At 34.8% G+C, this 72089-nt stretch overlaps 1 protein-coding gene across 2 annotated transcripts; it reads left to right on the top strand.

Annotated features, from left to right (window-relative positions):
• The first annotated feature begins 41475 nt into the window (after positions 1-41475).
• Positions 41476-65557, top strand: LOC135834210 (retinoic acid receptor alpha-like). 2 transcript variants are annotated; one of them, XM_065348047.1, is made up of 4 exons: positions 41477-41799; positions 41934-42026; positions 58817-58894; positions 64467-65557. In XM_065348047.1, exons 3-4 carry the CDS (start codon positions 58817-58819, stop codon positions 65319-65321), a joined length of 933 nt encoding a protein of 310 aa, XP_065204119.1. In that variant the 5' UTR covers positions 41477-41799; positions 41934-42026; the 3' UTR covers positions 65322-65557. The 2 variants fall into 2 exon arrangements, with proteins under 2 accessions (XP_065204120.1, XP_065204119.1); XM_065348048.1 differs by lacking the exon at positions 41934-42026 and having other exon boundaries at positions 41476-41799.
• Positions 65558-72089: the final 6532 nt, after the last annotated feature.

Genomic DNA, 72089 nt, shown 5'->3' with positions numbered 1-72089 from the left:
GCGTAATAAATAGTAAAACTATCAGCTATAAAAGTGTCGATTTTTTTTCTTTGCTTTCACCACCGCGTACGTTCTACGTTGGGTGCTTTATTCGGTACTGAGGGCAAGCTTCTTTGTAAGCATCACGTACGGTGTTCATTATTTTACAGATTTATTGCATTTTAAGTACTAAATACTATACGTATTTTAACGATCGAATTACCTGCAGATGAGGCGAATATTGTTGAACGGCGCAAAATTAGCTTCTAATATAACGCGTCCGCCGCGACCGACCGTTCGGCTCGCTCGGTGCTCGGTGCGCCGCGTACCCGGATTATCGCCTTAATAACCACCATTAAACGGGGCCGGCAAAAGACGCCGACGAGCTGCGTCGTGGTCGCGATCCGACTTAAAATTCCGTGAAATGAGCCTTGGCCTAAGAGAAGGAAAAAAATCGAGATTACGAGTCGTCGATGGATTCTTTCGCCGCTTAATTTGGTGATTATCGAAGAATTCTGCAGATTTTGCTTTTTGAAATCCTTCAAACTTACTCGAAGAAACTTATAGCTACTTGTTATCTTCGATGGAGCTGAAATTTTGGCTCGTTGAATGATAACTGATGAGCATTTGAGTTTGACTTGTCACAGGCCTCACTTTGAATTTTCGATTGATATGGAATTTTTGAAAATGGCAGAAACATCTCACTTTTACTTTTTACAAAAAGGTTATTCCCAAATTTTAATAGGTACCTATACCTACCTAGAACTCAAAAAGTCGATTCCTATATTGAAATGTTAAGCTTCCAAAGTCTGATGTAAGTTCTGTTTAGTCGAGCTGGTGATCCTCCATCAATTACTTACCCCCCTCTCCTCTGAACTGATTGGGACCACTTTCCAACGAATTTGAAATGTTCAACTTTAAAGAAATCGATTGTATCACCATCTAGAGCAACATCATGATGCTAGAGAAAAGTAAGCTTTTACTAAAGTCTGTAGATTAGCTTCAACATTTGCTAAAAAAGTGAAAAACATTGCGAGCAACGTGTTTTTTTTAGTGGGGAGAATTTTAGCTCGATATTCCCTTATAAAACTTTGATTTTTATCATTTTCTAACTAAAAGAAAAAGTGCAGCTCAAACTATTTGAAAAGTCCAAAATCGGTGGAAGATAATGTTCAAAACAATTTCAAAAAATTAAGGCAAACAAATACCCAATGAAACTAATCACCTCTCTGAAGTTTATTTTGGCACTTTTAAATTTTTTTTGCTATTTTTTTCGCACTTCTTGTTTTTTTTTCAAGAAATGAAAAAAATTCTCAAAATTTAGATTTTTAAGTAAGAATCATGTCCAGCTAAAAGTCCTACAAATTTGTACGAGATTGAAAAAATTAAATAACTTTATTTTTCTCAAAAGTTTCATATTTCTATTTCAGAATTATTTCGATAACCTCCGTTTCCAGTCCCTCACTTAGCCCTCCAAGCAATTTTGGACCCTCTTCAGGTATTAATGTCTGTCAAGGTTGAAAAATCAACAAGAATTATATAAATTAAAATTCAGTAGATTTTTGGTAAAATTATTTTCAAAATCAGATACTTACCAAAAATTTTTTTTTACCAAATTAACCTTTAAAATTAAATTAATTAGTACCCTACTTTTGAGCCTTCAAATCAATTTAAAGCAGATTCTAATAGCTTTGAGCAGTTCTGCATGAAGCCTCCAGCAGATTTTTGAACGTTGAAATTTCCACATAATTTTATCCAATAAAGTAACAGAAAGCAAAAATTTACTTTATAGGTACCTCAGAATCAAAATTCTGAATCAAATTATCAGTGGTTTCAAAGGTTCTGGAACAATCACCCGAATCCATTTTCCCAAACTTCCATCACTCCGAAAATGGCAGTTTCATCGAACGACCATTCTCCGAAAAAGATTCTCCCTAAAAACCTAATTTTCAAACTGTACGAATTTTTTGCAGTTTTAATAACAGAACAAGACATTTTAGGCAATTTTGACACAAAACAAGTCTTTCTAGTGATTTTGATGAAAAAGTGGGTGAGATTTTTGTGCAGTATTTCAACGAACAAAGATGTAAACTTTTCACACAAATTTATGGCCAGAAAAAAAAACAAATCTTTATTTGGACTTTGGTAAAAAAAATCTGGAAATTTTGACAATTAAAGCCAATAAAAATAAACTTTTTTTGATAATTTGGTCTAAAAGGCTGATTTTTTTGGCAATTTTGATTCTAAAAAACAGGTTTTTTGCGACCAGAAAAGTAAGATTTTATAGAAATTTTAACTCTCCAAAAAAAGTTCTTTCTGCAATTTTGGCGAAAAATGAGACATTTTAGAAATCATGTTGAAAAAAAACCGGTTTTGTGACTATTTTTAAAAAACACGACTCTTCGTTTTACTTTTACTTTTAAAAATGGGATTATCTGCGAAAATTGTTTAAGTCTAGTCGGAATCTTTTACCTAATGGTATCTTCTCCTCTTTCCAAATTTTTTAAATCTTCGACCAGGAGGGCAATATTTTGTGGGGACGGGGGAGGGTTCTTCTTGGAAAGGTAGGTAGGTATTTAGAAAAATTCTAATTGAAAATAAAAAAATTGAAAAACTATTTTGCAGACTTCAAATGATTCCTTTTTTCATTTAAACTTTGATGGGCTTCAAATAGTAGGTACAAGGGGACGAAAAGAAACATTTTCAAGAGTTTCTCACATGCATCAATTTATCTTCTTTTTTTGACATTTTGGAATCGATTTGGGGAGTTTAACACAAGAAGATCAAGAATTTTTTGAGAGGGGAGGGCTAAAAGAGATTTTTTTGAAAGGAGAAGTTCTGACCAGATAAAAAATTTCAACAATTTTTCACAGACTCAAAATTTATGCATATATTTTCTTAATTTTGAGCAGCTTTAATTTTTGAGGAAGGGGGGTCAAAGGAGACTTTTTCTTGAAAACAGGATTCTTTTTTTAAAAAAATCGAATAAAAAGTGAAAATTTATTAAAAAATTCACAAACTTAAAATTTTGATTTTTTAAAACTTTGTTTTTGCAATTTTGAAGGGATTCCTATTTTGATACCGAGGAGGTTTCTTCTTGGAAGGAGGATGAGGTATTTAGAAAAATTCTGGCTTGATATAAAAAATTTCCAAAATCTTCAATTTTTTATTGATTTTTTGATTTTTTTTGATATTGGAGGTCTCATACAATATGAAGACCAACATTGTTTGGAGGGTCAAATAAACTGTTTTCTTAAAATTGAAATTCACTTACTTTCAAAAAAATTGTCACCAAAAATGAAAAAGTTTCAAATATTTTTTACGGACTTCACAATTTTTACTTATTTTTTTCATTTTTGAAGGACTTTATACACAAGGAGATCATGGTTGTTTGGGGTAATGAAGACAGTTTTTTCTTGAAGAAGTAAAGAAATCTGTCTTACAAATAAAAAATTTCCAAATTGGATCGTTTTAATTTTAATTTTTTTTCACAAGAGAGGGAGGAGGGGGAGGGGTCTTTCCGACAAGACTTGATTCAATTCCAAGTTTGCACACTAAATTTTTGGAGAATGTCAACAGTTTTCAGGGGTTGAGAGGGGGAAAAATTGAAAAAATAGTTTTCATAAGAGTATACCTAATATATCAGCCTTATATTGGTTTTCAGATCATATTGAGATTTGAATTATGTTTTCAAGCGAAGTATTTAAGAAATTTAAAGCAGATAATTTGATTCTATCAAAGTTATTAAAGTAAACTGATCAAAAGTACTTAAGAAGATGCTACAGAATAACCAGTAGGTATATGGTATAATCAGTATGGAAGGATTTCCCCTTATTATTACCCCTTTCTCCTTTCATTTTTGCCATCACAAAGTAGTCTCATTTGTCAGCAGAGTTCCATCATCTTTTGAACAGTGCCGAGATTTGCAACCGTTAGAAAATCAATTCTCGTTGTAATATCCATCGAATCCATTGGCTGTTGGGTCTCTTTCGATGTCACCGCATCTATGTACCTATACTCGTAGCACGACACGACGATGGCGTTTCCTATCGTAGGTATCTTGGGTCACATAAATACGAGCAGAATTTGATTTGAAAAGCACTGCGCTAGAACATTAAAGAAACAGCGATTTTACGGTGTGTATTTGGAAAAGGTCGTGGTGGTCGCAGCGGCCGGCTACCGGTAATAAAATATTTACAACTGCATCGCGGCCATTTGCTCGTATATGTAGGTAAAATGCATTTGCTGTTGTGTGTACTTATAATCCAAATAAGGATTGGTCACATAATACACTTTAGAATCGCTTCTGGCAACTGCAAATGAATTATAACTCTTTTGTACGAACATCACCTTATTTTACGCGAGCCATTACTTTACTTACCCATATAACCATACTACTGGAATAGAGATGGAACAATCTTCTTTTTTTTTGGTTTCCCTTACATAAATATAACACCATCACTAGCATACGAAGGATCAGGTCTGCATAAATATCGAGGAAAATCGTTCAAAAAGGTATGCTCTCGATATAATATAGTAGGTGAGTTTTTTTTCCTTTTGTGGCTTGGTCGGCAATCCACCAATTTTTTTTTTTTTCATTTTAAAAAAGCTATTTTTATTCTTCCTTTTTGATTGTGTGCTCTCTTATTTACGACAATTGTACGAGGACCGAGGAGGACCGGTGACTTGGAATCTCCTGATGGCCTTTGTTGATGTTTTTGTCCAGTTTAAAGTGAGCTGTGAGGTGGGGTACGTTGTATAGGCAAGGTACCTGTATCATAATTAAGCCATGTACTTGGTAAGTTGATACCTTGGTCAGACCTGCCTACGTAAAAGGTACGGTATGGTCTCGGTGTTGTTTTTACGAGTTGTCAAGTGCACCATTCGAGATTCAAGTATAAGGGAATTAAGTTATAATCCGAAAGTTACAGCTACGGTAGGTACTCGCAACTTCTTTTGGCTTTTGTTCGGCTCGTGTGACACGACCCAAGTTTATTGAAGTCAGGTTCTATGCAGCTTGGGCACCATATACACACACACAGAAGTGCCACCACATTTGCATATACTCGTAAAGTACAACCGTACACGTCTTTAAATCTCACCTCGTCCAGTCTTCGCGTGATAATTTTAAATTATTTAGTACTTGGAAGTGAGAAAAATTACCGAACGCTGCGTCCGCAGCATCCAGTGTGTAGGAATTTTCGATTCTGTGGTACGTTTCTCCACTCTTCACACCATCTCCTGCTTTGCTACCGTTACGGTATGATTAGAAGAAGCTGCGAGAAAATTACGCCAAGCAGATGAAGAAGAAGAAGAAAAAACCAAATACCCACCGAACAAACGGATCACATAAATATACAAATCGTCGTCCATCATTTGGTTACACATTCACGTAGGACAGAGAACGCAGCGAGCTACGAGTATTTTTATCTTTCTTTGAATTCGCCTCTTCTCGTAACAATGACGAATAATAATCTTAATTTAACGTCTACACAGAAAATTATTACGTTAAACGTGTTTAGCATTGTAAACGGTATTTGCATTTGCCAGAAAGGGCGCGCGCCACTGCTTTTGTTAATGGCGGTGCCGGCATTTGCCTCGCTTTATACCTTCTCAAATCATAGATCTAGCTACAAGGTTCCAAGTCGCGGAGGAACCGACGTGATAATTCAAATTATCTCGGCTCTGTCACCATGGTCCTTCTGTGTTGAGCAGGCGCGATATCTTCATTTCGTACAATACCGAGGGAATCCACTTCTGTTTCTTTTCCTGTGTAGACCGAGTGTGGGCGAATTGGTCTGTAGGTCTTTGCCAGCTCGAGCCAGTATACGCGCTGTCGTCGTAAAGTAAGATTTCACAAATCGTAAATACGCGGATTTCGTGATTTTTTTCCATCTCGAAAAGAAAGCAGCAAAGTGGAACCACCGCACCCGCTGTTGTCTCGTTTGAGTCTTATCTTTGTTTATGGACAAGTGCTACTATACCAGTGTTAGTGTATTATGAGCTTATAAGACGATGAAATCAATTTACTTGGTCTACTCTCGAGAGTTTGGCTCGAATTTTCGTTAATTTATGGCGGAATTTTCAGTGTGGTATTTTGGAGCAGTACGAGCAGCTACAAGTGGTTTGGCAATATGCTGAGCAGGTGCTGAGGAAGATGAAGCCGCTGCAGTCGATCTGTGATGGTGAAAATGCCCTTAGTTGTTGGTAAAAGTGGAATATAAGATGCAGTCGACGAATTCATGGGGTGAAAAATGTGAAGTTGAATGTTGAAAAAGTAAAAAAAAAATAATAATAGGAACTTGAATAAAACACTAGTGAAAATTTCAATTTGATAATTCGAATCCGAAACACCTTCCATTTTACATGGAATATTCTTTGGAAATCAAAACCACTGCCCTTTGTATCTTTTCAAATACTTACCTACTTACATCAATAGATAAATTCGGGTTCATTTTGAGAATTCTGGACATGGAAAATCGAAAAATTTTTCAGGATGTCTCTTTCTCAGGTACCTACCATATATAGTTCAGTTTTTTTTTTAAGTCTTTTAAAGTTATTTTGACTAGATTAATTGACCAAAAAAGTCAAAATTTCAGTAGGTAAGTACTAAGATTTTTCAAAAATGAAAACCTTTTTTTCAAAATTTTTTGAAAGGGGACTTGATTCTAGGCATACCTACCCAAGGTCCCTAAAATGGCTTCAGCCCCAAGTCATCTGCAAAAGGGAAGGGGATAGAGCTTTTAAAAAAATCGGTGCCACCTGTTGAAAAAAAATCTGTTCACTACTTTGTGGGTAGGTATAGATATAACTGCATGGAGCAGTTATTCGTAGGTTTAGCTCACAAAAAGGTCATCAAGAGGTACCAGGTACATTGAAATGAGAGTTCGCCGTGGACATAAAAATCATGATAGCCACGACGAAATACCAAACAGTACTATACACGACGTAAGAAAATAAAATAAAATCAGTTTTACTAATAATGGAATCAATAATTTTTCAATTTCCAAAGTTGAGGTCATCTAATACATACCATTCAAATAATTATGTTTTCTTTTTTTCTCAAAAAAAATGTCTTCTTCAAACGTAGGAATGATAAGCCACGGCGATAGAGCTGAAAAATGGTAAGCTGTACAATTTTCACAGATTACCATTTGCAGAACGGTTGACTATATTTTCCTGATAGTTGTGAAATGGGCATAGCACTATACCATCACTGAAACAATACAGTGTAGCCATTTCACCACCAAAAAAAAAATCGAATAGGAGAGCCAGGAAAAATGAACAAAAATTGGCCACGGTGATGGAGCAAAAACTGGTTACATCTTTTTATGACCTCGGTTTCAGGGTTTAAGTATCATTCTGAGAAATTGGTTCTATCATTTTACTCTCGATATCACATAATGATATGTAAGTACTAACACTTTTTTTCAGAAAAAGTGACAGTGTAATTAATTATTGAAGATGAAGTTGAAAAATTGAAAGTGGTTATATGCCATGACGATGGAATTTTCGGAGCTTGGGGGGACTTGACCCATAGTGGAGGGGGTGGGAGACGTGAAACTATATGCACGTGATGCTCGAGTTGGTATCTACACAATGCCACCAAAAAAATTTCAATCTCAAGTACAGTATTCAAGTAAACCACCTGTTATAATTTTTAAACTTTTTTGGCCAATTACCCACTTATAAGGGTATAATTATTTCAACTAATGAAAAACTTTTTGAACCAAACCCGTTAAATTAAAAAAGAATTTTGAAAGTACATTAACAGCCAAAATTTCAGGTGCTTGTACATCTTTCGATTTTTATAAATGAATTTTTAAAAATCAAATTCGGATCAAAAATTTTTTAAAAAACCGAAATTTTACTGCTGAAAGCAGGGTATTTGCCTCATTTTCAACGCCCAATTTCAAGTTTTAAAAATCTATTTTCAAACCTTACAAAGGTAGATCGAGAGATCATGCAAAAATTTATCAATTATCACCTGTCAAAATTTCAAGAAAAAATCACAATTTTACCAAATTCACGAAGAAAGCTGAAATTTGGGATATACCCTATTTTGAACATGTCAAATCGATTGGAAACGGTTTTAACCCGTTTTGAGCGGTGCTAGAGCCTCCAGAAGATTTTTGAAACTCGAAATTCCCACAAAACTCCATCAAATGGAGATGGAAAGCTGAAATTTACTTTACACTCTAATTTTAACACCCTTTGAAGGCGACTACAGGTGGATTCAAGTCGTTTCAGAGAATCCAGCGACTTTTTTGAAAATTACTGGAGCCTCCAGTAGATTTTTGAAACTTGAAATTCCCGCAACATTAATTTATCAAATGGAGTTGGCAAGCTGAAATTTACTTCGCAGGCTACTTGGTGGTTTCAAATAGTTTTGAAGCTTCCAGCTACTTTTAGGAAATTTCAATTTTCCAAAAAAACGCCATACAACCTTTCAACAAGTCGCTGGAGGCTCCAAAACGACTTGAAATCCACCAGCAGTCAACTTCGTAGCGTATTGAAATTAGTTTGCAGAATGAATTTCGACTCTCCATCTCAGTTTCATGAAATTTTGGGGAAATTTCAAGTTTCAAAAATCTACTGGATGCTCCAGTAATTTTCAAAAAAGTCGCTGGATGCTCTAAAATGACTTGAACCCGCCTGAAGTCGTCTTCAGAGGGTGTTAAAATTGGAGTGTAGAGTATAAATTTCAGCATTCCATCTCCATATTTCGCACCTCGGGAGTAATAAGGTCACATCTCAAAAAAAATTGATTTTGATGTTTTTGCATTTTTGGGGTTTGTATGACCCCCCTCAACCAAAAATTACACTTTGAGTTGGGTACATTATCTAGATCTTGTAAAAAACGCAAATGGCCTAACTCAAAATCTCAACAACATTGCAAGTTGTTTGGAGTTATAAGGGTACATCTCAAAAAACTCCACCTTTTCTGAGCAAATTTTGTACATACAAAGTGTTAACAAATAGTTTTGATTGTTTTGAATGTTTGTCAGTTAGAAATAGTCACAAGGAGTGCATTTTTTATTGGTTTGCACCAAATGGAAAAATTTTTTCAAATTGATCACTTTTCAGAAAAATGAATTTGCACATATCATGAAATTTTAGTTTTTTGAGAAAAACTCAAAAACTAAGCACTGTAGAAAAAAACTAACGACATTTTGTCGATTGGAAATTTAATTCTCTACAACTTTGTTATCATGAAATTGTTTTTGGACGCTTCCTTTCGCCTCCACATCAACTTTAATGAAAGGTTATAACTCAAAATGTTTTCCAAACATTGAAATATTTCCTCTTTAAGATTTTATTTTTCGAAGTGTTCTTATGCGAAATGAAGGTAGGATACCAGATCTTTAAAATGAGGTGCTATTCATTCCTCACAATTAATTATAAGTCGATAAAAATAATGAATCAAGTTTTAAAAAAAAAAGAAAATCACTCTCCTGTAAAATTTCACTTTTTTGAGATGTGACCTTATAACTCCCGAGGTGCGATTTGATGAAATTTTGTGAAAATTTAAAGTTTCAAAAATCTGCTGGAGGCTTCAAGAATTTTCAAAAAGTCGCTGGAGGCTCCAAAACGACTTGAAATTTACCTGCAGTACTTCGTAGCGTATTGAAATTAGTTTTTAGAATGAATTTCAGCTTTACAACTTACTCCAATTTGATGGAATTTTGTGGGAATTTCGAGTTTCAGAAATCTGCTGGAGCCTCCAGAACCGCTCAAAACGGCTTGAAACCGTTTCTAATCGATTTGGCATGTCGAAAATATGGTATATCCCAAATTTCTGCTTTCTAGGTCAATTTGGTAAAATTTTGATTTTTTCCCACTTTTTTGGCCAAATATCGAAAAATGCACTTTAGCACTTGAAATTTGGACAGGTGATAAATTTTTGCATGATCTTTCGATTTATCTTTGTAAAGTTTGAAAAATGTTATGCAAGTTCTATGTTGGAACGCAAAATCTGCGATTTCGGCTGACCTGTCAATCAAAATGGCCGCCATTTAGTAAGTAAGGCCAATTTTTTTGGGGATAGTTTGCTTTAAAATGTTCCTTAGGATGTCCCCTTTAAGAAAAAAGTTGTCCCAGAGGATCGGCGGGAGGGGGGTGCAATTACTCCTATTGTCATGTGCCGGACTAATAATAGCATGTTGAAATCTGGATGCAGAGTGAATTTTGGTTATCCAGCCTCATTAGGTGAAATTTTGTGGTAATGTCAAATTTCAAAAATCTGCTGGTGGCTCCAGGAATTTCCAAAAAGTTGCTAGACCCTTCAAAACGACCCAAAACCATTTAGCAAATTTCAACTTTTCCAACATTATATAAGTATTGGGGTAAAGTATTAATGGAAAATTCAAGTTTCAAAAATCCGTTGGAGGCTCCAGAACTACTTTAAGCGGTTCAAAACCGTTTTAAATCGATTTGACAAGCCCTTAGTTTTGGCAAGTTTGCTTTAAAATGTTTCTTAGGATGTTCCCACTTGGAAAAAAGTTATCCCAGGGGTTTGGTTTGTGAGGGGAGGGGGCGCAATGGCTCGATATTAAAGTATAGTCGGACTAAAAAAAATTATGTTGAAAATAGACCGATTTTGATAAAATGTTGAAAAAACTGGAACAAGGTATTTCATGTAAAGTGTTGATAAATAATAAAAATCGTAAAATTGAGATTCTTACCTCGAATTTCAGATCCTGGGAAGATAGACACTTCGTCATCGATGGAAACATCATTTTTCAAAATTTCATTTCAGCTTTGCTCGCAGCCTCTATAATTCAACAAAAAAAATGTTAACAAATTATAATTGCCCCAACATCTACACTTAACATAAGAAAAACATGGTAACACACTCAAAATTTCTGAGAAGATACAATTCGTGGAGAGTACGCGGAACTCGGAGAAGAGGAGCAGTATAGTTGAGAGTGGTCACTCCTTGATACAGAAAAATGCACAAAACTGAAAAATATGTCCTACAGATACATGAATAATATGATCAACGTGTTTAATTTCAGGAGGCAAAGGAATAAAATGCTCGAAGTGAAGAGGAAAGTCATATGCCTAAATTTTCGATTTAATCGAGAGATAATTTCAGTCCATCGGTTAACCTTGATAATCAAGGCTCAATCCAGTCAGTTTCCAAGTTCTGATCAAAATTGGAACCTTACATTGATGTGATAATAAATTGTCACCATTTCCTCTCACCTTCCCTTTAGTTTATTTTTACTTATAGAAAAAAATGACTACGTCCGCCACCGCCACCGCCACGTGCCACATGATGGTGCCTTAAGAAGACATATTCATAAATCTCCAAACACGACAACAGCAATGAATTTTAATTCACGCGTTTGGGCTTTTTTCACTTATTTATGAATGGATGTTGAAATTAGAAAACAGGAATAAGGAATACGTATGTACAACAAATGTACCTACCTCCACCATTATTCGAGTGATGACTACGAAATGATCATAAATACGAAATTATTCCGTAGAAAACGGAAACAATGTGGTGGTTAATGTTACCTCGGGCTTAATTTAAAGCATCTAGCAGATATTTATTGGGCGGAAATTTGACCCTTATATGTGAGCAGTTTTACGTTACTACGAGTAGATTTCAGTTTCAGGGTGAAGAATCGTGCTGGATGCTACATTCGTACCTCTACCTATACCGAAGAATCGAAAAAATTGTCCTAGAGTCGGTATTTCGATAATATTTATCGCTGGTTCATGATACGATTTAATGATACGATGTGTTTCTATAAACACGGCACGTTCTCTGTGATAAGGAATGGATATGTGTCCTCCGGGTGTAGTTGTGTTGAGTGTACAAGTGATGTGTTTGTACGTATACGCTTTTATGGTTTATATAAATGTATGTATCGTGGTGTACCTATGTGGATGTAATGTACCTGCTTGCTGCTGACGCGGAAATTACGTAGGTTGTTGAAGTTTTTAATTTTTGGAATAGGTACGTGTGTAATGTATTGGCGATCATCGCATTCATTTCAATAGGATAGGAAATCGACGAGGTGATTGAAAAGGGGGTAAAGAGCCATCGAGGGAATGTACGGATTCGATCTGGACACTGGTCCAGGCAGAGGGTATTTGAATAGATGGGTGAATGATTAGATTGGCACAAGCTCCTGACACTGACCAGTGGTCACTGGTCAAGCCACACTCTTAGTCAATATTATGGAATATAGTTCAAAACGCAGCCATGCCTACAAGAGGTCTAGCTGGGCTACTCGAGGCGAGAACGATATGGTCAAATGATGATCCATGAAGCAGTGAATCATGGTCAAACGAAAAAACGCGAACAACCAAATTGAACGAAACCGGCGAAATATATAAATCAGTGCTTATAATAAGACGTACATTACACACTATATAGGTAAGTACTCGTACTCGTATAACGGAGAACACACTCTGGGAATAACCTTGCTCTTATTACTTGTCGGGCTTATGTGTGTAGTGTTCGTCTACGTACGTTATACGTGTGCTCTCTCAAGTCAGTGTTCTAGCTGTATGGTTATATTGCATATATTACATAATTATATACACAAACACCGGCGACCGGGGTCGAGATCATTGCAAGTTCGTTGAGCATATGTCGTGGGAGATATAGCTTCTTTATCATTTAACCTATTTTTTTCTTCTTTTTCTCTCTTTTTTTTTGTTTTGCACCGTTTACGAGTATATACTCAGTATACCTACCTATAAAGTGTACTATACGTACATGTACGTAGATGTACTTACTCTCTTTGTCATCGTCGGCTTATAGAATATGCTACAGTTCAACTGCTGTAGCTTATCTGTATTCGAATACCTAGCTACACATTACTCGTACTCGTATGCTGTATATGTATATTTTTTTCTTCTTCTTTTCTTACATTTTTAACGTTCGCCTTTTAACAATTGTATAATGATGACAATTGGCTGTCGTAATACGCGGTCTGTGTGTACGTGGAACAGGTATCTTTCGCGTTGAAGAACATACACCATAGAGTACATTAAACGACGTTCTATTTTGTATGGTACGTGTCAGCGGCGGTGATGGCAGCAACGCCGCGGCGTGCGTGATAGTATCAACGAAATAGGTGTGCGATATCGTCCCGTCGCTCGTGACTGAATTCATAATTCGATGGTGTTCGAATCCCAGAAGGGTAATCCAGATTCCAGGTGGGAGATTTAAGTCAAGGTGCGATCCAAATGACTCAAAACTGTGTAGGTGGTGTTTATTGAAAGGTTTGTTGAAAAGTCCTAATTGTAAAGTTTAAGAGTGATTTGGAAAAAGGACAGGAGTAAGAGATGCTCAATATCAAACTTTTGATGCGAGCGTTCAAAATTGAATCAACTTTTGATGCGGAAGCTCAGAATTATGCATTGTCACGTTGAAAGAACAAAAAAGAACTTTGGGTGAAAGCTTAAAGCTGTACGTGTGAGGAGAAAGCTCGAAATTGAACTTTTGAGGTAAAAAGCTCAAGATTAAACTATTGAGGCGAAATATTAAACTTTTGGGGGAAAGTTCAAAATTAAACTTTTGTGAGGATATCAAAATTGAACTTGGGGGGAGTTAATAATTGAACTTTTGAATGGAAAGTTCAACATTGAACTTTTGGGGTGGAAGTTCAAAATAGAACCTTTGAGGAGAAAGTTTGAAATTGAACTTTTGAAAAAAACATGAAATTGAACTTTTGAGGAGGTTGAAAATTGAACTTTTGAAGGGAAAGTTCAACATTGAACATTTAAGGAGAAAGTTTGAAATCGAACTTTTGAAAAAAAAAAGGATGAAACTGAACTTTTGAGGAAAAGTTAAAATTGAACTTTTGAGGAGAAAGTTAGAAATTGAAGTACTGAGGGAAAATGATGAAATTGAACTTTCAGGGAAAAGTTCAAAAGTTGAATTTTTGAGTAAAAAGCTCAAAGTTGAACTTTCAAGTGAAAAGCTCAACGTTGAACTTTTGAGTAAAGAGTTCAAAACTGTACTTTTAAGTGAAAAGCTCAAAACTGTACTTTTGAGGAAAATGTTCAACATTGAACATTTGGGTGGAAGTTCAAAATTGAACCTTTGAGGAGAAAGTTGGAAATTGAACTTTTTAGGAAAAAGTTTGAAATTAAACTTTTGAGGAATAGGTCAAAGTTGAACTTCTGAGGAAAAGTGAGTAAAAAGCTCAAAACTGTATTTTTGAGAAGAAAGTTCAACGTTGAACTTTTTGGGGAAGTTCAAAACTGAAGTTTTGAGGAGAAAGTTTGAAATTGAATTTTTGAGTAAAAAGCTCAATGTTGAACTTTGAAGTGAAAAGCACAAAGTTGAACTTTTGAGTAAAAAGCTCAACGTTGAACTTTTGAGCATAGAGTTCAAAACTTTACTTTTGAGTGAAAAGCTCAAAACTGTACTTTTGAGGAGAATGTTCATCATTGAACATTTGGGTGGAAGTTCAAAATTGAACTTTTGGGGCGGAAGTTCAAATTGAACCTTTGAGGAGAAAGTTGGAAATTGAACTTTTGAGGAGAAAGTTTGAAATTGAACTTTTGAGGAAAAAGTTTGAAATTGAACTTTTGAGGAATAGGTCAAAGTTGAACTTTTGAGGAAAAGTGAGTAAAAAGCTCAAAACTGTATTTTTGAGAAGAAAGTTCAACGTTGAACTTTTTGGGGAAGTTCAAAATTGAAGTTTTGAGGAGAAAGTTTGAAATTGAATTTTTCAGTAAAAAGATCAATGTTGAACTTCTAAGTGAAAAGCACAAAGTTGAACTTTTGAGTAAAAAGCTCAACGTTGAACTTTTGAGTATAGAGTTCAAAACTTTACTTTTGAGTGAAAATCTCAAAACTGTACTTTTGAGGAGAATGTTCAACATTGAACATTTGGGTGGAAGTTCAAAATTGAACTTTTGGGGCGGAAGTTCAAAATTGAACCTTTGAGGAGAAAGTTGGAAATTGAACTTTTGAGGAGAAAGTTGGAAATTGAACTTTTGAGGAGAAAGTTTGAAATTGAACTTTTGAGGAGAAAGTTTGAAATTGAACTTTTGAGGAACAGGTCAAAGTTGAACTTTTGAGGAAAAGTGAGTAAAAAGCTCAAAACTGTATTTTTGAGGAGAAAGTTCAACGTTGAACTTTTTGGGGAAGTTCAAAATTGAACCTTTGCGGAGAAAGTTCAAAATTGAACTTTGGGGGGGAGTTCAAAAGTGATCTTTTGAGGAGAAAGTTTGACATTGAACTTTAGAGGAAAAAGTTTGAACTGAACTTTTGAAGTTCAAAATTGAACTTTATAAAAACTGGAAGAGAAAACTCAATATTATTCAATATTCAAATTGAAAGATCTAGATTTACCCGTCGAGGTGAGAGCTCAAAAATGTATTATTGCAAGACGAAAAGTCAAAAAAAAACCGCTAAGCACAATATCAAAAATGAACTTCATGGCAATCAGCACCATGTCAATCTTTGGAAAAAACCCTCAGAATTGAATATTTTTGTGGCTATAAAGCTATAAATTATGCGTAGGTACCTATCCTATTATTGAAAAAATCCTTCAAAAATATAACCTTTGTTGTAAAATTTCTGGAAACGTATGAAAAATTTAAAGAGAAATAAGAAACGAGGTTTTTTCACAAAATTTGGCTTTCATCAGTTTCTTGAAAATTTTATTAATTTTAATATTTTCAGAGCATTTTTACTTATGTCATTTTTAGGTACTACAATACTTATGTTTTGAAGTTTTGTGTAAGTTTTTCTGAATTTTGAGAAACTTTCCTGAAATTGCATCAGTTTTTTGATGGGTTGCTCAAAATAATTTCAAAGAATTTTCGAGTAAGTTTTCTGAAGCAATTTCAACTCCTGCAATTTTTACAAAATTACGTCAAATTTTTCTGAAATTCTGTAAATGATTTTTTTGAAGTTGAAAAAATTCTACAATCAATTTCAACACCTAATCTGTTTTCGAATAATGATGGTTTGAATTTTTTCAACTATGTATTGAGGGCATATGACTGAGACTGCACACGAGTTGAGAAATTACCTGATCAAAATTCACATTACCAATGATATTTGTGGAGTTGTTGTAGCCTAGGGAGAAAGAAAAAAGAGTGAGAGGAGCAATTCAAGCACATATCGCACTGCAAACTACAAGTAATATGGCCTATCGGTATTTTTTTCTCCAATTTTATTGCAATAGTGAACTTTGATCACTCACGTACCATAGAGAGAAAGGAACCAACAACGATCGTGTACCTACACCTGATTCGTATCGGAAATACAACTACGATTCGTACAATTTAATAAACACCCTATTCGAAGCGGACCACGATACCTCACACAAACACACACTCGTCGGAGCACAGCAGAGGAGAAGAAGAAGAAACAGAGCGCAGATATGTATTTGTATGTTTATTAAATTTAAATAACACACGTACGCAATATTTATGAAGACGTTTTCGTCGAATGGGATAGGTAAGTAAATACAATGCATACAATAATCACGTTATAGAACAAGAATAGTGATACTGTACAAGTCAGACAGAGAAAAAGAGTAGATAGCATATAAGACAACGTCGTCTAAATGACGGAATAGAGCAGGAAACGAAGATGCGAGACAGAGAAGGAGAAAAAAACCAACAACCAACTAATTATTAATTTAAATAAGCCTATCAGTGGTTGCTTTTGAAATATTTATGTGTAGCCGGGTTAATTCGTTTAATATCTTTATATTATATAGAAGACGATACAGACACACCATCATCATACAGCTCAGCGCCACAGCGTACAGTACATATGGCCATGCAGAAAAACTCGTTAATGAATATCGAATATGTCAGTTGCCGGAGTTTTCTATTAGAGATACCTACGTATACAGTCTCACAAGGTACCAAGCAACTCATCTTCAATGCTGAGATTTTTCTCTCTTTCTCAATTCGCACCAAGTGGACGCGACGTTTACGTTTATTTTTTGAAATTCAATTACATTCAAACGCCACACTGTATTGTGAAGACATATGCCCACAGATACGGTAAATTAAAGTTATATCAAGCGTAAAATTCTACCGGAAAAGGGAGAAAGCTGTTGCGATATTTTTATTATTTTATTAAAGAACTGGGCGCGGGTTACTGGCGGAACGTCTTGTACGTAGTACGAATAACTAGTTCGAATCACAGAGTCAGATGTGCGAATTTAGTATATCTACATATTCGATAAGAAAAGAGGATTATAAAAAAAAAAAAACTTGAGAAGAGAATTAAGCATTTTAACAAGCAATTCTCTGTGATCTGCAGTTTCTATAAAACTGGAAAGTACTAAAGTAAATGTACCTATACTCGGATATGGGCATCTGAGTTTATCGAAGGATATAATAAATCCGTCGGTTTATCGTTCATTGCAAGTACATACTAATTAACTACTGAATTAAGATCATGATGAGATCAGCCTCTCAGCCAATGATTTCTAAAAGATTCCATACAAGTATTCGAATAAGTCGGACAACAATTCATTGGGGATCATCAATGTTCTACTAACAGTGAATTATGTACCTATAAGAGGTGCGGGGAAGAGAGATAATTTCAAGATGAATCGTAAAATACATTAATAACTTTTTAGCATCGTTTTTTTAAAAAAAGAAATGACGCTTGTGTCTTTCTTTCCACAACACGGCAATTAGATGTGTAGATAATCTTTGAAATTCATCAAAAGTGTAAAAAAAAATTGAAAAATCACAAAAAAAAAGAACGAAATCAATTGTAAAAAAACTAAATTGAAATCCAAAATGTAAAAAAAAAAAAAAAAAAAAAAAAACTCAAATCGATTTAAAAACAAAAAGCAAGACAAATTTTAAAAAACAACAACAACAACAACAACAACAACAAAAGAAACATCGAGAGTTGAAAAACCTCAAAATGAAAATGAACCAAAATGGAAGATGAGAAAATGAAAATATGGAATTTTTTTCGAGTTTGTAATTTTAGTATTGATGTTTTTGACTTGTGTAGCTAGGTATGTAATGTTTAGAATATTCTGTTTTATTTGATGTTTTCCATTTTTAAAAATTAAATTACCATAAGTATCACTTTTTGATTTTATTTTAAATTTTTGACGTTAAGGGTCAAGATACCCAGATGTCATAAAATAAAACTTTTGATGATGATATTTTCAACTTTTGGCCTTATTTTTTGGTTTCTTAATTGAAAAATTGCTTGAATCATCTAACCCATAATGTACGGTAAAGATAATAAGAATATCAACTTGCCAACTACCAAAAATATCTCGAGAGTCTACTGCCTAGTTCTTGTTTTATGGAATCATACTAGAAGTCTTCTCAACAAACCAACGATTTTACCTCCACTAACTCATAATAACAACTCGGCGACTACAAACCACAAAAAATGTGAATTATTTGCTGATTTTTACAAAGATATTTTCTGCAATAGAAATACATACACTCTTGATTTAAAATGGGATGTATACATCAATAAATTAACTTGTCGTTTGTCATCTATAAACTTTTTACTCTTTCAGCTACGCCAAATTACAAATCAAAAAACTCTCAGACTTGCCTATTTTGGACTATTCCACTCTACAATGGCCTATGGGGTGGTTTTTTGGGGAGGTAATGCATCTTATGTCAAGCAAATTCTCACACTACAAAAACGTGCGATAAGAACAATTTATAAAATACCTCTAAGACAAACATGCAGGCCCACCTTTATTGATAATAAAATTCTCACTACAGTATCACAATATATCTTAGACATATCTCTCATGGTTTATACTGGGGTTATAACCTTTCCAAAAATTACCCATCCATACAGTACCAGATCACGAGGTAACCTTAGAACTCCACACCACCGCACAAAACTTCTCCAGTGTAGTACTGTATCCTCTGCAGCAAAAGTATATAATCGGATTCCAGGGAGTGTAAAAACCCAGCCAACTGCAAAAAAATTCAAAAATGCCCTCAAAGAATGGCTGATAACTAGGGCTTATTACACCCTGGAAGAATATCTCAGCTCCCTGGATCAATAAGCATTCAATTTTTATTTTTGTTTTTTATTTCTTATTTTTATTTTATTTTCTGTTTTTTTGTTTTTTCTTTTTTTTTTCTGTTGAAAATAACCTGGTGTAGAATTTTATATACATACCTATAGTTTTAACTCATCATCTTTTTATGTCTTAATCGAGTGTACTTTTATCCAATTTTAACTCTGAAATTTGTATTCTATACCTATGTAAGTAATATTCAAATAATCATCTATGTCTATGTAATGCTTAACCTGATATGATGGCAGCAATGCTGCCGCACGTATCTCAAATAAAGAATTGAATTGAATTGAATTGAACCCAGAAATCATCGTCTTTGCAAAATGCTTCGTCGAACCTCAGTTGAAGAAATTTGCTATATTATCAAAAAAATCAAAGTCCGGAAATCGCCAGGCTCTGATAACATCAGTAACATTATGCTTAAAAACCTTCCAACAAATATCCTAACGAGCTTCAAAACACTTTTCAACTCTTGCCTTCAAATTGGTTACTTTCCTAATGCCTGGAAAATTGCCAAAGTAATAGTGCTATCCAAAAAAGAATCTCCTTCTTTGTCTCCTAATGATTATAGACCTATTAGTCTTCTCTCTTCTCTATTCAAAATCCTTGAAAAAATCATTTGTAAACGTCTTTTGGACTTTCTGAAAAAGGAACAGATTTTGCTATATTTTCAGTATGGTTTTTGTAATAAAATGAGCACAGTTCATCAGTTGCATCGAATGGTACAACTTATTAACAATGGCTACGAAAAGAAGCAATTCACAACTGCAGCTTTTATAGACATCAAAAAAGCCTTTGACTCTGTATGGCATTGCGGTTTAATTCACAAATTAGTTACAATCAAAATACCCACCTTTCTACATAAAATCATTTCTTCCTTCCTTCAAAATAGGAAATCTTATGTTCAAATTGACGATGAAAGCTCTTCACTTCAAGAAATCAGCCAAGGTGTACTGCAAGGCACTGTATTCTGAGTCCAACATTGTTCATCTTATACTGCTATGATATTCTTAAACCAGCTGATAATGAAATAGCAATGTTTGCTGATGATACGTGTTTACTCAGCCAATATAAGGATCTTCTAATGGCTCGTAATCAACTTCAAGCTGGTATCAATGAATTGTAACCATGGTTTGAACGCTGGAAACTTGAGCTAAATCATCTCAAAAGTGAAACAAAAATCTTCACACTTCGCAAAATCTCATCAACTCCAGAAATCTTAATCGATAACACTGTGGTACCATGGAATACATCACAGTTGAATATCTCGGCGTACACTTGGACCAGAAACTATCTCTCTCTCTCTGGTTTCTTAATTCAAAGGCTCACTGAAAATATTCTTATCATTATCCAGACACATCTCAGAAATAAGTTTTGAGAAGACGAAATTAATTTTTGGATTTTTTAGCGAATTTTTGTTGGTATCCTAAAATGAGCAAACAAAAAACTTAATAATGAGACACTGCTCTATTACCCCCCCCCCCCAATTAATCAAGTCCCTTGGTAATAAGATTGCTTTAAATTTGCGGAAATATCGTCTTCAAAATTTTAATCTGGTTTTTTTATGGTCACAGCATTTTCGGAACACACATTGCTGGATGTTAGAATGAAATAACGGCGATCGCTACGTCCACCTTCGTTGTTCATTCACCAAAGAGATAAAAATATATAGGCGTGACTTAGCCTATAAATAAATTCATCCAATAACCGTGAGCTGATATCATTTACACAAGACATCATCGAATGGTAATAAATACTTATGTAGTTATGATTATGTATATAGTTTGCTGAAATGATTATTTGTTTCGTGTTCTCTCTCATTGATTTTCTTCTTCATCTCGGCTATTCTCTCTTCTTTGGAGTGGGCTATCGTGTGGTGCACTTGTATGAGTAAAAAAGGCTATAAGCCTGACTTCTCTTAAATACGGATAGCAAAATAAACGAATAGTACAACAAAAAGTCATGCCTTCTCTTTCTTTCTCGTGCACATTTGCGGTGTGGTGCACGTTCTAATAATGCTCGAACTACATTAGTTATCGCTTTCCGTGTTCAGTTGTAGTATGTGGTATGAACGAGAATTAATAATTGCTTTTCGCTATGTATCGAATTAGGCTTATTTGTAGATCAGCGTGTGGGTGTTCGTGAATGATCCGCGCCGATCACACAAAAAATTACCATTTTAGCCCCAAGCTACGAGAAATTTTAATTTAAATACATTGTGTGTGCATGTGTGCGCTTATGTAGTACGTGCTGCACCGAGATAATCGAGTTCTTCCAATTCATATCGCTTGGTGTGTGCTGGTGGATTGACTTGTTACGAGTATCTATATGTATTTTCTTATATAGCTCAAACATTTAAACCGAGCACCGTAAGTGAAAAAAAAAGAAACGTCGTGCAATTTTTATTCAATTTTCATATGAATATGAAACAAAACGTCTCGCGTCGCCCTGCAGTGTCTGCCTATAGGTTTTGCATTGCGTAAGATCCTTGTTTCTTTTTTTTGTATAAGCCAATATTGTACACGTGTGTAGGATTCGCGATACAACTCTTGCGGTGACGGATCTACATAAAAAGTACAATATGCATATCCTCAGATATATACTTCCATATAGATGAATTTATGTGTAGGATTTTGAGAAACAAGCGAACGAACCAAAAATGAAGAAAAAATACTGATCAATTATTTGGAAAACGTTATAGGTGGACAGAAGGTTGAATAATTTCTCAACGTCCGAGTAAACTTGCGAGAAGTTAATTTACATTTTTTCGCCTGTCGTATGATTGGTTCTCATTCTGGCGTAAGACACTAAGACACATGTTCCTTGTAGCGTTCTAGAGACGTTACGAGGATGAAGATCGCCAATAATTTACTACGATTCAATTTGTATAAAAACTCTCACCAGTGTTCAAGAAATAGCTTAGTTAATTGGTAGTGAATTCAAGGTGAGAGCTCAAATTTAAACTTTTGAAATGGTGGGAATGAACTGAACTTTTGAAATGAAAGCTCAAGATTGAGATATCGAGATCAAAGCCCAGAGATGAGCTTTCAAGACGAGTATTCATACTTCATTAACAGCTCAAAAATGCATCTTCGAGGAATTCAAACTCAAAACTGAACTTTTATGGCAACATCCCAAAATAAATCTTCCAAAACTGAATATCACAATCAAAATTTAGAACAAAGCGCAAAACAGAAATATCATGGTGAAATTGCACTTTTGAGGAGAACATTCAGAATGCAACATCCATGGAAAAAGCTCGAAATGAAATGTTCAGGATGAAAGCTCAAAAACAAATTTGATGTGAACATTGTGAAATCACAAAATGGGACTCCCAGGGTGATGGCTAAAATTCAACTATTGATAGAAAGAGTAAAATTAAACGTTCAAAGCAAATTTTTGAAATTGAGCTAATGATGTGAAAGCTAAAACTTGAACTTTTGATGCGAAAGCTCAAACCTGAACGTTTGATAAGAAAGCTCAAAATTGAACTTTTTGAGGTGAAATCTCAAAATTGAAATTTTGATGTGAAAATTTGAAATCAAAAATTTTGTGCAAATGTTCAAAATTTAACTTTTGTGCCAAACCTCAAAATAAAAATTTTGATGCGAAAGCTCGAAATTGAACTTTTGATGTGAAAACTCAAAATTGAACTTTTGATGTGAAAGATCGAAATTGAACTTTCGATGTGAAAGTTGGAAATTGAACGCTTGATGTGAAAGCTCAAAATTGAACATTCTGATGTGAAAGCTCAAAATTTAAATTTTTGATGTGAAAGCTCAAAATTTAAATTTTTGATGTGAAAGCTCAAAATTGAACTTTCAATGAGAAAGCTCAAAGTTGAACTTTCAATACGAAAACTCAAAATTGAACTTTCTATGCGAAAGCTCAGAATTGAACTTCTGATGTGAAAGCTCAAAATTAAACATTTGATGTGAAAGTTGAAAATCAAACTTTTTGTGCAAATGCTCAAAATTCAACTTTTGTGCAAACCTCAAAATAAAAATGTTGATGTGAAAGCTCAAAATTGAATTTTTGATGCAAAAGCTTAAAATTGCACATTTGGTACTGAAGCTCAACATTCAACATTCAACTTTTGATATGAAATCTTAAAATAGAAATGTTAATGTGATAGAACCAAAATTAACTTTATATGTGAAAGCTCAATTCAGACTTTCATCACAAAAGATTAAACTCAAAATTGAAATTTTGATGTGAAAACACAAAACCAGGATTTTGATACAAAAGTTCAAAGTTCAGATGTTGATGCAAATGCTCAAAATTCAACTATTGATGCAAAAGCTCAAAAAACTACTGATGTGAAAGCTCAAAATTCAAATTTTAATACGAAAGTTCAAAATTCAACTGTCAATGTGAAAGCTCAAAATTCAAATTTTGGTGCAAAAGCTTGAAATTTTATTTATTATACGGAAGCTGAGAATTGAAATTTTGAGTTGAAAGTTCAACATTTGACTTTTCAGGTGAAAGTTCAAAATAAAACTATCAATGCGAACTTTCAAAATGAAACTTTTGATTCAAAAGCTGAAAATGACTAAAGTACGCCGTTTGATGTGAAAGCTCAAACATTTTGTACAAAAGCTCAAAATTTTAATTTTAATGTGAAAGCTCAAACATTTTGTACAAAAGCTCAAAATTTTAATTTTAATTTTAATGTGAAAGTTCAAACTTCAACTTTGAGGAAAAAGCTCAGAAATGAATTTTCGAGGAGAACGTGTAACGGTAAAATATCAAAAAAGAACTTTGGGCGATAGCACAAAGCTGAACATTTGAGGAGAAATCTCAAAATTGAAGTTTCTCAAGGAAAGTTTAAAAGGAATTTATTTGCCTGAGTTCAAAAGCCACGTTTTCTGAAGTAAAAATTCGAAGTATTGCAGCAAAAGCTTATGATTGAACTTTTGAAGCCATCAGTAGGCCCAGATTGAAGTTTTCAGCTGTTGAGAAGAAAGTTCAAAAAATGTATTAGCAGAATAAAGATTCGAAAATAAACCGCCAAATAGAAAAATAAAAATGAACCTAATGGTTACAGCTCTGAGCTGAGTAGGAGTACCCAAGTCAATCTTTTAAAGAAACCTCAGAATTGAACTTTATGCGGTCAAAGCTAAAAATTATATCAACTATTGAAAAAATACTTCAAAAATTAAACTTCTGTTGCAAAATGTTCTGGAATTTGATGAAAAATTGAAGTTAAAAAAAAGAAGAAAATTAAGCCAAAAATTATAAATAAAATCGAAAACTGATAATTTTGAAAAAATGGAAAACATAAAATAAAGCAGAACATTATTTATACATCAAGTCAAAAGCACCGATGCTAAAATTGAAAACTACAAAAAAAACTCTGGAAATAAAAATAAAAATTGAACATTAAATTCTAAAGTTGAAATGAAATTGAAAATTATGAAAATTGGATCAAACCTGAAAATAAAGTAGATAGGTAAGAAAATGAAAGTAAGTGCGTGGAGGAATGAAAGATGCGGGATAAAAATCGAGAATTTTCAACACAACTTTTTATCGATTGAGACTTTCACAATAGAAATAAATGTAAAAAAACAAACTGCACTGACTCCAGAGACTAAAATTCACCAATTTTCAATTGTCTGAAAGTTGCCTTCAATGAGGTGAGAAGCTGAATGATCTCTTATTTCATACATATACATAAATCAGTCAACTTTTCAAAAATCGATGAACGAAATTTCGCATCCAAAGTTTTGCTTGATGATGTTACTTAATCTTTAGACGTTGTTTCAATTTTTTTTTGTGTGAAGAGATCCAAACTAGGGTCTAGATGCAGAATTCAATTCCTTATGCCATGATGACATGCGAATTACTCATTTACATTCACCCAAATTTGCTGCTGCAGAATTCTAGATTCCAGAAAACACCAAGTATTTTGGGGTCATTCCTCGAGACCGAGTGCAAAGCCCCGAGTACCCAATAGAAATACTCTTACAACCCCGCACATTCCACAGGCGATTTCTCGCGATAACCGGAGACTCCTCCGTGATCATCGCGTGGAATAATGGTACGAAAAATTCGAAAATAGTATAGGTGAAATACCACGTCCACGTACCTATAGCCAGGCTGCACATATACCATAGGTACAGTATTATACCGATATGGTACACACGGTAAATCTATCGTAAAATATATGGTCGAGTAGCTCATGTTACGCCCGCAATTTGATGTATAAAGAAAGAAAAACACGCATTAATCTAATGAGTTTTGTTGTAAAGAAGGCGAAACATGTTTTACATGACACTCATTAACGCCATATATCTTACATACTTCCAAGGAAGCAACGCGTACAGCTTCCCATGAAGAGAAGCTTTTTCTTTCTCTTGCTTACTTTTTTTCTTCTTCTTTTTCTATATCTACGGGGCTCCTAATACGAAACGACTACCTTTTTTTTTTCATTATTACTCGTATTATTCGAAGTAGCTGCAAATATACAATAACGAATTATAGAAATTGTTGCGCTGCTGTTTGGCGCGCAATTGTGTAAATATTTACGAGAAGCTGCGATCTGTGTGCTTGTGCCTGTGCTCTCCGTCTGTTTTAGAATTTTTCTCTGTCTCATCGTTTGCTACTAGCCTATCGAAGTCGAGCTCTCTGGATGCTGGTATGCTGTACACCTATATGTTGGGTATATTTTCTTCGCGTCTTCTCGTACTATACAAACTGCATACTGCACTGACACCCGCGCGCGAAATTATCGCATTCCCTTATTAAGGTAAATAAAGTAAAATCAGATTGTTTCGTGTTAACTTTGACAAATAACACGGTCTATAAATTATCCCAGTCTCGAAGATACTCGTACCGTGTGTACCTCCAGACCTACTACTACCTTCGGCTACTGTACCACGGTGTGCTAGCGACGACGATGCTACGTTTGCTGCGCTTCTCTGCGTTGAAAAAAAAAGGCATACCACACTTCTCTATCTGGAAACTTTTTTCCTACACATTTATACGTATGCATAAGCCCTATCTATATACAAGGTATTCGTGAAGTTTGAGCACACAACGTAGATTAACAATGAAAGTAGTCGTGGATGTGTTTTTTTCTTCTTTTCTTCCTTCCTGTGTTGAGGGGGGGGGGTGGATTTTGGTCCATTTTTAAAGTCACTTATTCACTAAAGGGATGGAGGGTGTTATTAAAAAAAATGTACTGAGAACGTTTTTAGAAGATGAACAAGTCTTACAAGGAAAGTATCCTAAGTGGAAAGAATATTTTTGAATTGAACGAAGTATGTAGAATCGTAAGAGGATCTCATAATATACCCCCAACCAAAATTTCAGATGCTGAAATTCATTTTTCGATTTTTGGCAAATTTTTGAAAATTCAAATTTTGGACACAGTTGGCAAAAATCAAAATTTCAGCATATGACCTGGAAAGCTGAAATTTGGTTTATACCCTATTTCAGTCGATTGGTGAAGGTTTCGAACCGTTCTGGAGCTTCCAGCAGATTTTAGGGTTCTCCAGTTTTTGAAAAAAACGCTGTAATTAGAGTGAAAATTAAATTCAGCACCTATCAACTCGAATTGACCGTATGTATCTGCGACCCTTCCGATCGATTTGCACGTATTATCCAAATCTTTTTGTGTCGGTTCAAATCCAAAATTTTCTGCAGTGATTATTTTCGAGAAAAAAAATCATCGTTCGCGAACTTGTGAGAAAAAAATCTGAACTTTGGTCTGGAGGTAATACCCCATTTTTCACCTCTAGAGTCGATTGGTGTTAGTTTCGATCCCTTCTGAGGCTTTCCAGCAAATTTTGATTTTTCAAAATGATCACCAGAGAAAATTTTGGATTTGACCCGGCACAAAACGATTTTAATAATAACCATTCCGTCAAAAGGGTCGCAAAGGTGGTACATCCGAGTTTTTAGGCGCTAAATTTCATTTTAGCGCTATTACAGAATTTTTTTCTACAACTGGAGAAACCTAAAATCCGCTGGAAGCTTCAGAGTGGTTTGAAACCATCATCGATCGTCTCGAGATGTCAAAAATACGGTTTGAACCAAATTTTAGCTTACTAGGTCAATTTACTGAAATGTTGATTATTTTCCAATTGTGGCCAAAATTTTTATTTTCAAAAATTCGCTAAAAATCGAAAAATGAATTTCAGCACCAGAAATTTTAGCTCATAGGGTACTTCGAGAAGTCCTCTTTTGATTTTACTTTGTTCGGTTCCAAAATTTGTGTTGGTAGGGATACCTCTCTTGCCAGCTCAGCCAAAATAAGAATGATCCATCGTACTAGGCCTTACTTACAAAATGGCGGCCATTTTGATTGACAGGTCAACCGAAATCGCAGATTTTGCGTTTCAATATAGGACTTGCACGAAGTTTTTCAAACCTTACAAAGGTAGATCGAAAGATCATGCAAACATTTATCAGCTCAATTGCTAAAGTGCGTTTTTCGATTTCTGGTGAATTTTTGAAAATCCAATTTAGGCCAAAAATGAGGGAAAAAATCAAAATTTTACCAAACTGACCAAGAAAGCTAAAATTTGGGATATACTTACCCTATTTTCGACATGTCAAATCAACTGGAAACGGTTTCAACCCGTTTTGAGCAGTTCTGGAGCCTCCAGCAGATTTTTGAAACTCGAAATTTCCCACAAAATTCCATCAAATTGGAGTTGTAAAGCTGAAATTTATTCTAAAAACTAAATTCAATACGCTACGAAGTACTGCAGGTAAATTTCAAGTCGTTTTGGAGCCTCCAGCGACTTTTTGAAAATTACTGGAGTCTCCACCAGATTTTTGAAACTTTAAATATTCACAAAATTTTATCAAATGGAGATGGGAAGCGGAAATTTACTCTACACTCCAATTTTAACACATTCTGAAGACGACTTCAGGCTGTATCAAGTCATTTTAGAGCCTTCTGCGTTTTTTTTGAAAATTACTGGAGCCTCCAGTAGATTTTTGAAACTTGAAATTCCCGCAACATTCATTTATCAAATGAATTGGCAAGCTGTATTACTCCGAAGGTTACATGGTGGTTTCAAATGGTTTTGAAGCTTCCACCTGCTTTTAGGAAATTTAAATTTTCCAGTAAAACGCCATACGCCATACAACCTTTCAAAAAGTCCCTGGAGGCTCCAAAACGACTTGAAATCCACCAGAAGTCAACTTCGTAGCGTATTGAAATTAGTTTGCAGAATGAATTTCGACTCTCCATCTCAGTTTGATGAGATTGTGGGAAAATTTCAAGTTTCAAAAATCTACTGGAGGCTCCAGTACCTTTCAAAAAAGTCGTTGAACCCACCTGAAGTCATCTTCAGGGAGTGTTAAAATTGGAGTGTAGAGTAAATTTCAGCTTTTCCATCTCCATTTGATGAAATTTTGTAAAAATTTAAAGTTTCAACAATCTGCTGGAGGCTTCAGGAATTTTCAAAAAGTCGCTGGAGGCTCCAAAACGACTTGAAATTCACCAGCACTACTTCGTAGCGTATTGAATTTAGTTTTTAGAATAAATTTCAGCTTTACAACTCCATTTGATGGAATTTTGTGGGAATTTCGAGTTTCAAAAATCTGCTGGAGGCTCCAGAACTGCTCAAAACGGGTTGAAACCGTTTCCAATCGATTTGAGATGTCGAAAATAGGGTATATACCAAATTTCAGCTTTCTTGGTCAAATTTGGTAAAATTTTGATTTTTTCCCTCATTTTTGGCCTAAATTGGATTTTCAAAAATTCACAAAAATCGAAAAACGCACTTTAGCACTTGAAATAAGTTTTCTTTGAAATGTTCTTTCGGATGTCACCTTTAAGATAAAAGTTGTCCCGGAGGATCGGGCGGGGGGTGCAATTACTCCTATTGTCATATGCCGGACCATCTGACTTTTTCAGACCGACTAAATTCCTTGACTTTTCCAGGCTTTCCGGAAGAATGGAGACCCTGATTAACAAAGTCAAATTTTTCACAGGAAAATTTTCAAAAAAATTGAATTTGGAAGATAAATTGCATACTTATAAAGTATTTTTCATAAAGAAAAAACGATACAAATGAACACATTATTGAATTTTTTCATTTTTTCAGTACCTTTTTGACTAAATTCACTACTTTTTCACCTTCTTCATTGGGTACCTGTTGAATACCCTGTCAGTAATATGTATTTTTTTTTTTTTTTTTTTGTGATGAAGGTAGAGATAAAAACTTTCGTTTTTATTGTGTTTCAGTTTAGGTAGAAATTAGTTACAAAGAAAGGAACATATAAATTAAACTCGAAATTTAAAATGAGAATTTTTCAAAATTTGAACCCCTTCCCTCCTTGTTTAATGTGATTTTATTTCCACCCACTTACAAGTATATTGCGATGTGAACTTTTTTTCTTATATGATCTCGAAGTTTTTGAGGGAAAAAATATGGTTCTGGCTTTTGGGTGTAAAATTTTTTCAAATTGAGGAAACATAAATCAAAAATATGTAGGTGATGAAATTTCATAATAGATTTTCACTAACTGGATCTTTATTTGTGGGTGTACGTGTGCATTTTCTTTTTGAAAATCTTCAAAGATTTCTTAATCGTTCAAAGGAAATCCTCTATTCTCAAACTGAATGAGTGAATGATGACTCAAATTGAATTTTTCTCTTTCAAATATCGCAATCTATTTTTTTTTTTTTTTTTAGTTCAACCTTTCAATAGGTATCAAATGTAATTTTTTGGAACCCGTAGAAACTTCTTCGGGACATTGGAGAGATACTTAAACAACTACCTACCACGTAGGCAATTGCTACGATGTTTTCATTCCTTCCCCTCCTCTCCTCTTCCCATTCACACTGAACCACCAAATACGACGGAAATCATCCTAGTGTAATAACTGCATGCACTTCTTTCTCTTCCGTTGAATCACGTTAATGAAGTTGCATACTATGTGAATTTGAAGGAGCTCGTTGATTACCTTTGATGCGGCAAGATTTGCGGTCAGATCTGCACACTAAACAATTTCTACGTTATTATTTGATTATTGAGGCTTTGGTCTTCAGATTACGCTGGTATTAGGTAATTTTCATCATTTCACATTCAAACAAATAAAACGCGCTTGTATGCTATGCCAGCGAGGAGGGGTGGAGTAAGAGACAGATTTTTAACTTGAAATTTTTTTAGAGGTGACCAACAATGTAGGAACAGGGGCATTTCACCAGTCTTACCTGAAAATACCCACCCTTTGGGACACGATTCTGTACTGCCTACTCGTATAAGAAAACGTTTTATTAAGTTGACGCGAAACAGTGGGAGAATTATTAGACTAAGTTGCGTTAAACTTACTCTCTCGTACACACCTCGACGCCTTTTAACAAACTTATTGCGTTTTCTTAGACTAATTTTACATCAAGTTGCAAACTTACGAGGGTTTCGCTTTCGCCCCTTGTTCATATATTACCGTCGTCGTTTGGAATTTTTTCTGCATACTTTATACCATACCTACACGAAGAAATATCTTACAGTCTACTAAATGTGTTTCACTCTTATGAAAATTGTTTCAAATGGTAATTTCTCGCCATATAATTATACCTAAGTGAATACGGTAGTGGAAAAGTTTTCAAAAATATTCTCTGTTCTAGCGTGTAAAACGTGTACGTAGTTGAAATAAGTTTCAACACGAGGCACCGTCGTAATTTATTCCAACGCTGTGTCGGTATTCAGATGAATTACACCGTATCTTTCGGTGACTTTTAAAGTCGAGTTCAGCGTTCTGAAGAAATATATTGTTCTTATTCTGCACTGTTGTAGACGCTTTGTCTGAAATTTCACTACACCAAAATAATATTTTCCCTTTGGTGAACCAAGTCTGAGCATTTTTCTCAAGTTCAGAATTTCAGAATTGTACTACCTACTTAAAACTGAATCCTCCTCACCCATTTTCGTTCACACCATAAAATATTTTTTGAGTTAAATTGGATTGAAAAAACCACCTGAAAAATTGTCGGTATTTAATCACAAGTTGTATTTTGGTACCTACTATACCTACCTACTGGGGCAAATTTATGAAGTTTGGTAATAATTTTTATCAACATGAAAAATATATTTCAGTGTGAGAAATTCGATTAGTGTATCCCGTTAAGTTAGGTACGAATATCTGCCAGATACAAATTATTATTTTCCAATATACATACACATGCCTAATTCGGATTAGAAACGAACAAAGGTCAGTTTAGCCGTAATAACAAAATGACGTCTCGTTCTTGGCTCGCGATCCGCACCGAACCAAGTAAATTATATAGCCGCCTGACCGATTATTACCATATTTCGATCGTTTTTCAAATGATTTTACGATACGACAGTTATACACGGATGAGCATGTTGTCACCAAACTATCAGAAACCAGTCTTCGTTCTGCCTTTTTTCACTATATACCTATCTATACCTATGCCATGTGTACATACACGTTTACTAAAGTACCCTGTTTGCTTCTGCTGCCGAGAACCATATCGTCTTCCACGTACGAGTATAAAAACAGACAGGAAAATGGAAGCTGAAACGATTCGATTCAACATTCAAGACCTACCTACACTTGGGCATTAGGCATAAAGTACAAGCTTCTCATTCTCGGCTGTTTCTCTCTGTTTGTATTTCGTTCAATAACATCTTCATATTGACGTAAATTTACGTACTCGACTACTCGTAGAATAGCGTACTCGTATTTATATGTGATAGGAATGCATACGGAAGAGCTAGTGCTTCGTACATCGTGTATTTGTCACGATGAAAGCTCCTGAAATCGAATTTATACGCTTTTAAATATTCTAACACTACTACGACCTTATATCGGTTAAATGTCTTTTCGTTTTCTACAGTCGTTGATAATTTATCGTACATAGTCGCGATGCGAAATTATTACGCATGTACCTCTCTACCTGTATAATGTATATCTACGACACAAGTGTCTATTCTCATTTCTCATGGTAGCGTTAGATCTCCGAAACTTGTACTTTTTATTTTTTATTAGAACCCCATTGGAGATTTATTTGAATTAAAATGTATCATTTTGCATTCCGGTGCCATAAATTCGTGCACCTGCAGAATAAAATTGAATTGAAATCAAATTATACTTATTAAATTTGAAATCAACAAAAATATTATCAATTTGAAATTAAACTGAATTAAAATTATAAATTAAATTTGTTTCAAATTAGGTAATTTAAATATATATAAATCAAATCGAGCACGCCTCTGCAAAAATGTGTTAAAAACTTGACAAAAACACTTACCGTTTTCATAATACGAGTCACTTATACAAATCAATTCGTTCGCGAATAATTCGCACACAATTTTTAAATTCATTCGTGAACGAGTCACTTATACGAATCAATTCGTTCGCGAATTATTCACTAAAAATTGTTCAATTCGTTCGCGAACGATTCGCCAAAAATTACATAAATGAATTGATTCGTTCGCGAACGAGTCACTTAAACAAATCAATCCGTTCGCGAATGATTCACCAAAAGTTATTCAATTCGTTCGTGAACGAGTCACCAAAAATTAGGTAAATGAATCGATTCGTTAGCGAACGAGTCACTTATACAAATCAATTCGTTCGCGAATAATTCAGTAAAAATGATTAAATTCGTTCGCGAATGATTCGCACAAAATTTTTAAATTCATTCGTGAACGAGTCACTTATACGAATCAATTCGTTCGCGAATTATTCACTAAAAATTGTTCAATTCGTTCGCGAACGATTCACCAAAAATTAGATAAATGAATTGATTCGTTCGCAAACGAGTCACTTAAACAAATCAATTCGTTCGCGAATAATTGAGTAAAAATGATTAAATTCGTTCGCGAATGATTCACCAAAAACTATTCAATTCGTTTGTGAATGATTTACCAAAAATTAAGTGAATGAATCGATTCGTTCGCAAGGGATTCACTAAAAGCTATTCAATTCGTTCGCGAATGAATTACCAAAAGTTATTCAATTCGTTCGCGAATGAGTCACCAAAAATCAGGTGAATGAATCGATTCGTCCGCGAACTAGTCACTTATACAAATCAATTCGTTCGTGAATAATTAAGTATGAATTATTAATTTCGTTCGCGAATGATTCACCAAAAACTATTCAATTCGTTAGTGAATGATTCACCAAAAATTAAGTAAATGAATCGATTCGTTCGCGATCGAGTCACTTATACAAATCAATCCGTTCGCGAGGGATTCACCAAAAATTGTTCAATTCGTTCGCGAATGATTCTCCGAAAGTTATTCAATTCGTTCGCGAATTATTCACCAAAAATTATTCAATTCGTTCGTGAACGAGTCACTTATACAAATCAATTTGTTCGCGAATACTTTAGTAGAAATTATTAAATTCGTTAGCGAATGATTCACCAAAAACTGTTCAATTCGTTTGTGAATGATTCACCAAAAATCAAGTATATGAATCGATTCGTTCGCAATCGAGTCACTTATACAAATCAATCCGTTCGCGAGGGAATGAGGGATTCACCAAAAGTTATTCAATTCGTTCGCGAATGATTCACCAAAAATTAAGTAAATGAATCGATTCGTTCGCGATCGAGTAACTTATACAAATCAATCCGTTCGCGAATGATTCACCAAGAGTTATTCAATTCGTTCGCGAATGATTCGCCAAAATTATTCAATTTGTTCGTGAACGAGTCACCAAAAAGTAGGTAAATGAATCGATTTGTTCGCGAACGAGTCACTTATACAAATCAATTTGTTCGCGAATAATTCAGTAAAAATTATTAAATTCGTTCGCGAATGATTCACCAAAAATTAAGTAAATGAATCGATTCGTTCGCGACCGACTCACTTATACAAATCAATTTGTTCGCGAATAATTCAGTAAAAATTATTAAATTCGTTTCTCAATGATTCACCAAAAATTAAGTAAATGAATCGATTCGTTCGCGACCGACTCACTTATACAAATCAATCCGTTCGCAAATGATTCACCAAAAGTTATTCAATTTGTTCAGGAATGATTCACCAAAAATTATATTCAATTCGTTCGTGAACGATTCACCAAAAATTAAGTAAATCAATTGATTCGTTCGCGAACGAGTGACTTATACAAATCAATCAGTTCGCGAATGATTCACCAAAAGTTATTCAAGTAGTTCGTGAATGATTCACTAAAAATTATTCAATTCGTTCGTGAACGAGTCGCCAAAAATTAGGTAAATGAATCGATTCGTTCGCGAACGAGTCACTTATACAAATCAATCCGTTCGCGAATGATTCACCAAATGTTATTCAATTCGTTCGGGAATGATTCAGCAAAAATTATTCAATTCGTTCGTGAACGATTCACCAAAAATTAGGTAAATGAATCGATTCGTTTGCGAACGAGTCACTTATACAAATCAATCCGTTCGCGAATAATTCAGTAAAAATTAATAAATTCGTTCGCGAATGATTCACCAAAAACTAGTCAATTCGTTTGTCAATGATTCACCAAAAATTAAATGAATGAATCGATTCGTTCGCGAACGAGTCACTTATACAAATCAATCCGTTCGCGAAAGATTCACCAAAAGTTATTCAATTCGTTCGCGAATGATTCACCAAAAATTATTCAATTCCTTCGCAGATGATCCACTGAAAAAATCAATTCGTTCGCGAATGATTCACCAACTATTAATCAATTTATTCCCGAGTGATTCACTTAGAAATTGATCACTTTATCCAATCGCCAATCGGTTGTGAATGATTCGATTCGATTCACTTCGTTTCAAAAAAGATCAATTTCTATACAATAGTTCCACAAAAACCGAATCAATCGTAAATTAATTGATCCGTTTGTGAATGATTCACCAAGAAATCAATCAAATTATTTAATCAACAATCGTTCGTAAATGATTCGATTCGATTATAAACAGATCAATTACTGTGCAAAATACGAGTATGTTTCAAAAAAAGTGAATCAATTCGTTCGTAAAAGATTTTTATTTGAAGAAAAATCGGTCTTCTCACGCTAAATGCGTGAGAGTTTTTTTTTAATTTAAACAGAGTTTTCCAGTTATTTTAGCAAATTTTAACAATATTTATTCAATTTAGTTTTAGTTAGGTAGAGGTTAGTATTATAGGAATTTTATCAATTTTTTTCAATTTTTGCCTTAATTTGATATTTTAAATATTTTTTGAGAAATTTTCCAGAAATTTGAATGAATTAAGCCAACTTTTTGAATGCTATTACCTATATTCTTTCAAGGGTTTTCAAGTGTTTTTTTTTTCAGCTCATCCAGTTCTGAAGTTGATGACCAATTACAGAATATTTTTGTTCGATGCGGTTAGTTTGATTTTAAAAATCCTTCCTTTGTTTGCAAAAATTCATCCTTTATTACCCTATGTAAGTAGGTAGGTACAGGTTAGGTACTTTGGTGAAGAAATGATGCAGCCTATGTAACCTGAATCTTTGTACATCTTGTATTGAAATCGCACGAATATAAAGGATGAATCCGGTAGTTTCTAGTTTTTGTACATTTTGAAAAGAAGTAGTCCACATTGCAAGTGCATTTACCCGAATTAATGCTCAAAACTATTCGCTTGGCTCCGTATTCAAAAAAAAAAAACAACAACAACAACAGAGAATAGAAGTCGAATTGACATAAACAGGGCCTTATCTCTGGCTTATGCGAGTAAAACTAGATTTCTCAATCAGCATCATCATCATCGTCGTACAGAATAAAGTGCACATTTGACGTGTATAGATTAATGGCACGAAATAATGGGCCAAATAAAGCCGAAAAATTTTAGTAAGTAGTCGAATAATAATAAGTGAAATTATAGCAGACATTTGCATATTCCAAGAGATAACTCGGTATACAGATGTGGTTTTCCAAGTCGCGCACGCGCATGCATATGTCCGTCATTAAAGCAGAACTGCATTTTAAGTATACTTAGTCCGCGAAAAAAAAAATATATAAATATAGAGGTCGAAAGATGGACACGACGCGATTCGGTATTTATAAAAAAAATTTGCATTATGCCTTAGTCGTCTGAGGAATTGAACCAGTTTTCAATATTTCAGCGTACCTACAGATTTAGTTAGTCTATGGGACTTATACGATAATATTATGCGATAGCACGCGTTCCATGATGATGAGGCCGGCTCACGTTGCCGATTTTATGCAAATTTTCCCTCAATTCGAAACGAACCAACTGCGTATTTATAATACGATTGATAAGCGTCGTTTTATTAAAACCAGCTAAAAAAAGATTCGGACGCGGGCGTGACCCTAAAGTTCGGTCTAATAACCTGTGAACTGGATTAAATAGGTTTTAGACGATGAAAATTTGTCGATGAAACGAGCAATTTTTTAATAGGATTGTGGTGTTTGTTTTTTCCCGCTTATTCTCGTTGCGTGTTGATTTTATTCTGCAAACAAGATCGCTCCGGGAAGTATGAGATCATCGACTTAAATCTGCTCTTTTTGCAATTAAATCTTTCCGAATATGATGTTGGTCGAAGGAGCGGCATGGCGTTAAACTGGTGTGACAAAAACCTGATCTTCGTGGACAGCTGGATCTATTGGAATGATGGTAATAATACCAGATCTTATACCAGCTACATTGCTGTTTATCTAGCAGATTTCAGATACTGTAAAGATGAAGGTGTTGTGAGTTATATTTTTACATTTTTGAAGATAGAGGTGAGGAGAAGTTCTCATTTTCTCATTGAGGTTCCAGAAAAATTGGAATGAGATTATGTATTTTGAGTGTACAGTTGGCACTATGAGGGAAATTTCTTTAAAAATCTCAACTTTGAATGAGCCTGATTGAAATAGAATTTTTTTTCCTTCAAATTTTTGATCATTCTGACATTTTATACACTTGATCTGCTCTTTCGATTTGAAGTAGCTTAGCTCATTCTAAAAAAAAATTGGATCAAAAATTGATTTTCAGTACTCAGAGGTTCGTAGATCTACCTACATCGAATTGATCTGATGAACGCGAGAATGGTGCTACGTATATTGCTCTGATACTGGTACATATAGGTACCTAAACCTATATGCACAATACCGTAGATAGATTCATGCTATGACAGGTCATCACGATCGCACAAATAATAAATAGAAACAATAAAATCGATCGAAGAACTGAGAATTTTGTATTTCCAATTAACGGTACCTATTCGTCCAAACGAACAAATAAGAATCGAATAGGAAAAAATAACCAATACGTTTGTGAAACGCGTTATTATATATTATTTTTAATTTATTAATACTTTTTAAATAACGCATACATCCGCGTATATATGGTATTTACAACGTGTACCTATGCAGTGTACACACCACCACATGTAGAAAAACACTCGTACATACTAATACGCGTTTATTTCATTTTCCTATTAAATGGGACCATACTCTCGTGTGGGTGTTTTACTGCGTGAAGTAGGTACATTACCAGGGTCTTCTTCGTCTTGGGTGGCCTACAACCTGTAGCGACCTACTACAAATTCACGCCACAACCTTCGTCACCTTTTTTTTTTCAAAGTATTTTTTTCATGTAAGAATCTGATTCATTAGTTCAATTTCTCACTCATTCGACGAGTCCCTGCCATTGTAGCATTGTTTCCTGGTGGCGAAAGGGTGCAATTATAAGTACCTATTTATTTATATATAATTGAAAGTGACGAATAAAGATGTTCTAGAGAGTGATAGATGTATTTTCCATCGAGAGAAAATGTTGTTGCTTGGACTGCAACCTTTTCGTAGTGATTTGCTAAAAATACGAGCTGAGAAAGCTATATGTATGAATTGACTTTTCAGTAAAGTGCTTACCGTTTTCAAAAATGTTTGTATTCACTTATAATCCGGCATATGACAATAGGAGTAATTGCACCCCCTTCCGCCGATCCCCCGGGACAATTTTTTTCTCAAAGGGTACATCCTAAGGAACATTTTGAAGCAAACTTGCTCAAAAAAAGTTGGCCTTACATACAAAATGGCAGCCACTTTGATTGACAAGTCAGCAGAAATCGCAGGTTTTGCGTTTCATAGCACTTGCACGAAATTTTTCAAACTTTACAAAGGTAAATCGAAAGATCATGCAAAAATTTATCACCTGTCCAAATTTCAAGTGCTAAAGTCCGTTTTTCGATTTTTGGTGAATTTTTGAAAATCGAATTTAGGCCAAAAATGAGGGAAAAAATCAAAATTTTACCAAATTGACCGAGAAAGCTAAAATTTGAGATATGCCCTATTTTCGACTAGCCAAATCGATTGGAAACAGTTTCAACCCGTTTTGAGCAGTTCTGGAGCCTCTAGCAGATTTTTGAAACTCGAAATTCCCACAAAATCCCATCAAATTGGAGTTATAAAGCTGAAATTCATTCTAAAAACTGATTTCAATACGCTACGAAGTACTGCAGGTGAATTTCAAGTCGTTTTGGGGCCTCCAGCGACTTTTTGAAAATTCTTGAAGCCTCCAGCAGATGTTTGAAACTTTGAATTTTCACAAAATTTCATCAAATGGAGATGGAAAGCTGAAATTTACTCTACACTCCAATTTTAACACCCTCTGAAGACGACTTCAGGTGAGTTCAAGTCATTTTAGAGCCTCCAGTGACTTTTTTGAAAATTACTGGAGCCTCCAGTAGATTTTTGAAACTTGAAATTTCCCCAAAATTTCATCAAACTGAGATGAAGAGTCGAAATTCATTCAGCAAACCAATTTCAATACACTACGAAGTTGACTACTGGTGGATTTCAAGTCGTTTTGGAGCCTCCAGCGACTTTTTGAAAGGTTTAAGGCTTTTTTTGGAAAATTGAAATTTCCTAAAAGTCGCTGGAAGGTTCAAAACCATTTGAAACCACCATGTAGTCTGCGAAGTAAATTTCAGCTTGCCAACTCCATTTAATAAATCAATGTTGCGGGAATTTCAAGTTTCAAAAATCTACCGGAGGCTCTAGTAATTTTCAAAAAAGTCGCAGGTGGCTCTAAAATGGTTTGAACCCACCTGAAGTCGTCTTCAGAGGGTGTTAGAAATTGGAGTGCAGAATAAATTTCGGTTTTCCATCGCAGTTTTATGAGATTTTGAGGAAATTTCAAGTTTCAAAAATCTACTGGAGGCTCCAGTATTTTCAAAAAGTCGCTGGAGGCTCCAGTAATTTTCAAAAAGTCGCTGGAGGCTCCAAAATGACTTGAACCCACCCAAAGTCGTCTTCAGAGGGTGTTCAAAATTGGAGTGCATGATAAATTTCGGTTTTCCATCTTAGTTTTATGAGATTTTGGGGAAATTTCAAGTTTCAAAAATCTACTGTAGGCTCCAGTATTTTCTAAAAGTTGCTAGAGGCTCCCAAAGACATTACTTTCAGAGTAAATTTCGGCTATCTAACTCCATTTGATGAAATTTTGTGGGAATTTCAAATTTCAAAAATCTGCTGGAGGCTCCAGTAATTTTCAAAAAGTCGCTGGAGGCTATAAAATGACTTGAACACACCCGAAGTCGTCTTCAGAGTATGTTAAAATTAGTTTGCAGAATAAATTTCGACTCTCTATCTCGGTTTGATGAAATTTTGGTGAAATTTCAAGTTTCAAAAATCTAATGGAGGCTCCAGGAATTTTCAAAAAAGTCGCTGGAGGCTCCAAAACGACTTGAAATTCACCTGCAGTACTTCGTAGTGTATTGAAATTAGTTTTTAGAATAAATGTCAAATTTTATGGAATTTTGTGGGAATTTCGAGTTTCAAAATTCTGCTGGAGGCACCATGAACTGCTCAAAACGGGTTGAAATCGTGTCCAATCGATTTGACATGTCAAAAACAGGGTATATCCCAAATTTCAGCTTTCTTGGTCAATTTGGTAAAATTTTGATTTTTTCCCTCATTTTTGACCTACTTACATGGGATTTTCAAAAATTCACCAAAAATCGAAAAACGCACTTTAGCTCTTGAAATTTTGACAAGTGATAAATTTTTGCATGATCTTTCGATCTACCTTTGCAAGGTTTGAAAAATTTCGTGCAAGTCCTATGTTGAAACGCAAAATCTGCGATTTCGGCTGACCTGTCAATCAAAATGGCCGCCATTTTGTAAGTAAGGCCAACTTTTTTTTGGGCAAGTTTGCTTTAATGTGTTCCTTATGATGTCCCCTTCAAGAAAAAAATTGTTCCGGATGATCGGCGGGGGGAGGGAGGGTGCAATTACTCCTATTGTCATATGCCGGACTAATAAGAATGGAATAAATTTTTGTAAAAATTACACATGATTTAAGATTTGTTTGGTCTAAGCCATCGTCAAATGGTTCCATAAAAATCTCTAAAAATCACCAAAAATCCGCAAAAATTCAGCTAAAAACGTAAAGTGACGTCAACATGACTTAAAAACATTTGTAATTTTTTACTGGGGCACATCAAATTTTGAAATGGATTATCTTTAATGAAGTGAATGTCTATTTTGAATGTGTTTTGGGAAGTTGAAATAGCCCAAACTTTTCGGTATTGCACACTAACAATACCTTGACATTTTGGACCATGTTGTGCTCACAGACGAGAATTTTTATCCAAATTTTGCCCCAATACTTGAAGTGCCAAGATATACAGTAGTGAAAGAATTGCATACTTCAAAATACATAGAAAGTCTCTACCTATTTCCTCTTCGTTCATCTTCTCCTTCGAAAACCTAGAAAAACCGCCGACCTACAGGTACAAAAATTGACCCCCAAGTTGACCTCATCTGCAATCACCCGACACTTTCATCGAATCAATTTGCCCATCATCGTACAATTAAGTCTGCCAGCAATATCGCGGACACAGACGATCACTTCTTGTAAGCCATATCGCATCGAAAAAAAAAAAACTAAAAGGAAAAACATTATTAAATCATTCTCCAATAAATTAATTAAAAATCACACACGAGGATGTAAAAAATACCGACGTATACGCTCATATTGGACGTGAACGCGGTAACTTATCGATATTTCAAATCGGACCATCTACGTGGGTATAAAATTGGTTAATCACGAATTCTCCATTAATAGCGAGAAGGTTTTTTTTTTTTGGAGAGAGGACCGAGAGCCAGAGAGATGAGGTGGAGGAATGGCGAGAGAGCCGGCGAAAAATACGTTTCAAAAATTATTATTAAAGCTAATAATTAAAACAAATTCGTCGAAAATCGCCGTAAAGGGCGAAGTACGTGTAGAATTTGAATTATAATAGAATAAAGCACAACGTAAAACGTAAGACGAGGCGAGAAGAGAGAGAGCACCGAGAGCTGCATATTAATAATAAAATATTGTGTACGTTATACGAGTATCTTGTACCTATATGTACTCGTACTTCAGCAAAGGTATATCGAAGCCATCCATATAGTACCATACGGTCTGGGGTCTCTTCTTTTCCATCTAAATACAGCACGTCCACGTACCTCATCTTATATATTGTAGAGGTACCTACACTACAATATAGCATACGTCATATAAAGTACAGCACCGCGTATATATCGCCACAGCCGTATAGCCATAGAGTGTATAAGATAGCTGCCTGTCAACAGCAGGTACACTCCCACCTGTGAGAATTATTTATTGTATTGAAGGTGATTCGGACATTATAATAGTTAATAGCGAACTGTGTTATTTGTGGTTACAAGCGCGCAAAACTCCACAGTATATTACCGTTTAACATGTAGTTTACAACAATGTGTCAAATCTACCATTTTCTTCATCTTTTTCTTATTCTTCATCGTCATCATCGTATTCGACATTATTTTTCTATCTCGTATTTCATTCGCAATTCAAATTTATCGACGTCTTATTAAAAAAAAATCCGATACACGTTTGAGAGATTCTCTTTTAATGAGGTATGTAGTATTCCGCCAAAGGTTTTCTGTTTCTATTTTCTCTTCTTTTTCTTCGATATAGAATATCGAGTACTCATACTAATATCTTTGTTAATTTGAATTTTTTTTTCTTTGATAATTTTTTTTTCTACAAGTATACCTGCTATTTTATCAATTTGCAACACATCGAACACCTCACATACCTACTTGCCGGTTAAACATTCGTTATTCCTTCATACATACACCAGGTACTTTTATTTAATTATTTATAATTAATTTTACCACTTATACCTACACACTTATGCATGCAAATGGTACCTATATTGAAGCACCTGTTGCACTGGAAGTTGTTGTGATAAGTTTTAAGCAATCAAAGCGGTTAAATTCGTCATTTTTTGGAGTACTTGAGAGTATTTTCAGAGGTTTCAGTGACCACCCCACTGGATTTTTTTGGTATTTTGTGACGGAATAACAAACTTGTACTAGAATGAGTCTTTCGTTTATTTTGGAAAGTGAAATCGAGAGTCAGAATGCAGATTGCGACTTGAAGCAAATAATACGTGATAAAAATATGCATTAAACACTCATCTGAACAGCTTCTGCTACGAATACTTCAATGAAGTTTAGTTCGAAGTTTCAAATTTTCGAAGTATTTCAACATTTTGCGAAAGTTTTTTTTTTTTTTTAACGGAATTGAATTAAGGAAACATCTAGCTAGATATTTTTTCATTCCCAGCAAAGAGCAGATAAAAATATAACTTTTCATAGTCTCGATTTCTTGCCCTTATACTTTCCCTATTTGGGACTTTTTTTTTTAAAATGTGATATTTTCTATTCTGGTATATGTTTCAGAAATCTTCGAGGAAGAAGCGAAGGGAGGAGGGAGTGTTTGAGTTGTGGTGGGGGGGGGGGGTAAAAATCGCATAAAATATAAATTTGGAGAACATTAAAATAAAACCTTAATCCCAAAAACGGCTGATTTTTCTGTTCTTATTTTTCAGTTTTCTTCGCGAAATTTGAAAGAATTGAGTTTTTCTACATAACTGAAAAAAAAAGATTTAGGTCTATACAGCAGTTTTCATGAAAAATTGAAAGATTTTTCAATCTTATAAAAGTTTTTTCAATCTTATGAAATTTTTAAAACTTTGACCCCCATTTGAATGATGGAGGTTCAAGTGTAGAATCTGCAATTTCTACTTCGGATATCACTGAATTAACGACAATATAGAAACACCTACAACAAGAAAATATCCAAGTTATTACTCGTATTAGCAGTGACAACGGAAAGAAATTTGAGCTTGAGGCATCGAAACAGTGCCTCGTCCTTTTCAGCATTTTTCGAAATTCTTTACGAGGAAGAGGGGAGGAGAGTTGGTGGTATGAGCAGAAAAATTGTGTGTAGAATATTTTTAAAGGTTTCATCATGCACGTAACACTGAATTTGTGGGCAAAACTAAAACTCATAGAAAAGAAAAATGAAGTGCATAAAAATTCAAGTTCGTAAAATTTTCCATTTTTCTCCCATCTCCCTTCAAAAAAAATTAATAAATTTTGAGATGAACGAAGTGTTCTGCGAAAAAAATTTAGAGCAACATGGTATAAAATTTTACATCAAGGTCAACTTTCTTCATCTTTTGATTATTTTTTTAAAGCAAAAACACAGCTTAACGATATATTTTTGAAATTATTGGATAGCTGATTCTGATACCTACGATTTTTTAAGCTAATCTTATTTTCTGATTGGACATTTTTTCTCTTTTTTTTTCGTATTTAATTTCTGTGAAAATAAATTTTTCGAATCAAATTAAAAAGGATAAAAAATGTAGGGCATAAAATTTCCTTCAATAGAACCCAATTACTTGTTCTCTAATGAGTCTTCCTATGGTATATTTATTCCTACAATTGTACTCAAGTTCAGCTTTTATCTTCAGTTGCAAACACTTGGAGAACTGAGGTCTTTAGAAAAAGAACTGATTGACCTTCTCTGGTGGAAAATTTCATAACTGTCAAAAAGGGATCGAGAAATGGAGCCCAAAATTTAAAAAAATTCATGTCATTTTTGAAGTCAGTGCAATATTTTGGACAGAAAATAATCAAAATGGAAACAAAAATTGGAAAATTGGGAGCTCCAGAATTTGTGTGTTTAAGACAAATTATCCCCTCTCCGCTTCTCAATTTACTGGCACAGTAAAGAATAAAAGTTGGAATCGACATAGGGGGAGGGTTGCTATAGAATCTTCTGCGAAGCACAAAAATAAATAAAAAATGATACATAGGTTGGTATTCAGCTTCATAGACAAAATTTTTGATTTAAAAATAGGAAAAAATACAAATGATAAATCCAACTACCTAAATAGGTACCTACCTACTTGAACTTATGATAACATAAAAAAAACTTCTAAAAATATTATAATCTTCTAAAAAAAAATGAAAAATATGAACTTTGTAATTCTGAACTTGAAAAAATTGAATAAAAAACGGGTTTAAGAATAAAGTACCTATATATCTACCATGTCTTGTGTGAATAGTCAAAAGATGAAAAAATATGAGAAACTGATACCAGGAATACAGAAAATTCCACAAAATTATGAAAAAAAGTTGTGATTATTAGAAGTGAAAACACTGAATCTTAAATCTAAAACATAATTTCAAATGGCTCAATTTTTAAATTTAAAAAAAAAACAAATTTGTGGCGAGAAATTTTGATATTTTTCAAACCAGGTTTCAATTTTTTTTTCAAGTATAGATTATAACGTCCTTGCTCTTTATTTTTTTTTTTGTTTTGAAAACTCCAACTCTCTGAGTTGACGAACTCATGATTTTACTCTTTTTAAAAATTATAGTCTAAAAGAGTCAGAGAGCTGAACTCTTTTACAAATCAGTTCTGAAAAGTTGTTGTTTTTTTTTTTGGTAATTCAATTTTACTCATTTATTAGGCTATTGTATTATTACCAATTATTTGTTAAAACAAATAAGCAGCTGAAAATTTTACTTCTCTGAACCTCTGAAATGTTGGGAGGAATTTTCAAGTTCTAGTAGACCTCGAACTCGGATTTTTTAGGTTAAAAAAGTTCTAAAAAACGAGAAAAAAATGAGAAATGAAGGTGAATATTCTTTTTAAGCAATTTAATGAAGAGTTTTGAAAAGAGTCCAACTCATAACTATTTTTGAAAAATGTTGAGTTTGAAAAGAGACATTTCTTTCTTTTTTTTAAAAATCAGTCCATCCCTGTACTCTTAAGCCCACACTCTATCACACCAAAATTACAGCTACCAGGTTCAAATCTGAGGCCTCTAACTAGTAAATTTATATAAACCAAAAAATGCAAACATTTTTGCATCGAAAAATCAATCACACCGTTAAATTCTTTTAGTCGAATTAAATCAACCAAAAATGTACCCACTTTTAGGTAATATCAACTTTTCAACTGCTACAAAAATTGAGGGAGCTAGAAATGTTTCAATTTTTCAATTCAGAGTTGACCTCTTTTTTTTCAAAACTGGAAATCTTGTACATATTGCACTTTGCAGTTGCCAAAAGGTCAACCCGAAAATCATTATAGGTGAACTGAATATCAATAAAAAGCACACCTACCTACAAATTCTGAATTCTGAAAATCATTTCATTTTTATTGGTATACTTATTTTGACTCGAGAAATCCGTGGGTGCAATCATTCAAAATAATTCCTCAGAGCAGCTCGTGAGGTTCCTTTACAGGGTGTCCACTCATTTCTGAAAATGATTTTCCCTGACTTTTCCAGGTTTTCCAGACCAATTTTACGATTTTTCCAGACAATTTTTTTCATTTTCTATGCTTACCCCACACTTTAATTAAAGAGGATTTTTTTGGGAGGGGGGTGTAATTTTATTTCATAAGCTTCTCTTCGAACTGGATACTTCTTCGGGTATAAAAAACAGCTGAACTTCGATTATCAACTTTTTAAATCAAAAATAAATAAATAAAACATGCATCAATTTTGGCCAATTTATATGTACAATATTCATATGACTTATAAACATTTTTCTTTTGTTTTTTGGATTTTTGGAGGCCTGAAAATATGAAATTTGTGTAGTTTAAAATGAGAAACAAATTGGCCCGAGCGAAGCGAGGGCTAGAACTTTTGAATATTTTCATTTCGAGATACCTAAAAACGAGGTTTTTTAATGCAGAGTTTATTTTTTGGTTTCCTAAATTTTAATATTGGAATGATGTTTTTTTGAAAGAAGTTACGAAAAAGACAAGAGAACAGGCTCGAGCAAAAGCTTCTGAAAATTTGCATTTCGAGAGGCATAAAAACGAGGTTTTTTCATGTGAGGACAAGTAGTTTTTTTTGGCTTTTAATTAGAATTTGAATGATGTTTTTTCCGAAGGAAGTTGATTTTGACAAAGAAAACAGAACAGGCCCAAGCGAGGGCGAAAGCTCTTGTAAATTTGTATTTCGAGATGCATAAAAACGATGTTTTTTTTTTGTGAGGAGTTTATTTTTTGGTTTCAAAACTTGATTTTTAGTATCTAGAAAATGTTCATCATGCCTTTGAAAAAGAAAAGAAAACAAGCCAGAGCGAAGCGAGGGCGAAAGCGTTTAAAAATGTGTCTTTCAAGAAGTAAAAAATAACGTTTTTCTTTCATCACAAGTACTTACCCAAAATTTGCATTTGATCGTTTATTCAAAATTCCAGAGGTTTTGCGTGAAAATTACGAAATTCCCTGACTTTTCTCTGACTTTTCCAGACCGGCCAAATTCCCTGACTTTTCCAGGTTTTCCAGTCTTGTGGACACCCTGCTTTAGTATTTTTCTCTCACGCTTTGGTCATTGGTGTTCGGTTTTGACCTTCGAAACCAAACTGACCAACTCTTTCGTGGATAAAACTTTGTTTGCAGAACTTTTATCATCATTCCTCTTCCTTTTAAATGATCAAGAGACCTCCGATTCGTTTCAAAAAACTTGTCGATTCCTGAACCATTATTTTCTGGACACAAATATAGGTCAGAGGGAGGGGGAGAGGGAAAATTATCCATTTTCTCCTAATCTAGACTCTCCAAGTAGTTTAAAAAATGGAGGGCTTAAAATTAATGAAATATTGTGAATCATGCAAGCATTAAACTTTCAAAAATTTTTGATAAATTTAATTTTTTTGAAAAAAAAACAATTGATTTTGTGAAAATCTCGCTTTAAATTATGACTCTTTTTACAAATTGAGTTGTAGTGAAAGGAATCCAAAATGAGATTATTTGTTTTAGCTTTTAACAGTCTTGAACGTATTTTTTTGATTTTTTTGTTCTATCGAACCTAAAAACAAACAAACGAGAAAACCAAAAAACGAATCCTTTTGGGGCAAGATGGCATACTCAAGTATTATTGTTTTCCAATTTTTGTTTTCAAAAATTAAAATTTAATACATAGGAACTAAAACAATTCTTGAAACAAGCAAGATCCTGGCTCAAATACCAACTGAATTATTTCATCTAAAGAGCATTTTTATCGGAAAAATTACGAACTTTGGGGATGGATTTTGAATCGTAAGACGTGGCAAGATGAACAAAAAAATGTTCAACTTTTTTTTCTACATCTCACGCATTATAAGCTGCACTTGATAATACGAAATTTTCAATATCACAAGGTCAGAGACGAAATAAGGGTGAAATGTAACAAAAACCCACGAAACGACGTACCAACAATCACCCAATACACTAAAGCAGATAGTTTTTTCAAAACTAAAATTCACCAGTAAGTAATTCTAATCACACTCCGCCAGCAGCAAATACTAAGTTTCGTTACCAACATTAAAAACCCGTCAAGGTCATGATCAACCCAACTAAAATAAATAATACATAAAACGCGAAGAAATTAACATAAAATTCAGGTCGAGTATAATAATTTCTCTGTGGAAAAAAAACGAGCAAATTCCATAAAGAGAGCGAATTCGCACATGGCCAGGTACAGGGCTAATGACCATATCGATAAAACTTTATCGTTTGATCGTTAGGGAAAAAATTAACAATAATGATGATCCATGGGAAAATGTACCCATCATACCTATCCATCCGCGTGCTCGTGCTCGAACACACATGTCAATTTGACTATTGTGTAAAATAAATCATCCGAAATTATATCATGTGTAGGTCTCTAGGTAGATTCGACGTTATACGATTGCATAATGAAACCGTTTTAATGGAATAAAAACAAAACAAAAATCGTTATTATAGCTCGAAAAAGATCATCTGATTTTCTCATCATTTTCGTACGTATTACGACAATGAAACGTAGGTATTATTCAATTAAAAATCAAACCCATACCCATATCGCATTCGTATTTATGTATTATGGTGACCATCGCCGTGGCCGTTATTAAATCTTATGGAAAAATAAGAAGAAAAATCGGCCAACAAATGACGCGACCTTCAAAACGCTAACATCATCGCGCATCGCGCCAGAATTAATCCAATTTTGCAACCATATCGTTACACAGAAAAACTTAGATAATTAAATAGTGCGGGCTTAAGACATGAAAAAAAATAATTATAATACACTATACAATACTTACTCTCTGGCTACTATAATACGTTTACAGTCTGCGAATACGTACCCGCGACCCCCTCACGCCCCCTCGCCTACCTACTTATATGTGAGTAAGCATTTGTACTCTAGTGTACATTACATTCTCGTCTGTGACCGTTAACTTTGTCCTTCGCATCATATACGAGTATGTATATTGTATACTCGCACTAAAGTATGTACTCGTATATGTTTAAACAGTGCACACAAGTCTAAACTTACGTAGACTATACGAAAATAATACGAATATTTTTCTCACAGTCTCTGTCATTATTATCACACACTTACGACATAATTTACATGTTGTTATGTTGCTGAAGAAAGAGCACGACGAATGAAAAAAAAAAAAAAATCACCAAAGAAAATGTATCAAACCGAGTTTTTCTTTGACCTTGGGTTTTTTTAATTAAAGGTGAAGTTAATTATTAGACGATTTTTATTGCAAAATCTTCAAATAGGTGCTTATTCGTTTGCGATACTCGTATTATGTATTTATTTCATTGTATGCATATGATTGTACCATATGTGCGGTTGCGTACCCACAGAATGATAATTTTATACCGCAAACTCGTTGCAAAGATCAAGTTCGGATAATTAAATTATTGCAGGGTATATTTAGACAGAAATACGCATTGCTAGAAGTTCATTTCAATTAATTTTTATGGCTGTTTAGTTTTCAAGTTTTTTCAATTTTTATATCTACTTTTTTTTTGAGGAATCGAATCATTAGATAAAAATTGCTCATCGATCATCATTTTTTCTCCAGAGTCAACTCTTCCCATAAGGTTAACCAGAAAGAGGAAAAAATTCAAAATCGACCACCAAATTTTCCAAAATATTATTCACTATTTCAAAAAAGTACTTCTATTGATTTGGGAAGGTGAATTGGTACATCACTGGAACATTTTTTCCTCTCTTCCATAAATTTCATTGAAAAATTATTCAAATTTCGAGAAGTAGTTCTTTTGAAAAAACTCTGCAGAAAAAAAATTATCACAGAAAATTTCATTTCAAAAAAAGAAGGAGGGTCATTATGGGCATTTTCGTGCCCCTCGCTACTTCGAGACTTGAATGGCCTTTTCTTATAGGAAATGGTCCCTAGTATTGATATTAGGCGATATTTTCTCAAAAAAGCCCATAGGGGGGCTGTGGGATGGCCCCAAAGTCGAAAATTTCAAAAAATTTTAGAACCACTGCTCGAAAATGTAAAAAATTAAAAGTAGCGAATATATGTTGCTTTAAGGGTAAGCAATGCGGCACGTAACGCTTTTTTCATTTTTGACCTTTTTAGGGGTTGTGGTGGGGGTATTTCTATTTTTGAAAATTTTGGAACCCCCTTTTTTGACCCTTCCCGTCGAGCCACCCTAATGCTCTTTTCATGGTTTATTGCTACTAGTAGTAAGTTCAATTGATATCATTTGCAACCCCCTCACCAACTTGGCTCATATCAAAAAATTCAATTTTTGACTTTTTTTTGAGGTCCATATTTTGGGAAACCATGAAAAGCTATCGAGGTCCGGTTTGCGGCAAATATGTTGCATTTTACTTCTTAATCGACTGGCATGCTTGAATTTTTATTTCAAGTCAATTTTTGACCTCATTGTTGCAGATCACTTTTGGGGGTGGCGAACTTTGAGAACCCCTGAAAAAAGTTCTAAAGTGAATTTTTTCAAACTTTGAGCTGAAATGGTCTTAAATACATGGGCTTAACCAATATAATATGCGAATGCGATATTTTAATACAATTTAGTCATTTTGGCTGATTTTATCAAAAAAGTAGTGCTTTAACAACAGGCATAGCATTTCCGGTAGTCCAGTCATTAAAGACATTTTTACAGGAAAAATTAATATCAAACCGATCTTTCGCAGACATTGTTCACAGAGGTCCCCTCAACAACGTACTAAAAGTCCTGGCCCCTACGGGGTCCGGAGCCCCCTCAAATGGGGGTGAAACCTCCCCCGAAATCAGTTTTTCGCTATTTTCTCCCCCGCATTGCATTTTAGCGAAAAGTATGTGGCTAGATAAAAGAACCTACGTCGAATTTCCGATGTAATGATGCATCAACTTCCCTTGTATGTTCGGGGGGGGCGGAACTGCAACCATTCAAATGAGGGGGGTTCTCTGAAAAATACATAAAGGCTATAGACGCCTAAGAGGGGTGAAATGGTCACCGAAATCGTTCGAGTTGATATTAGTATGGAAGGTACCATAGGTACCATTGAGAAACTTCCGCGTGGAAAGTTTCAGATCCACACCCTCTCCCCTTTTTGGAGAGCCCCCCTTTTCTGAAACTTCAATAACACTTTTCTCAGCCTAATTCCAACCGATTTTGAAAATTTTTCAGTATGTTATGTATATCCTCATTAGGTATCCCCACAAAAATTTTCAACCCCCTACCCTCATATTTACCCTTCAAAATGGTGTAAAAATGTGTCATAGGGAGGGTTGGGGGTAAAATGGGAATTTTAGGGAAAATAACTAAGACTTAATGAGTAGGGTATAGTTTTTCTTATGATTCGGTACCGCTGAGCACGGATATGACGTCAGATTTTTTGCTACACTCATCTACAGAGTACTTGGCCGCCTCAATTTTTATTATTGTTAAAAAACATAAAATAAGTTGAAATACGCCATTTTGAAGGGTAAATATAAGGGGAGGGGGTTGAAAATTTTTGTGGGGATACCTAATAAGGATGTACATAACATACTGAAAAATTTTCAAAATCGGTTGGAATGGGGCTGAGAAAAGTGTTATTGAAGTTTCAGAACTTTTGCCGGAAATGCTATGCCTGTTGTTAAAACACTACTTTTTTTGATAAAATCAGCCAAAATGACTAAATTGTATTAAAATATCGCATTCGCATACTATATTGGTTAAGCCCATGTATTTAAGACCATTTCAGCTCAAAGTTTGAAAAAATTCACTTTAGAACTTTTTTCAGGGGTTCTCAAAGTTCGCCACCCCCAAAAGTGATCTGCAACAATGAGGTCAAAAATTGACTTGAAATAAAAATTCAAGCATGCCAGTCGATTAAGAAGTAAAATGCAACATATTTGCCGCAAACCGGACCTCGATAGCTTTTCATGGTTTCCCAAAATATGGACCTCAAAAAAAAGTCAAAAATTGAATTTTTTGATATGAGCCAAGTTGGTGAGGGGGTTGCAAATGATATCAATTGAACTTACTACTAGTAGCAATAAACCATGAAAAGGGCATTAGGGTGGCTCGACGGGAAGGGTCAAAAAAGGGGGTTCCAAAATTTTCAAAAATAGAAATACCCCCACCACAACCCCTAAAAAGGTCAAAAATGAAAAAAGCGTTACGTGCCGCATTGCTTACCCTTAAAGCAACATATATTCGCTACTTTTAATTTTTTACATTTTCGAGCAGTGGTTCTAAAATTTTTTGAAATTTTCGACTTTGGGGCCACCCCATAGCCCCCCTATGGGCTTTTCTGGGAAAATATCGCCTAATATTAATACTAGGGACCATTCCCAATAAGAAAAGGCCATTCAAGTCTCGAAGTAGCGAGGGGCACGAAAATGCCCATAATGACCCTCCTTCTTTAGAGTGAAATTAAATTTTGCAAATAAGACAAAAATCTGTTTTTTTGAATGTTAAATTTTTTCATTGTGAGTTTGAATGAAAGGAGGAATTTTTAGCACAATAATTTTCTCTCAATTATTTAAGCTTTGAATGAGAAAGGGACATTTTTCTGAAAAATTTTCTTCTCTTATTTCAAACCATAGGGCACGTAGATTTTTGGCCTTTTTTCGAAATTCATTGGGGGATTGGGGGGAGACGTGTCTTGAATCAAATAATAAATTTTCATTTTTTGGAGCATATTATTTGATCTATAGGTATGCTGCAGCATTTCAGAAGTTGTGGGTGTGAAATTGGGGGGGGGGGGAATTTCAGCGAATTTTTGTACCCAAATTCAGACCAATTAAATTTATGAATATGGGTTTAAAGAAGTTCGAAAGTCTCAGCAAATTTTTGTATTAGGATCTTGTTTTTGAAAAATGTTGCAAGCAAAGGCTACACTGAAATTTAATTCAAACAACTTCAATTGATTTTGATTTCGATCTCCCACCACCCCCTCTCCTTAAAAGAATGAATGTACGAAAGCAATACGACCCCATGCGAAATTTCAAAAATCAAAAGCTTTAGAATCTAAAGTAGATTTTTTAATTTTTAGTAAATTTTTGAAAACTCCAAAATTTCTAAAAATCTACTCTGATGTAAAATTGCAAATTTTCTCGCGATTTCTTCATTAATCGAAACTAGCCGGTGCGAATAGTAACTTGTTACTTCATTTCAGTCCCTTCCTCCCCCACAACGCGAAAACACCACCTTTGAGAAATTCTGGAGCCTTTTAGCAGGTGTAACTTAAATTTTCTCATAGAATTTCAAATTGGTTTGGAAAACCAAAAACGAACTTGAGCATCTATAGCTTTAGTTCGTGCTTGTTGGAGATTATACAAAGGTGGTTCAAAAAGTAAGTTTCCCATGCTCGTAAAACATACAATATGTCATCAAAATGAAAAAGTAAATACATCATTGGAAAGAGGAGGTCTTAATGCAACTTTCAGTGTATTCACCCAACGAATTGATGCATTTGTTCTGCCGTGGCACAAGATTGTAAATTGCGCGTTCCAAAATGTCCCGTCAAACTTGCACTATTTACTCATTCACAACAAGTTAGATTTCTTTGTTTTATCCATTCAAAGTCAATTTTGAGTGACCAAAAATTGAAAAATCATACAATGAAACAGAGGGGCTGTTGGCAGGGTGGTTAATCGTTTACCAAATTCCCATTTACAAATTTTGATTATGCCCTGGATTTTGTTGGCGAAATAAGGCTTAACGTTGTCCAAAAGGAGCACTAATTTTTAGGCCATGGTATTTGTTTCGAATTGCTTTTTAGAGTTTCATCAAATTGTCCAGGCATCAAACTTCATTTATGGTGTTCCCTTTTGGAAAAATTCGATCGGAGATTTGCTCAAAGGGTAAAAAAACTCGATCACACCCCTCAGCTTCATCTTGGACGGAGGTTTGTCCGTCGTCGTAATGGTTATGCACCTATAAAACACGCAAAATGCAACCGATTCCAACGAAACTTTCACCAAATACTAACCACAGTATCACTGATCCGTGGTAGAAATTTCAACGCGATCAGTGCAAACCAACCCCGAAAAACGAAAATGGGAAACTTACTTTTTGAACCACCTTTGTACGATGAGTTATGATCAACTTTTTCAGAAAGTTCAAGGGAGCATACAAAAAATTGACAAGAGACGAAAAGTTTGGATCCGTGACTCGAACTCTCATTTGTCTCAAAAGGTATTAGATTTTATAATTTTTCGATGCTGAACATTGAATTAAATGCCCCCTCCTTATCCTTCAAAAAATCCCATTTCGGAAAAAGAAGTTTACAATTTTTCCGTTTTATCTGAGCTTTTACATCTTTTATGAAAATACATGTGATATGAATTTGCACTCATTTAAAAGTGATACAGACCTTCAAACTCTTGAAAAATTGAAAAACAAATACCTAATTCTGAGTTATTTTGGAGCCAACAGTAAGATTTCAAATTTTCTCTATGAATTTCAAATTTCTCTTGAAAAGCCAAAAATAAACTTTAGCATCTATAACATCAAGGGCCCTCAGAATTTTTTATGACAACTGCTGCAAAAATTTTAGTGTGCTAGTCCAAAAATGAATATTTTCCCAGCCTTGGCGAAAGAATTTTGAAAGAATGTCCTGAAGAGATCGAGGGGGAGTCTTCAAGCACCAATCAACTAAAATTACAAGAGTTAAAATTCATTTTTTTCATTTCAGAGCAATTTGAAATTTTTGCAGAAAATAACAAAATTGTTGGCTTCGGGATGACCCAAAAGTGGTTGTTTTTGGGTGAGAAAGTATGCAAATGAATGTACACTGAAATTTTGTCATTCCTAATAGAACGCTTTTTAAATGTGAATGTTCAAGAATTCACAAAAATCCAAAAATAGGTACATCATCAGCCATAATTTTGAACGCTGAAGTACATTTTTAGAGATTTAATGAATTTTTAAAAATAAAAAATTGGACCAAAAATGGGAAAAATCAAAATTCTCTTTGAAATCTTGAATTTGGTATGTACCCCGCCACCTATCTGACCCTCCAAATCGATTGGGAACTGTTTCAAATCGTTTCGAGTAATTTTATACCCTGATTTCGAAACATAACAAAAATCTGTTCGGGGCTCTAGAACTCCTCAGAATGGTTTGAAACAGTTTCTAATCGATTTAGTCCAGTCATTAAAGACATTTTTACAGGAAAAATTATTATCAAACAGATCTTTCGCAAATATTGTTCACAGAGGTCCCCTCAACAACATACTTAAAGTCCTGGCCCGTACGGGGTCCGGAACCCCCTCAAAGGGGGGTGGAACATCCCCCAAAATCAGTTTTTCGCCATTTTCTCCCCCGCATTGCATTTTAGCGAAAAATGTGTAATAGATAAAAGAATCTACGTCAAATTTCCGATCTAATGATGTATCAACTTTCCTCGTATGTTCAAGGGGGGTGGAACATCAACCATTTAAATGAGGGGGGTTTTCTGAAAAATAGATAAAGGCTATAGGTGCCTAAGAGGGGTGAAATGGTTCCCGAAAACGTTCGAGTTGATATTAGTATGGAAGGTAGGTACCATTGAGAAACTTCCGCGTAGAAAGTTTCAGATCCACACCCCCTCCTCTTTTTGGGGAACCCCCCTTTTCTGAAACTTCAATAACATTTTTCTCAGCCCCATTTCAACCGATTTTGAAAATTTTTCAGTATGTTATGTATATCCTAAGTAGGTATCCCCACAAAAATTTTCAACCCCCTCCCCTCACATTTACCCCTCAAAATGATGTAAAAATGAGTCTTAGAGAGGGTTGGGGGTGAAATGGAAATATTGGGGAAAATAACTAATTATTAATGAATAGGGTGTCGTTTTCTTATGATTTGATACCGCTGAGCACGAATATGACGTCAGATTTTTTGCTAGACTCATCTAGCCCTCTCCAGAGCACTTGGCCCTCTCAATTTTTTTTATTGTTAAAAAGCATAACATAAGTTGAGAAACACTATCTTGAGGGGTAAATATGAGGGGAGCGGGTTGAAAATTTTTGTGGGGATACCTACTTAGGATATACATAACATACTGAAAAATTTTCAAAATCGGTTGAAATGGGACTGAGAAAAATGTTATTGAAGTTTCAGAAAAGGGGGGTTCCCCAAAAAGAGGAGGGGGTGTGGATCTGAAACTTTCTACGCGGAAGTTTCTCAATGGTACCTACCTTCCATATTAATATCAACTCGAACGTTTTCGGGGACCATTTCACCCCTCTTAGGCGCCTATAGCCTTTATCTATTTTTCAGAAAACCCCCCTCATTTAAATGGTTGCAGTTCCGCCCCCCTTGAACATACGAGGAAAGTTGATACATCATTAGATCGGAAATTTGACGTAGATTCTTTTATCTATTACACATTTTTCGCTAAAATGCAATGCGGGGGAGAAAATGGCGAAAAACTGATTTTGGGGGATGTTCCACCCCCCTTTGAGGGGGTTCCGGACCCCGTACGGGCCAGGACTTTTAGTATGTTGTTGAGGGGACTTCTGTGAACAATATTTGCGAAAGATCTGTTTGATAATAATTTTTCCCGTAGATGGGACATAATTGGTCTTTAATGACTGGACTAATTCAGAGAGTTGACAATAGGACACTTGCCAAATTTCAGCTCTCAGGATAAATCTGATGATATTTTGATTCTTTTCCCTTTTTTTTTTTTTTTGGACCTAAAAATAGAAATGCTTTTCAATAATTCACTAAAAATTGAAAAATTAAGTCATTGAGACCAGAAACTTAAATAAAACCTTTTTCCAGAGAGACAGGTCTGATTGAGGTACTGAATGGATATAACCAGCTGGGTGATTCTCAAAAAAGTTTAAATTTCAGTACTAAAATTTTTCAAAAATGAAAACCTTTTTTTCAAGTCATCTTCAATAGGGGCGGGGGTAGGGGCTTCAAGAAAATCGATGTCACTTGTTAAAAAAAAAAAGCTGTTCACTACTTTTGGGTAGGTATAGGTATTAACTGGAACAGTTATTATAGTATAGTTTTAGCTCACAACAGGTCATCAAGTAGGTACCATGTACATTTTAATGGGAGTATTCAAACTAAGGTAGGTACTTTCCTTCGCCGTGGACGAAAAATCACGATAGCCACGACGAAATACCAAACTGTACTATCCACGACGTAAGAAAAAAAGAACTAAAATTTGTTTTACTGGTAATAGAATCAATAATTTTTCAATTTTCAAAGTTGTGGTCATCAAATACTTACCATTTGAATATTTTCTTTTTTTCAAGAAAAAAACATGTCTCTTTTAGGTAAACGTGAGAATGATAAGCCACGGCGATGGATGGATCTGAAAAATGGTAATCTGTATACAATTTTCACAGATTACCATTCGGAGAAGGGGTGACTGTATTTCCTTGATGGTTGTGAAATGGGCACAGTACTACTATCACTGAAACAATACAGTGTAACCATTTCACCGCAAAAAAAAAAACAAATAGGAAAGCCAGGAAAAAATAAACAAAAATTGGCCACGGCGATGGAGCAAAAACTGGTTACATCTTTTTATGGCCTCGGTTTCAGGGTATAATGTATCATTCTGAAAATTTGTATTGGTTCTATCATTTACCCTCGATATCACACAATAATACTGTATGTACCCTTTTTTTTCAAAAAAAAGTGACAGTGTAATTAGTTTTTGAAGATGAAGTTGAAAAATTGAAAGTGGTTACAAACCACGACGATGGAATTTTCGGGGTTTGGGGGGACTTGACCCATAGTGGAGGGGGGCTCGGGGGACGTGAAATTATATGCACGTAATGCCCGAGTTGGTATCTACACAATGCCACCAAAAAAAATTTCAATTGTAAATAGTATTCAAGTAAACCACCTGTTATATTTTTAAACTTTTTTTGAGAATTACTCAGCTAATCCAAAGAGAATTTGTGTTTTTTTTTTAAATTCAAAAATTGGTCTTTGAGTGCCCTTCTCCCAGCTTCCTGTACGATTGGCAGATTGTAAATTTCCCTGCACAGTCTCCAACTCAATGTAACCTTTTCACCGTTTTTTCTGTCAAAATTCAGGATACATTTCATTTTTTTATTTTTCCATTTCACCCCACCTCGATCTCACAGACCAGTCCTGAAAAAACTCTCATTAGAATCATGTTTCAGCAAAAAAAAAAAAAAAGACAAACGATGACATCACACGTCACATTTGACCAACAATCTCACGTCGTTTTCCACATATGCGCACAAAACACATTAGGCCGACTCAGCATAACGCAAGTTCAAGCATCTAATTCGAGATTTAATTACAAAATACGCAAAACCGCCATCCACAGCGTCTGAACTCTACCTAGCCGAGTAGTCGAGCCGAGCCGGTCGTAATCGTGTACAATGTCATTATTACAACTTCCACACGATCGTACTGTATAATGCAAACGCTACAAATTAGAATACGCGCCGGGATCCGAATCGTTGAACTGTGAAAAATCTGTCGCAATATAGTTCGTTTGCCGATTTTCTTTTAATTATCGAATTGACCTTAAACACTAATCCTCATCCGAGCAGTGTGCAGCCGCAATAACGCGTGCAACACATCTCTCCCCGTCCGTCACAGTGCCTTATTACCAAACAAGTACTAGCACCTACATTGTAATTGTAGGTACCGCAGGTACCCTGTAATATAAGACAGGGGAAGTGGAAAACGCCTCATTAACACACATTATGAGTTTGCGGGGCGGTGAAGGAGGTTGAAAAATTTTCCGCACAGGTACACCACGAATATTTAAAGAGATCCAATCGTTGGCTTCAATTTTTTTTTTTTAGAAAATGTTCAAAGTTTTCAACCTACTGAAAAAACTAATAAAATGGAGGGGGACATTTCAAAAAATTACTTTATGTATACCCAGCTACTTTGATGTACACAATCTGTGAAAATTTCAAAATTTTACATCAACCCCCCCCCCCAGACACAAATTTTTGAATTTTTGATGTTTAGGAGGCAGCATCTCCGAAAGAGGGGGGAGTGGGAGGTCAAAAATTTCTATGGAGAGTTTTTACATCAATGGTGACTTTGGAACTATTTTCCACCTTATATGGATCAAGGGTCCATTTCACCATCTTACAAGGGAAGGCACTTTGAGTTTTTTGGGTGCCATCGACGACACTCTACAGGGTATTCAAAAAATTAGGAACCTTTTATGAATGTTTGAAAATACCATAAAATTGAAAAACGTTCATCGAGAGCTCTTACAAGAAAAATTTCTCCGGTTGCACTTTTTATAGTAGTTTTGATGCATTAAAAGTTTTCCAAAATTCGAATAACTGAATATTGATTGATCCGAAAAATTGTCTCTGATTGCAGATGAATCTACGATGCAAAGTATGCGGTGAAAAAGCGGCTGGATTTCATTTCGGTGCTTTTACTTGCGAAGGATGCAAGGTAAGTACTACATCCATAGCTGATTTTCGCCACCTTCCGCCCTCTCAGCATAAAAATTTGATGTTAAATTAGCAGTTAAATATAATTTCAAAGCCAGATCCGGCATTTCGAAAATTTCCACGTGCATTCGTCTTACGCGGTCGACTTTACCGAGCGTTACGTCGGTCGCATTTTCTGCTTAGTCGCCGGACGATTTAACTGAATTAATTGTCGTCGATAATTTGAGTAACGCAGCATGCTGCAGGCTCAACTCAAATAAACTGCCAACTACTGTAGTGTACTGTACGCGATTAATTACTCGCCACAATATACCATACTTTGCACCGGGTTATTGCCATCTTATTTCCGACCGATCTGAATGCTCATTTCAGCTTGAAGGTTAGTTCGAGCTTGACTTCACGATATAACAAACTCTTCTATATAGACGTCGTAGTCGTCTGCGGCCACCACAGCCCAGCGTCGGAGCGCCTCACTTGGTCGCGCAATTGTGTAATAATTTGTATGGTACTCGAATATAGGTACCTATAGGTATAGGTATACACTGCAGATGTAACTAGGTTGCTCTTTAGGACATATTCTCACCTTAAAGGTTACATTCTCCTTCTTCGTCTCCGTCGTCGTCGCAGACTCTTCCCTTCGTCACACAATATTCTCGCATTTCTCAGATGCCTTCTTGAGCGACGAGCTCTAAATCAACGCTGGGCTAAGACAATAAACCGGCGATAAGCGATTTTTGGTTATTTGGTGCGCGCGTAACGATATGACGCTGACGTCGCGTTACCGTTTAAAATTAATTAACGTAAAAAAAATTTCTGCCTTCGGTATGTTAAATACTTTAATAATTATTTCGCTTAATTTAACCCGCCGATAGGTAATTATCGCGATCGCTTAAAGCTATGTTAAGCAGTTTCGTCTCGCGCCAATCAAATCAAACCGTCCGATGAACGCGATTGACACTAGACCTTATTTTTTTTCATTCGTGCAATTGCAATTTTTTTTTCGTTCGATTCTGTACTCGCGTCCTCGTAAAATGCATTCACCCTGCGATACTATGCCATATATCGATTTCGTACAGTTGGATCTTGCATAAGTGACGAAATGTTTCCTTGGGTCTTTAACGAAACTTCCTCTCACCTTAAGGATTATAGATATTATGGAGATTTTGAAAATTTATGAAACAACAACGCACGTGCCCATCATCTTAGTCCCACTGCTCTTCAAAGAGGAAGGGAAGAGGTCAACACTGAGAATGAAATGTTTTCACACTTTTAGCTTCGGCAATTTTTCGGTCAGAATCTTCATAAATTTTTGAAGATGATTTTTTACAAATTTTTGAACGGGGAAAGATACTTAAATCGAAAGAGCATGCAAAAATACTTCAGCAGCAAAACTATTATACGTTTCATGAAGTGTATTTTTCAATATTTGATGAATTTTAAAGAATCGAATTTTAGCCAAAAATGAAAATTATACCAAATTGACCTAGAAAGCTGAATCTTGATATATTAGTTTATTTTCAATCTCTCAAATATAGATTGGAAATGGTTTAGAAGCATTTTGAACAATTTTCGAGCCTCCGGCAGACATTTTGTTTAATGTTTGAAAGAGTTGTTGGAGGCTTCAGAACGGGTTAAAACTACCTTCAATCGACTAATTATGTTGGAATTAAATTGTAAAGGTAATTTTAGCTTTGAAACTCTACAGGGTAAAAGTTTATGAAAATTTCAATTTTCAAAAATCTTCTAGAGGCTCCAGAAGAGCATAAAACGGTTCGAACCAGTTTCCAATCGATTTGGGTGATCAAATACAGGGTTCGAACCAAATTTAAGCTTTATAGATCAGTTTTGTAAAATTTTGATTTTTTTTACAATTTCCATTTTCGACTCAAAGGTTTTCAAAAATTCAAAAAAAATCGAAAAACGAACTTCATATGCAGCTCCAAAAATGTTGTCTGATGATGCATTTTGGCGTGATTTTGGGTAATTCTCAAAAAAAGCGTAAATTTCAGTACTAAAATTTTTCAAAAATGAAAACCTTTTTTGAATTTTTTTCAAAGAGGACTTGATTCAAGGCATACCCCCAGGACCCCTAAAATGACTTCAGGCCCAAGTCATCATCAATAGGGGAGGGGGTAGGGGCTTTAGAAAAATCGGGGTCACATGTTGAAAAAAAAAGGCTGTTTACTACTTTTGGGTAGGTATACCTTGGTATAACTGGAGCAGTTATTAGTAGCTTTAGCTCACAAAAAGGTCATCAAATAGGTACCAGGTACATTTTAATAGGAATATTCGAACATGATAAGGTAGGTACTTTCCTTCGCCGTGGACAAAAAATCACGATAGCTACGACGAAATACCAAACTGTACTATCCACGACGTAAGAAAAAAAGAACTAAAATTTGTTTTACTGGTAGTAGAATCAATAATTTTTCAATTTTCCAAGTTGTGGTCATCAAATACTTACCATTTAAATATTTTTTTTTTTTTTTTTTAAATGTCTCTTTTAAACGTGAGAATGATAAGTCACGGTGATGGATCTGAAAAATGGTAATCTGTACAATTTTCACAGATTACCATTCGGAGAACGGGTGATTGATGGTTTTGAAATGTGCAGAGCACTGCTATTACTGAAACAATACAGTGTAGCCATTTCAACGCAAAAAAAGTCGAATAGGAGAGCCAGGAAAAAATTAACAAAAATTGGCCACGGCGATGGAGCAAAAACTGGGTACATCTTTTTATGGCCTCGGTTTCAGGGTATAAGTATCATTCTGAAAATTTGTATTGGTTCTATCATTTACTCTGGATATCACACAATGATATGTATTCTTTTTTTTTCTCAGAAAAGGTGACAGTGTAATTAATTTTTGAAGATGAAGTTGAAAAATTGAAAGTGGTTACAAGCCACGACGATGAAATTTTCGGGGTTTGGGGGGACTTAGCCCATAGTGGAGGGGGGTTGGGGGACGTGAAACTATATGCACGTGATGCCCGAGTTGATATCTACACAATGCCACCGAAAAATTTCAATTGTAAATAGTATTCAAGTACACCACCTGTTATATGATTTTTAAACTTTTTTTGAGAATTACCCATTTTGCATATTTTCTTCCAATTTTTTTTGTCCTATTCAAAAAATTTGGGAGTAAGCTTGTGTGATCTAAACAATTTCGAAAATTTGAAAATGATCCTCTCAAATTTTTGGTTACAAGAAGATAGAAAATTTACATTGGGAAATATTTCTCAATAATTTATACTTTTTGCAATTCTCAACATCTATTTGGTGGGTAGTGAAACCAAGGGCATATTTTGAATTTTTGCGCCTCCAGGATGAATAAAAACTGATATCTGCCCCCCCCCCCCAAAAAGTCATCCGCGAGTTTTTTTCAGCTCATAATGCATTCCAAAAACTTTTGAAAATAAAGGGATAGAGAAACACGAAAAATTGTATGAAATACATATATGTACTTTAATGGGGATGGGGAAGTAGGAGGGCTTAATGCGGGCATTTCAACTCTACAAGATCATCTAAGCCAATTATAAAACCATTTGATTTCTCATGTTTGAATTTAGCTTGATACGCGATAAAAAATCTCAAAAAAATGGCGTAGCAAAAATATTTTAACGTCTGATTTGAGAAACGCAATTTTTTTAAATTTCTTCAGGTGATATTGCTCAGTTATAGTCTATGTGCATTCTGCAATTGATTTCACAACAAACTATAAAAAAGTGGGTCTGTCTCTGTAATATAAAAAAATAAAAAATATTAAAAAAACCTCAAAATGCCAAATGTGATATTGTTGTGATTAAAATTTCATACGAGTACTTTTCATTTGGGCAATTTCTGTCAATTAAAAATTTGATCCTGCTTTCATTTTGTGTATCTAATAAAAGAATGAATCTCTTTTCTCAATTTGAGATTGAAAATGGTCATCTGAAATTTTATTGAAAAAACGTATTTTGACAGCATTTTCCACCCTATAGGGATGCATGACTCTTCAAGGTAGAAATTTTTGTAATTTTTTTTGCGATGATTTAGCTCAATTTGAAATGTTTCTCTGCTCTGAAATCTTCAATTTTCCAGTGAAAAATCAGGGTTTCCAGTGTCTCTTGTGAATAATTTTGCTTGAATTTTTCCGACTTTTCAGAGTTTTCAAAACATGTCAACTGCTGACAAAATAGAGGAAGAATAAGGAATGGAAAAGGAATGAAAAAGGTCGCATTTTCCCAATGTCATCATTAACGACGAATTTTACCATTTAATAGATGATCTACAACCATAAAGATTTTTCGGGTATTTACCAAGCTGAGATAGTGGTGGGGAGGGGGGTTAGGGGGTAAGGTGACTCACTGACTCATCATTTAGAAAATTTGAATTGCATTGCCCTCAATCCTCAGCAATTGAATTTTTTTATTTTTAAGATTTTTTTTACCAGCCCGAAAAATTCAGAGAATTACAATCTTGAGTCAAACTGAGGAAAATGGGGAGGGGGAGTGAAGGTTTAGATTGTTTGAATTGTTTTAAAAATGTTAAAAATTATTATTTCATGTAGCAATTTTTTGGATATTATTTCTTTTCACTAAATTCTTAGACTCCAAAACTGAAAAATATAAAATTTTTAAAACAACGAACATTTATCTGATTTTAAAATTTTTTGATTAAAAATTTATTTGAATAATCTGAAGACGGTAGGGCCATATAGAACCCATAATTAGTTGGAAGGGAGAAAGAGAGGGTTAAAAACCTCCAAAATTGGAAAAATTGGGCTTTTTCAGCTGTAGAGGGATTTGCAACACCTTAAAAATGTTGAAAAAATTTAGGATCATCCAGGCTATTTTTCTTTGCTTATTCTAAGATTAATCTTTTCAAAATTTACAAAAATTTTAGGCATGCATAAAATCTAGTGACACTAGTAAGTTTGTTAAGCCAAATTTTATGATCAGAAGAATTTCATTTTTCAATTTTTAACGAATTTAGATTCGAATTGAACAGGTAGGTTATTTCATAAAAAACTCACTCAAAATTTAAAAAATTGAGGTAGAAAACTAAAATTTTTTGTTTCTGCTTCATTTGCATCGAAAAGACCCTTTTAAAAATTAAATTCGTGTCTTTGAAAATAACCAACAGTTTGATACCAATATACTTAGTATTTTTCGGAAATTTCCACTCCTTTACAACCTCCTTTCCTCCACAAGAGCTTATTTTGAGGTTTAGGGCCAAATGGCCAAATTCCAAAAATGAAATCTGCATTCTCATAAATCCATAGGTATTTTAAACCCAATATCGTTACTTTTTTTTAAATTGTCGCTTCATGTACATCTCCTAGAGATTCATTTCGACTAAGGGACCCAACGGTCAACAAAGATTATAAGATTAACGCCCTCAAAAGCCACATAACCGACGTTTTTCGACCTTTTGTGTACAAAACTCGGGATTTTCCCAAGTGAACTTCTCATTGAACCACTGCGTGACCACTCAATTTTTTTTTTAAAATTAGAATAAATTTAATCCTCCTTTCTCAGCCCATTTCATCTCTCTCTAATACCAAAACATCGATTTTTCTGTCCAACAGTCGTTCTTCGGGCGATGCTGCAACAACATGAGCATAATCGGCGAATGCCGAAACAACAAAGAATGCGTGATCAACAAGAAGAACCGCACATCCTGCAAAGCCTGCAGACTCCAGAAATGCTTACAAGTAGGGATGTCCAAAGGTGGCTCTCGCTACGGCCGTCGATCCAACTGGTTCAAGCAATACTTCCAAGAAACCGAACACATGCCACGTCTCGGCAAAAGCTCACCATCACCTCAACCCGACTCGGAATCCGAGCACAGCTCTTCACCAGATCATCTAAAATCTTCGGATAAACTACTCGTACAACCATTCCTAACAACGACACAGCACTCGTCTCCTGCATCAGTTATCTCAGCAACCGAAACAGACGATCAGAAAAAACTGCAATTACCATTTGATCTCTACGCCGCCGCGACGCAACCATTAATCTCTAGTCATTTGTACTTAAACTGTTTCCCCACTTTAGGTTTAAATCGGCTCGTATCCTACAATAAACAAACCGCTTCGGCGACCGCTGCTCTCATAAATGGTGAAAATGCCGCCACTGCGGCTGCCGCAGCCGCCTTTTTTCTGCCGAGGAACGTGTTGTTTTCGAATAATTTGGCAGCAGATCGGACCAACGTGAATGATTATTTCGAGAAATTATTTGTCGCTAGGTATAGCCAAGATGACGAATATGACCGCAGAATGTCCGATACGATCGACGAAGATAATCCTTTAGATCTTTCGCGGAAGAGACGTCGATCCAAGGATGAAATAAAACGTACGTCGCAGAATCATCATCCGGTATCTCAACATTACGATGCTGAGTTATCCAAGAAAGCTTTACCGCTTGATTTATCAGTCAAATAAACATGGAATATGCATCGAAGCGAGAGACGTATCATCTGATCTGTAGTCTTTGGACTTGGACTAAATAAATAATTCAATTTTCTTATAGAAATGAAATTTAGCTTAATTTGTTTTGTTGTTTTTTTTCTACTCGTAGTGTTATTCTTTTACCTTCGTTTTGTTGAACCCCTATATAATTATAGAAAAATATCGAATTACCATTTCATACTTATATTGAATAAAAGTTTGTTCCATTACTACTTTCATTATTTTTTCAATATGAAATTAAGTACTTGAAAGACAATATAATGTGCCTCAAAAATGTGCAGTAAAAAAATTTAAAAATGTTACCGAACTTTGGTGAGCTATTTCAACCATGATTAAATAGATCTTAATTTCTGTCATTTTATTTATCGACGATTCGTTCATTTGCGAACGATTTTTTCACCTCTGACAAGGGAACCTCTTGAGGTGTCCGCCTCCGATTTGAACGAGACCGCGAGTTTTGGAAAGAGCATGTTCTAAAACCTCCAAATCCAAATTTTCAACTGCCCAAGTTCATTTTTCGATTTTTGGCGAATTTTTGAAAATCCAGAATTGACTATTTTGGTGATTTACTCGTATGCTTTTTTTTTTGAAAAAGTACGTACTTGATCAGTAAAAATGTTCAAAATAAGTCCTAAAACTGATAACCAACCACATCCAAATTTCGCCATTTCCAGCCATTCTGGAGCCTCCAGTGCGATTTTCCAATTTCTCCAGAATTTTGAATTTGCTCCAGAAGGCGTGAATATGAAGTTTGTCAGCTAAAAATCGAGTTGTGTGTTATACTCGAACTGTTTAACGAATTTATCCACATTTGAGCCGATTTTGGAGCGGACACCTCAAGAGTGGTTTTTTGACCAGCTTTTTTCATAATAAGAAATCCAAAAAAATCAAAATTTCACAGTTTGCGAGGAATTTTTTGAAATTCATGCGAATCGCTATACTTTGTCCGTAACTAACCCCCCAAATCAAAATTTCACAATTTCTAGCCATTCTGGAGCCTCCAGCGCGATTTTTCAATTTCTCCAGAATTTTGAATTTGCTCCAGAAGGCTTGAATATGCAGTTGGGCAGCTGAAAATCGAGTTGTGTGTTATACTCGACCTGTTTAACGAATTTATCCGCATTTGAGCCGATTCTGGAGGGGACACCTCAAGAGTAGTTTTTTGACCAGCTTTTTTCATAATGAGAAATCCAAAAAAATCAAAAATTTCTCGTTTGCGAGAAAATTTTAGAAATTTGCGCGAATCGCAGTATTTTGTCATGAACTAAGCCCACGAGGGCGAATTTCAACATTTCCAGCTATTCTGGAGGCTCCAGCGCGATTTTTCAATTTGCTCCAGAAGGCGTGAATATGAAGTGGGGCAGCTCAAAATCGAGTTGTGTGTTATACTCGACCTGCTTAACGAATTTATTCACATTTGAGCCGATTCTGGAGCGGACACCTCAAGAGTGATTTTTTGACCAGCTTTTTTTCAAAATAAAAATATCCAAAAACCAAAAATTCCTCCTTTGAGAGAAAATTTTTGAATTTTGCGCGAATCGCTATATTTCGTCATTAATTAACCACACAAGAGCGAATTTCGCCGTTTTCAGCCTTTCTTGGGCCTCCCTTTAATTTTTGAATATTTTTATTATGAAAAAAGCTGGTCAAAAACCCACTCTTGAGGTGTTCCCTCCAGAATCGGCTCAAATGCGAATAAATTCGTTTAACAGTTCGAGTATAACACACAAATCGATTTTTAGCTGCCCAACTTCATATTCACGCCTTCTGGAGCAAATTCAAAATTTGGGAGAAATTGAAAAATTGCACTGGAGGCTCCAGAATGGCTGGAAATGGCGAAATTTGGATTTGGCGGGTTAATATCAGTCTGAGGACTTATTTTGAACATTTTTACTGATCAAGTACGTACCTACTTTTTTTTAAAAAAAAAAGCATAAATCACCAAAACAGTCAATCTTGGATTTTCAAAAATTCGCCAAAAATCGAAATATGAACTTGGGCAGCTGAAAATTTGGATTTGGGGGTTTTAGAACATGCTCTTTCCAAAAATCGCAGTCCCGTTCAAATCGGAGGCGGACACCTTGAGAGGTTCCCTTTGTGAGTAGATGAATCATTCACAAACAAATCATTTTCAATTTTTATTGAGGGATTGGAAAAGGTCAATTAATTTTGCCACGTCTTTTTTCACTGGATTTGATTTCCCCCAATGATTCGTAACTTGTGAGCAAATTGTTCGCGAACGATGTGAGTTTTGATTGTTCACTCCAGGTACGTAATTAAAACAGCACATAAAAGTAATTAATAAAAATCATACTTCGAAAAATTAAACATCCAATAATATGTTTCTTACCTCGATTGACTCTTCCCTGCAATTACAGCGCCTTCCAAACACCAGTCCAGGCAACACATTCGACACAAGAATCCATAATAATCGCTGCAACATGTGAAAATATCATTTTTAATTAAAAACTCGTCGAGAAAAAAAAAGCATATGACAGCGGTTTAGCGGGCAATCAATCAAATAAACGCTTCGAGGTGTAAATGTCAATGGGAATAATTAAATCATACACATTTTCCCAGCTCGAGTTGGGAGTTGAAAATTATGTACGAAAAATATATGCTCGTATTAGCGAAGCAAACAGAAACACAAAAGTTTCTCTACTTGTCACTTCGCCAAATGATTAATGACTTCGATTGTTCGAACTAGCGAATAATGGGCGAACAAGTTGAAAAATTTAAAGGTCATTGTGTAGCTTGGGTCAATATCTTTATCACGCGAAGATCAAGATGTCAATTTTCAAATTTCGTGCCGGCATTGTTTCAATTTATACTGAGTACGCGAAGGGAATATGTTCATTTTAAGGCAAAATTTTTCCATATGGTAACAGGTTGTTTTTTCAATGCAGTATGTCTCTATATATTTGTATTTCAGAGCACATAATGATTACTTAAGTATACATACATCGATGGAAATATTTGCAATGCAGATATTTCAACATTTTGAAAAATGTTCGAAGATGTTTCGTTGAATAATGAAAAGCTGTGCTCAAATTTTAAGGCATCGAAAGTGAAAGTTGCCCAAAAAATCATCAACTCCTCATTTTTTAAAAATCAAAAAACCAACATCACTGAGAATTTACGGAAATTTTGATAGGTCTATCTTAACGCTATTTTTTCATCATCATCAGACAATCAATTTCATAATTCGCTCTAAAATGAATGAAATCAGCACACCAAAAACATCAATAGACATAATAAATCATCTTTCTGGCCAAAACAATACAATTCATTTGACACGTTAAACCGAGCCGAGCACTGTTCTCTCTGCAGTCAACATACGAGCCTCGTGCATCGAATCTTTACTCGGTTTAGCCGGTGCGAGCAACAGTTCGGTATATTTCCGTCATTGAAATTCAAGATAGCGTTGCCAGTATCGTATCGGTCAAAGAATGAACCGTGCAATAAAGCCATAATTATTGTACTGTACGTAACAATCTCCGCAGATCAGAGCACTTTACAAGTCAGCAAATTATCATGAAACACCGAAACACGCGTTACAAACTTATTAGCGTCTATTGTTTGAGCTTTCGGGCATCATATGTTCGATAAAGTTGACAAATGATGAACACGTTTGCTTAATTATAATTAGTATAATCGTGCTTCATCATTTCATTGGGTTTATGCTTGCATTATTGCAAACGTACGTGGTTTGTTATTTGCATTTATACTGATGGCAATAAACATCAAATAGGTATTCCTATACATAATAATGTAGGTAAGTGAAACATTTTCGATGAGAAAAAACTCAAATGACAGAGCTGGGTTCATTTGGCGGTTGATTATTCAAATCCTCGCAGGCGTATAAGTTTGTTGTACCGGACTGTTAAGCGCTAAAGAAATTGTTAATGAAATGACATCTTGATCTTTATACCTACGTGAAAAAGATATTGACCCAAGGTACGTGTACCTCTATACGAGATTTCAAAGTATCGCAGTATCTACGAGTACATAACGATTTACATTTTCTAATTTCTTCAACGGCATTAATTTGTTTCATTCTCCCTCCTTCGTCTCCAATTAGGCTAACTACTCGTAATCATCACTTTCACTAGATACTTGATTTGTACAAATAAATAAACAAGCATGCGTGAAAACATTGTTTCATTAGATCGCAGTGTTTTTCATTTTAAATTTGAAAAAATTTTAAACAAACAAAATTTTTTATGCAAAAAAAATTTTTAATTTTGATTTCCTTTCTTTTTTTTCTCTCTCTATAAAAGAAAACAGCAACCTACTCTAAAAATCAGAGATGTTTTAGATCGAGGAAAAAAATAAAATCATAGATAGGTAATAAATTCTATGAGCAGAATTTCACTTTCCAAATTTTGTTGAATCTCTTGGTCTTCAGGAGTAGCTTGAAAACGTCACAAAATCAATTTAGGAGGTCAAAAATAATGTAGGTAGGTAGGTAGGTAGGTACCTAGGTGGTGAAATAATGCTCGGCTATGTAATTCGGTTCGATTAAATTCCAATGTTTTCAACCTATCGTGCAGTTTCGGGGTCAATACCTATTTTTGATGTTTTCATTGCAAACTAAAATGCCAATTTTGAATATATGACTCGTATTTCATTTCTCTTAGATTGGCTACACTGCTGTACAAAATTTAAAAAAATAAACACCTGTAGTTATCAAAAGCAGCTTTTTATAGTCAAAAATGTTGTCAGCACTGCGATAAAAAATTTTTCGACTATTTTTAAAAAATAGAATTCACCAACATTTCTAAGTAGTCGGGGAGCCCGCATAAGGATCTATTGCATCCCCCCGTCGATCCTCCGGGACAACTTTTTTCTTAAAGAGGGAGTCCTAAGGAACATTTCTAGCCCTTGTCCTCAAAAAAAGGTGGCCCTACTTACAAAATGGCAGCCATTTTGATTGACAGGTCAGTCAAAATCGCAGGTTGTTCGTTCTAACATAGGACTTGCACGAAATTATTTAAACTGTAGAAAGGTAGATCGAAAGATCAGGCAAAAATTTATCACCTGTCAAAATTTCAAGTGTTCAAGTGCCTTTATCGACTTTTGGTAAATTTTTTCAAATCAAATTTAGTCCAAAAATGAGGGAAAAAATCAAATTTTACCAAATTAACCAAGAAAGCTGAAATTTAGGCTATACCCTAATTTTCGACATGCCAAATCGATTGGAAACTGTTTCAAACCGTTTTGAGCAGTTCTGGAGCCTCCAGCAGATTTTTGAAACTCGAAATTCCCACAAAATTTCATCAAATAGCCGAAATTCATTCTGCAAACTAATTTCAATACGCTAAGAAGTCAACTGCAGGTGGATTTTAAGTCGTTTTGGAGCATACTTTTTGAAAATTACTGGAGCCTCCAGTAGAGTTTTTTAATTTGAAATTCTCACAAAATTTCATCAAATGGAGACGGAAAGCCGAAATTCATTCTGTAAATTAATTTCAATACGTTACGAAGTCGACTACAGGTTGATCTTATTTAAGTCGTTTTGGAGCCTCCAGCAACTTTTTGAAAATTACTGAAGCTCCCAGTAGATTTTTTAAACTTGAAATTTCCCAAAATTTCATCAAACGAAGATGGAAAGCCGAAATTTACTCGGCACTCCAATTTTAACACCCTCTGAAGACGACTTCAGGTGGGTTCGAGTCATTTTGGAGCCTCCAGCGACTTTTTGAAAATTACTGGAGTCTCCACCAGATTTTTGAAACTTGGAATTCCCACAACATTTTATCAAATGGAGTTAGCAAGCTGAATTGTACTTCGCAAACAAACTTCAACACGATATGAAGTCGACTGTATGGTGGTTTCAAATGGTTTTGAAGCTTCCAGCTACTTTTTGGAAATTTAAATTTTCCAAAAAACGCCATACAACGTTCCAAAAAGGTCGCTGGAGTCTCCAAAACTACTTGAAATCCACCTGCAGTCGACTTTGTAGCGTATTAAAATTAATTTACAGAATGAATTTCGGCTTTCCGTCTCCATTTCATGAAATTTTGTGGGAATTTCAAATTTTAAAAATCTACAGGAGGCTTCAGTTATTTTCAAAAAGTCGCTGAAGGCTCCAAAACGACTTAAAATCCACCTGCAGTTGACTTCGTAGCGTATTGAAATTAGTTTGCAAAATAAATTTCGGCTATTTGATCAACTTTTGTGAAAATTTCGAGTTTCAGAAACTTGCTGGAGGCTCCAGAACTGCTCAAAACGGTTTGAAACAGTTCGATTTGGCATGTCGAAATGAGACTACCTATATTCTAAATTGAAGCTTTCTTTGTCAATTTGGTAATATTTGGATTTTTTCCCTCATTTTTGACCTTAATTTGATTTTCAAAAATTCACCAAAAATCGAGAAAGGCACTTCAATAGTCCTATGTTGGAACGCACAATTTGCGATTTCGGCTGACCTGTCAATCAAAATGGCCGCCATTTTGTAAGTAGGAACACTTTTTTTTAGAACTAGGGGTAGAAATGTTCCTTAGGACTCCCCCTTTAAGAAAAAAGTTGTCCCGGTGGATCGAAGGAGGTGGGGGTGCAATAGATCCTTATGCGGGCTCCCCGACTAAAGAATTTGAGACTTACAAAAAATTCCTGCCCTTTTTGCAATTAAAAAAATTTAGAAAAGTGTTCGAAGCATTTTTTTTCTGATTTTACAATGTTATTGTCTGACTCTGAAACACGGAAAAAGTGTACAAATTGAAAAAAATCATATAGCCT

The sequence above is a fragment of the Planococcus citri genome, chromosome 2, assembly GCF_950023065.1.
Source record: "Planococcus citri chromosome 2, ihPlaCitr1.1, whole genome shotgun sequence".
NCBI lineage: Eukaryota > Metazoa > Arthropoda > Insecta > Hemiptera > Pseudococcidae > Planococcus > Planococcus citri.
Note: the sequence above shows the minus strand (reverse complement) of the source record. Positions and strands in the feature narration are given on the sequence as shown.

Coding starts and splice junctions, on each gene's coding strand:
- LOC135834210 (XM_065348048.1), top strand. CDS start 58,817: ATGAATCTACGATGCAAAGTATGCGGTGAAAAAGCGGCTGGATTTCAT. Junction 58,895..64,466: donor TTACTTGCGAAGGATGCAAG/GTAAGTACTACA, acceptor TCTGTCCAACAG/TCGTTCTTCGGGCGATGCTG.